This window comes from Cetorhinus maximus, chromosome 10, assembly GCF_964194155.1.
Source record: "Cetorhinus maximus chromosome 10, sCetMax3.hap1.1, whole genome shotgun sequence".
Classification (NCBI taxonomy): domain Eukaryota; kingdom Metazoa; phylum Chordata; class Chondrichthyes; order Lamniformes; family Cetorhinidae; genus Cetorhinus; species Cetorhinus maximus.
This window is the reverse complement of record NC_135888.1, coordinates 129439183-129502307: the sequence shown is the minus strand read 5'-3', so window position 1 is coordinate 129502307 and position 63125 is coordinate 129439183. Positions and strand designations below refer to the sequence as shown.

The following is a 63125-nucleotide window of genomic DNA, read 5'->3' as shown; positions in this document are numbered from 1 at the left end:
TTCAAAACACGAAAAGAAGGTTCACAACACCCCACTCACATTCAGAAAGTAAAGAGAGGGATAGAGAAAAGAAAGATTTACAGTACAGCGACCACAGAGAAAAATATTGTTTCACATGGATTCCAGAGTCCAGAATCAAAGTCCAATGAGGTAGTCCTTCACAAGTTAGTGAGTTAAAAACCGATGCTGGATAATTCACTTTTCCAGTGGTCTTGACTTCACACAATCAGATAGGCATGCAGAGATGAATCTGTCTTGTAGGTAATGGTACAGAATTTCAAGCAGAAACAGTGTAAGTGGGGGCCAGGTTTTCCACCTGGGCAGAACTCCTTGACTGTGAGGCTTCCAGTTAGATGATAAACAGCAGACTGAACTATGCAATTCAACCAGGCAATATTACTTGTTCCACAAGCCAGAGGCCCATGTCACATGACTCCCACCTTGCCACCATCTTTTGCAAAGATGTGTATCCATCGTCTGGATTCCAAAGACTGTTCAATTTCTCGGCCATTAGGAATTGAAAGGAAGGCTGCAGGGCCTTTGTCTTAGCAGGCAATCCATCTCCTTCTGACCAGTCTGGGTTATTAAATGCAGGTGGCCTTTGTATAGGTCTCTTTGAAAGTGGGCGTACAGTCCACAGGGGGTCATTAGTAACTCTTCAGGGATAATGAAGTGCGAGTTTTCCTGAAACTGCCAAGTAGCTTTTTTTGTTGAGGGGTCACAGACATATATAGGTTAAGTCATTTTAAAGGTCTTTGTTCAGTTTTAAAATTTTAGAAACAGCAATGAGCGTTTCTGTATATATTTTTATAAAACGATACAGTGTGAGGCCTTAGTCCCTCACAGTCCACACATTCTTGGAGAAAAAATATTGTATATTTTTTAATGTGGTCTTATGAAGGAAGAGTAGGAAGTAAAGAAGAGTGCGTTCATTCTTTCATTCACACTGGCGTGTCAGGCACACAGCTCACAGGGATAATGGCAGTTCCCTGCTGCATTTTCTTTTTTGAGGTTTAAATTTGGGTTACTGCATCAGCAAGAACATGGTTCTGTCCTGGGATATGGAATGATTGGGTGACCTGGGAAGATTCAAATCTGTCTTTATGGGAAATCTCGTTGGGGTCGGAATTCAGAATTTTCCTCTGTTGGGGATCAGGCATAAGCAAAGCCATTGCTTTCAGAACTTTGCCTGTCCAACTCCTGATTAAGTGCCCTCTAAAGGGTCTGGGGGTTTTACAGAGTGGTTAGCACACACTGAGTGAGTAATGGTCCAGCTGCTCGGGGCTATACACAGGGGAATGCCGGGTGTCTCGCTCTGAGTTCCAGGTCCTTTGATCACAGGGACGAGCAGCTCTGGTCCAGCTTAGCTCCTCCCTGTCCACCTTGATAACCCAGGGACTGTGTTAGGCTGATTGTCAGGAAATTGGGGTGTTTTAAAGAGTCTTTGGCCTCTTACGGGAATTCCGGTTCAGTGAGGGAGCTAGCACCACTGGGGTATTCCAGTTACTGTTGCTAGGTGCTATGGGTTGCCATGACAACAGGCGAGCAATCTGCCCCTGAACTTGGGCCAACCTAACTGGGTCCGGATGATAGGAAGACTGCCTTCAGACTCCATACTGGGTAGGGCTACAGTGTTGTAGTCTGGTGGGTTGTCATGGATCATTTTAAATGCAGTGGACAGCCCAGTCAGGTTACTCACAATTCTGCACTGATGTGGGTAGGTACAGGATCCAATCTGGATGTAATCTCTCTCCTGGTCAGTTGGGTAGTAGTCTCCATGTTTTTCATACGGACATACGAATTAGGAGCAGGAATAGGCCACTCAGCCCTTTGAAGAGAGTTCCAAGTATTCATAATCCCTCAGAGGAAAAAAATTCTCCTCATCTCTGTCCTAAATGGATGATCCCTTATATTTAAACAGTGGCCCCTAGTACTAGATTCTCCCACAAGAGGAAACATCCTCTCCACACCAACCCTATCAAGACCCCTCAGGATCTTATATGTTTCAATCAAGTGCCTCTTACTCCTAAACTCCAGCGGATACAAGCCTCACCTGCCCAACCTTTTCTCATAAGCCTAATCCAGGTATTAGTTTAGTAAACCTCTGAACTGCTTCCAACGCATTTATATCCTTCCTTAAATAAGGAGACCAATACTGTACACAATACTCCAAATGTGGTTTCACCAAGCCCCGTATAACTGAAGCATAACCTCCATATTTTTGTATTTAATTCCCCTCACAATAAACAAAACATTCTAATATCTTTCCTAATTACTTGCTGCACCTACATGCTGACCTTTTGTGATTCATGCACTGGGACACCCGGATATCTCTGCATCTCAGAGCTCTGCAATCTCTCACCATTTAAATAATATTTTTTATTTTTCCCACCAAAATGGACAATTTCGCATTCTCCCACATTTGCCAGGTCTTTGCCCACTCACTTAACCTATTGATATCCCTTTGTAGCCTCCTTGTGTCCTCTCCACATCTTATTATCTTACCTATATTTGTGTCATTGGCAAACTTAGAACCATACATTCTGCCCCTTCATTCAAGTCGTTTGTATAAATTGTAAAAAGTTGAGGCCCAGCACTGACCCCAGCCCTCATTTTCACCTTGCCAACCAGAAAAAGACCCATTTATGCTACCCTCTGTTTCCTGTTAGCTTGTCAAACTTCTATCCATGCCAATATTTTACCCCCTACATCATGAGCTTTTAAATTCTGCAATAACCTTTGATGTGGCACTTTATCAAATGCCTTCTGAAAATCTAATTACAGTACATCCACCGGTTTCCCTTTATCCACAGCACATGTTACTTCTACAAAGAACTCCAATAAATTGCTTAAACATGATTTCCCCTTCACAAACCATGTTGATGCTGCCTGATTACCCTGAATTTTTACAAGTGCTCTGCTTTAATGTCTTTAATGATAGCTTCTCACATTTTCCCTATGACAGATGTTAAGCTAACTGGCCTGTAGTTTCCTGCTTTCTGTCTCCCTTTTTGAATAAAGGAGTTATATTCACTATTTTCCAATCTAATGGAACCTTCCCTGAATCTCGGGAACTTTGGAAAATTGAAACCCACCATCAACTATCTCACTGGCCAATTCTTTTAAGACCCTAGGATGAAGTCCATCAGGACCCAGGGACTTGTCAGCCTGTAGCTCCAACAATTTTCTCAGTACCACTTCCCTGGTGATTGTAATTTTCCCTTCCATTTCCTGATTCGTAGCTATTTCTGGGACATTACTTGCATCCTCTATAGTGAGGACCGATGCAAAGCAGCAGTTTAATTCATCTGCCGTCTCCTTATTTTCCATTATTAATTTCCCAGACTCACTTTGTATAGGACCAATGCTCACTTGGTTAACTCTTTTCTTTCTGAAATACTTACTATCTGTCTTTATATTCTTAGCTAGCTTTCTCTGTACTGTGCAGGTAAAAATTGAAAAGCATAAAAGAGATGGCATCAAGGAGCCCTAGCAAAACTGGAGTCAATAGGAATCAGGAAAACTCTTCACTGGTTGGAGTCATGCCTAGCACAAAGGAAGATGGTTGTGGTTGTTAGTAGTCAGTCATCTCAGTTCCAGGACATTACTGCAGGAGTTCCTAGGGTAGTGTCCTCGGCCCAAACACCTTCATCTGCTTCATCAGCGACCTTCCTTCCACCATAAGGTCAGAAGTGGGGATGTTCACTAATGATTGCACAATGTTCAACACCATTCACGACCCATCAGATACTGAAGCAGTCCATGTCCAAATGCAGCAAGACCTGAACAACATCCAGGCTTGGACTGACAATTGGCAGGTAACATTCGTGCCACACAAGTGCCAGGCAATGACCATCTCCAATAAGAGAGAATCCAATCATCACTCCTTGATGGTCAATGGCATTACCATCACTGAATCCCCCACTATCAACATCCTGGAGTTACCATTGATCAGAAACTGAACTGGACTAGCCATATAAATACTGTGGCTACAAGAGCATGTCAAAGACAAGGAATCCTGCAATGAGTAACTCACCTCCTGACTCCCCAAAACCTGTTGACAAGGCACAAGTCAGGAGTGTGTTGGAATACTCACCATTTCACTGGATGAGTGCAGCTCCCACAACACTCAAGAAGCTTGACACCATCCAGGACAAAGCAGCCCGCTTGATTGGCACCACATCCACAAACGTTCACTCCCTCCACCACTGACACAGTAGCAGCACTGTGCACCATCTACAAGATGCACTGCAGGAATTCACCAAGGCTTCTTAGACAGCACCTTCCAAACCCACAACCACTGCCTTCTAGAAGAACAAGGGCTGCAGATAGATGAGAGCACCACCACCTGGAAGTTCCCCTCCAAGTCACTTACCATCCTGACTTGGAAATATATCGCCGTTCCTTCACTGTCGCTGGGTCAAAATCCTGGATCTCTCTTCCTAAAAGCACTGTGGGCGTACCTACACTACATGGACTGCAGTGGGTCAAGAAGGCAGCTCACCACCACCTTCTCAAGGACAACTACAGATGGGTAATAAATGCTGGCCCAGCTAGCGAAGCACACATTCCGTGAATGAATAAAAGAAGGATAAATCATGAAGTGGAGATCAATGGAAGTAAGAAGTTCCACCATTTTGCATTTGTGTAATGAGTGTTGACTTCAATACACTGAAGATGCAGGGAGGAGAGAGTGGGTTGAGCATGGTTTTGTGAAGCTTAGGAGGAAGAAGAAAGCTTTGACCATAGTAGTATGTGCAAGATAATGAAGACAAGCAGAAGTGAGAGACAGATTGCATCACAGATGACAAGCTTTTTATATTCAAACTGGCCAGGAGCATGTGAGCTGATACCAGAGGCCCCCTGTGGATTTTCAACTATGTTAGGCTTCACCCTCACTCTTTCAGGGCCAAGTTGGGAACATTCCTGGTCGCCACTTAAATTCGCCATAAAACTGCCGGCTAGACCAATCAATGGCTTCTAAGCCGGTGCCTTTGGTTTGGGAGTGGATTCTTTCCTAACTTGGCCTCTGTCCACTGGAACACTGCTGCCCTCAAGTGGAGGTGCAGCTCCAGTTACACTCCCTTGTGGCATTTCAACTGGGGGAGGCATCTCACTCCCTATCTGCTTGTTGGTATGAGAACTCCCTTTTACCCTATTTAAATTCGGAAAGAAGGTTTCTGCCAGCCATACTTTGGGCAATTCCTTAACCTTGGTCTTTCCTGGTTTAGTAACTTGTCTTCCTTCAGGTTCTTCGACTACATGGGGAATCCCCCTCACTATCCCTTTCCCTGCTCTGGGACTTCTCTGGTTCCTATTTAATTCTGGGATATTCTGTGAGTCTATTTTAAATTCTACTGGCCCTTCCTGAACCTCTTTTAACTTTACTGGCCTGGCTTTGACCATGTTACATTCAAGCAGCTCTCGATCAATGGCTATGGGTTCTATTTCACCCTTTTGGGCGTCTAAACATCCCCCAGCCTTCTTCACTCCTGCAGATTTCTGCTGGCTGATATAAGCCTTTTTGCTTTTGCTAGCTAACACTTTGCTGCCAGCCAGATCGTTTCTGAGAAGGATATCAGTTCCTGCTACTAGTAGTTCAGGGACAATTCCTACTGTAGCAGGGCCTGAAACAAGGTCACACTCTACATGGACCCTATGGAGGGGGCGTAAACACAGATCCTCCTCCCATTCCACTGATCAGGGCTTTGGCCTTCAGGGAGGACTGGGAGGGTAGGTTCAGGTTTATTGAAACAAATAAGATCCTGAGGGGATAAAAGCAAAAAACTGCGGATGCTGGAAATCCAAAACAAAAACAAAAATACCTGGAAAAACTCAGTAGATCTGACAGCATCTGCGGAAAGCATAACCTTTCGAGTCCCTGTGACTCTTCAACTGAACTAAGGAAAAATAGAAAAGAGGTGAAATATAAACTGGTTTAAGGGGTGGGGGGGACAGGTAGGGTTGGATAGAGGGCCAGTGATAGGTGGAGATAACCAAAAGATGTCATAGACAAAAGGACAAAGCGGTGTTGAAGGTAGTGATATTGTCTAAGGAATGTGATAATAGGTGACAAGGGTAGAAATATGGCTGTGAAAGCGAGTTTTAGTAAACACCTTGTCAAACACCAGGAGAGAAATGGAAAGCAATGAAGGTGAACAAGGCAAAATAGAGAGATGGAAATCCTGTCGGAGAGAAGAGCAATACTTCTTCAAGGTAGGCATTCCTTGAAGAGCAGTGGCAGTCAATTAAACACTAAGATAAAAGCAAAAAGCTGCGGATGCTGGAAATCCAAAACAAAAACAAAAATACCTGGAAGAATACCTCAAGTGAAGCAGCATTTCACTTGCACTTCCTTCAATTTAGTCTACTGCATTCACTGCTCCCAATGCGGTTTCCTCTACATTGGAGAGACCAAACGCAGACTGGGTGACCACTTTGCAGAACACCTTCGGTCTGTCCGCAAGCATGACCCAGACCTTCCTGTCGCTTGCCATTTCAACACTCCACCCTGCTCTCATGCCCACATGTCCGTCCTTGGCCTGCTGCATTGTTCCAGTGAAGCTCAACGCAAACTGGAGGAACAGCACCTCATCTTCCGACGAGGCACTTTACAGCCTTCCGGACTGAATATTGAGTTCAACAATTTTAGATCATGAACTCTCTCCTCCATCCCCACCCCCTTTCCGATCTCCCTTTTTTCCAATAATTTATATAGATTTTTCTTTTCCCACCTATTTCCATTATTTTTAAATGTATTTCCATCCATTGTTTTATCTCTACCTTTTAGCCTATTTTGATCCCTTCCCCCCACCCTGCCCCCACTAGGGCTATCTGCCACTTGCTTATCCTGCTTTCTACCCTTAATGTCGCCATTAGCACATCCTTTAGCTAACATCCCTTTGGCCTTTTGTTTATGACATCTTTGGCTATCTCTCCTTTGCGTCCACCTATCACAAGCCCTCTATCCAGCTCCACCTGTCCCACCCCCCTTAATCAGCTTACATTTCACCACATTTCTATTTCTCTTCAGTTCTGTTGAAGATTCATATGAACTTGAAACGTTAACTCTGTCTTCCTCTCCACAGATGCTGACAGATCTGCTGAGTTTTTCCAGGAATTTTCACTTTTGTTTGGCTTAACTGTTGCTGTGCTGCCGACCATTTCCAATTATCCCCTGCACCGTCCCCTTAGGGGTGAGGAAATGCAGTCATGTCTGCTTTGGTAGATGCTGCTGCCTTCTATTATGGGCTACTTTGTCCTGCAAGAGTGTGACATTGAGTGTGGTGCAATGGGTGATATGCCTGCCACAGTTGAATAGCTGGCAGTGTGGCTGACCGTGTTGATGCAGATATTTCCAGTTCTCATGGTACCAGCAGCTGATTGGAGAAGGGAACCAGGTATGCCTAGATCTGATTGGTTAAGGCGCACGCTAATCACAGTGATGGAGACGCCCATTCCTATTGTTGAGCATCGGTCAGGGGAGAAAGGGCCCGATGGAGAAGATTGGTGAATCGACCTGCCTATCAGAGGGTGGACCCCCGCGCGATGACGCATGACGCGCCCGCCAATCATCGGTGCCGTGAAGAAAGGCTCGGCTATTGATTGGTCAATCCAGCCGTCAGATAAGATAGGGGCGGGGGCTTTCCGCGGATATGAATGGCCCAACCGCCATTACGCGAAGGGCGGTGAGGCAGGCCCAGGCGCCGATTGGCGGAGGGCGGCGCCAGTCATAGCGAACGGCCAGAGCGAAGGGGCGGTCGCCTGGCGCAGGCCGCGGTGATTGGCGGGCCCGGCTGTCGTTCAGGGCGCTTGACATGGTGAAGGGGGCGGCACCGCAGCGTTCGGGGCGGTTGAGTCGCTCGGTCATGGTGGGGAAGGAGAAAGAATTGAAGATCCATTTCACCCCGGGGTCGGTCCGGCTGCTCGAGGTAAGTGGGAGGCCGGGTCTCCCACCGCCCCCAGGCCCTGAAGCCCCAGGCCGAGAAACACCAGAGCGGAGGGAGGGAGGCCGGGCGGCCGGTAGGCCCCCTAAGCCCAGAAGCAAACATTAAATCACCCTGACTGGGAGGAGGTGCAAGGCCCCACTCCAGAGACTTGAGCACAACATCTAGACTGATAGTTCAGTGCAGCACTGAGGGGCGGCCGCACTGCCGTTGGGGGCTGTCATTTGGTTCAGTTCTTAAACCGATGCCTCAGCTGCCCTCCTGGGCGGGTGTAAAATATCCCAGAACTGCCGCCTCAAAGAACAGCGAGGCAACGTCACTGAGACAGATTAAACTGGCCCTTTAACCAATTGCTGATTGTGGGAGCTTGCTGTGCGTAAACTAGCTGCCATGTTTCTTGCATTGCACCGGTGACTGCGCTTCAGTGGTTCTTGGTTGACCCGAAGTGTGTTGGAATGTCAAAACCAAAAACAAAAACAAAAACAAAAATAGCTGGAAAGACTCAGCAGGTCTGGCAGCATCTGCGGAGAGGAGCCCAGTTAACGTTTCGAGTCCGCGTGACTCTTCGACAGAACTGAGGAAAAATAGAAAAGGGGTGAAATATAAGCTGGTTTTAGAGGGGTGGAGGGGTGGGGGGGGGGGGTGGTGGGACAAGAAGAGCTGGATAGAGGGCCAGTGATAGGTGGAGATAGCCAAAATATGTCATGGACAAAAGGACAAAGAGGCGTTGAAGGTGGTGATATTATCTAAAGGGATGTGCTAATTAAGGGTAGAAAGCAGGACAAGCAAGGTACAGATAGCCCTAGTGGGGGTGGGGTGGGGGGAAGGGATCGAAATAGGCTAAAAGGTAGAGATAAAACAATGGATGGAAATACATTTAAAAATAATGGAAATAGGTGAGAAAAGAAAAATCTATATCAATTATTGGAACAAACAAAAAGGAGGGGGAAAATCAGAAAGGGAGTGGGGATGGAGGAGAGAGTTCATGATCTAAAATTGTTGAACTCAATATTCAGTCCGGAGGGCTGTAAAGTGCCTAGTCGGAAGATGAGGTGCTGTTCCTCCAGTTTGCGTTGAGCTTCACCGAAACAATGCAGCAAGCCAAGGACGGACATGTGGGCATGAGAGCAGGGTGGAGTGTTGAAATGGCAAGCGACAGGGAGGTCTGGGTAATGCTTGCGGACAGACCGAAGGTGTTCTGCAAAGTGGTCACCCAGTCTGCGTTTGGTCTCTCCAAAGTAGAGGAAACCGCATTAGGAGCAACGAATGCAGTAGACTAAGTTAAGGGAAGTGCAAGTGAAATGCTGCTCCACTTGAAAGGAGTGTTTGGGCCCTTGGACAGTGAGGAGAGGGGAAGTAAAGGGGCAGGTGTTGCATCTTCTGCGGTTGCATGGGAAAGTGCCGTGGGAGGGGGTTGAGGTGTAGGGGGTGATGGAGGAGTGGACCAGGGTGTCGCGGAGGGAACGATCCCTACGGAATGCCGCCAGGGGGGGTGAAGGGAAGATGTGTTTGGTGGTGGCATCATGCTGGAGTTGGAGGAAATGGCGGAGGATGGTCCTTTGAATGCGGAGGCTGGTGGGTTGATAAGTGAGGACAAGGGAGACCCTATCATGTTTCTGGGAGGGAGAAGAAGGTGTGAGGGCGGATGCGTGGGAGATGGGCCGGACACGGTTGAGGGCCCTGTCAACCACCGTGGGTGGAAAACCTCGGTTAAGGAAGGAGGAGGACATGTCAGAGGAACTGTTTTTGAAAGTGGCATCATCCTTAGGTCATGGAAGTTGCCTTATACATCGGTTCTTTCAGAATTCTGGAATATGAATGAGGGCTTAGACCCACTCCCTCATATTTGTCCATACCTGCCATATGTTTTCCAGCACTCTTTTTATTTTTTGCTGCCTTCATGGATGCTCCAATTACGCCACCCCTGCATTATGTATTTTTAGATGTAACCTGAGCAGCTTTTGCCTTTTAAGTTTGAGCCTCTGGTTCAGTAGTTTGTGATATGCCTGAACATGTTCGGGTAACATACCCTAAGAGGGCGTTGGTGACCGTGTGTTGGTCCATGGTTATGCTTGGCCATCTATTGCAGTGTTTGCTGTTGCCTTCTGCAGATTCTGGCTGACCAGGAGATTTTCCTGCCGTAGGCTCTTGGAAGGATTTGCAGTTTGACAATTAGTCTTTTTGGCCAGTGTACCTACATGAGTGTACCTTCCATGGCCATCAAGTCCTGGAGTGGCACTCAAACCTGGAGCTTCTGGCTCAGAGGCAGGGACATCGCACCCCAAGATCCCTTTTGAACATATCCAGTGGTAATTGATCAATTCCCTTAAAAGACCTGGAATCAAAACTCTGAAACTTCTGTTCTCTGTCGCACCAATCCTAGGCTCTTCAGGACAACTCAGATATCTTATAAGTGCCAGTTCCTCCCTCTCATGCTTGAATTCTTCCAGAACATAGAATTGACCAACCTGCATTTATCTACTGCATGTAACTATAGAAAAAAATGTCCCAAGGCATTTGGGGAGTGAAAGGTGGAGAGGATTAGGGAGGGTAATCCAGAACTTGAGGCCTAGGCAGCTGAAGGTACGGTCACCAGTGATGGAACAGTGAAAATTGGGGATGTGCCAGGAGGCAGAATTAGAGGAGCACCGAGACCTTGGAGAGTTCTCCATCTGAAGGAGATTACAAAGACGGGGAGGGGTGAGGCCACAGAGGGATTTTAACACAAGGGTGAGAATGTTATAATTGAGGTTTTGCCAACCTGGGAGCCAGTAGTGTAGAGCAGTGAGTATGGTCAGTGTTAAATGACTCAGTGTAAGTTAGGATATGGGCAGCAAAGATTAGAATGAAGTAGTCTAGTTGTACAATAGGTATAAAATTTAGCTTTGGTCAGGGTACAGGACACACGGGAGAGAATTGGCACCTGTTAGTGTCTCCTTCTGGACTTTCCTGGTACATAAGGGGCTGGTACACCCCCACCAATGGGGCATCCTCCCTGATGTCCTGGGGCAGTATTGATCTGTCGACCATCATCCGGTAATATGGTCCTTATCTTATTGCTGTTTGTGAGTGGTTTGCTGTGTGCAGATTGGCTGCTGGCTTTCTTACCTCAGACGTCAAACAATATTTAATTGGCTGTAAAGTGTTTAGGATGAGCTGAGCCTGCATGGAGGATATGATAGGTGGATTTAAATTCTATATAAAACTGAATCAGTTTTCTCCAGTAGTGTCTCAAGATGGTTCAAATTCAATCACTTGAAGAACACTGATTGTTAGTGTGTGCACAGTGAGCATGATAGTTCATTGTGCAGAGTATGTGCAGCTGTCTTCAGCAGTCAGTGTGACTGGGACAGAAAATGTGTTGATTCTTAACAGTTCTTAACAGTTCAGACAGGCTACAAGTCATGAACAGATAATTCACAGAATTTTAATGGCACAAAAGGAGGCCATTTGGCCCATCGTGTCTGCACCGGCTCTCCAAATAAGCATTTGAGCTAGTGCCATTGCCCTGCCTTTTCCCTGTACTCCTGCACTTTGTTTCTATTTAAATAATCATTTAATGCCCTCTTGAATTCCTCGATTGAACCTGCCTCCATCACACTCCCTGGCAGTGCATTCCATACCCGAACCACTTGTTGTGTGAAAAAGTTTTTTTCTCACGTCACGTTTGTTTCTTTTGAAAATCGCTTTCAATCTGTGCCCTCTCATTCTTCATCCTTTTATAAGCTGATAGCATTTCCCTATCGACTCTGTCCAGCCCCCTCATGATTTTGAGCATCTCTATCAAATCTCCTCTTAGCTGCCCTCTCTTCAAGGAGAACAGTCCCAACCTCTCCAATCTATCTTCGTAACTGAAGTTTCTCATCCTAGAACTGTAGAAAATACTATAGCTGAGGTCTAATGTGTGTCTTATATAAATTCAGCATAACCTCTTTGCTCTTGTGCTCCATGCCCCTATTAATAAAGCCCAAGATACTGTTATGCTACAGCGGATGGTAAATGCTGAGCTGCTCAAATCCCAGAGGAAAACCTGAAACAGCTGCCACAGCTATTTTGCAATTTGTATTTTTATTTTGTGATGTGTGCCTTGAATTCAGTAGTTATAAGTCCACCAAGGCATAGAGGTTTTTTACAAAAATAAATTAAACATTTATTAATAGTAGAAAAGATTTGAAGCACACGCATAGGTCTTCAAATTGCTACTATAATAACACCTAACTCCCCTAATTAATCTGACTCCCAGTTACACTTCCGTTAAGGCAACAGTAAATACAAATAAATTTCAACAGACCCAGGCAAAGCACACAATACCCTGGACAGTGATATCACACTGAGTTTTCTTAGCTTCGGTCCCTGCAGACAGCTTGAGGCATAGAGGCTGGAGGCTTTTCACACGTGTGTTAGATCTTAGAATGCCTTCCTCCTTACATAAGAAATAGAAACAGGAGTAAACCATTCGGCCCCTCAAGCCTGACTGGGTGACCACTTTGCGGAACACCTTCGGTCTGTCTGCAAGCATGACTCAGATCTTCCTGTCGCTTGCCATTTCAACACACCATCCTGCTCTCATGCCCACATATCTGTCCTTGGCCTGCTGCAATGTTCCAGTGAAGCTCAATGCAAACTGGAGGAACAGCACCTCATCTTCCGACTAGGCACTTTACAGCCTTCTGGATTTAACATTGAGTTCAACAACTTCAGACCATGAACTCTCTCCTCCATCCCCACCCACTTTTCACCTTTTTTTTTCAATATTAATTTTTTAAAATTATTTTTTCCCACTTATTTTTATTATTTAAATTCATTTTCATTTTTATTCATTGTTTTATCCCCACATTTTAGCCTATTTTCAATCTTTTTTCCTACTACTGTCCCCTCCCCCCCCACCCCTCCCCCACTAGGGCCATCTATCACTTGCTCAAGTTGTTCTTTCCAGCGTGCTTACCCCTGTCCGGCTATTATCCCACTCTGCTTTCTGCCCTTAATGTCACCATTAGCACCTCCTTTAGCCAGTACCACCACCCTCTGCCCCTTTGACCTTTTGTTTGACATCTTTGACAATATCCCCTTTGCCTCCACCTATCGCTGGCCTTCTATCCAGCTTCACCAGCTCCACCTCCCTTAAACAGTATAAATTTCACCACATTTTTACTTCTCTTAGCTCGGAAGAAGATTCATATGGACTTGAAACGTTAACTCTGTCTTTCTCTCCACAGATGCTGTCAGACCTGCTGAGTTTTTCCAGCATTTTTTGTTTTTTGTTTCAGATTTCCAGCATCTGCAGCATTTTGCCTTTATCAATCTAGTAAACCTCCTTTGAACCGCCTCCAACGCATTTACATCCTTCCTTAAATAAGGGGACCAAAACTGCACACAGTATTCGAGGTGTGGTCTCACCAATGCCCTGTATAACTGAAACATAACATCCTTATTTTTATGTTCAATCTCTCTCGTAATAAAGGATAGCATTCCATTAGCCTTCTTAATTACTTGCTGTACCTGCATACTAACTTTTTGTGACTCATGTACTAGAACACCTAGATCCCTCTGCACCTCAGAATTATGCAGCTGTTCTCCATTTAAGTAGTACTCTGCTTTTTTGTTCTTCCTGCCAAAGTGAACAATTTTCCCACATTAAACTCCATTTGCCAGATCTTTGCTCACTCACTCAACCAACTATATCCATCTGCAACCTCCCCATGTCCCATTCACAACATACTTTCCTACCCATCATTGTGACACCTGCAAATTTAGCTACCATGTCTTCACTTCCCTCATCTAAGTCATTGATGTAAATCGGAAAAAGTTGAGGCCCCAGTACAGACCCCTGTGGGATGCCACATCTTGCCAATCAGAAAAATACCTATTTATGCATACACTCTGCTTTCTGCTAGCCAGCCAATCTTCTATCCATGGTAATATGTTACCCCCTACACCAGGCACATTTATTTTCCATAATCTTTGATGTGGCACCTTATCAAATGCCTCCTGGAAATCCAAGTACAGTACGTCTACAGGCTCCCCTTTATCCATTGTGCATGTTACTCCTTCAAAGAACCGAAATAAATTGGTTAAACATAATTTTCCTTTCACAAAACCATGCTGACTCTTCCCAATTGCCTTGTGCTCTTCTAAGTGTCCAGCTATAACCTCCTTAATGATCGATTCCAATAACTGGTCTATAGTTTCCTGTTTTCTGTCTCCCTTCATTATAGAATAGAGGGGTTATATTTGCTACTTTCCAATCTGATGGAACCTTTCCAGAATCTAGTGAATTTTGAAAAATTAACACCACCTCATTGGCCACCTCTTTTAAGACCCTGGGATATAGTCCGTTGGGACCTGGAGACATGCCAGCCCGCAGCTCCATCAATTTGTTCAGTACCGTTTCCCTAGTGATTTCAATTTCACCAAGTTCCTTTCTCCTGTTAATCTGTTTTGCAGCTATTACTGGAGTGTTTTTTTGTATTCTCTATAGTGAACACAGAAGCAAAATATTTGTTAATTTCTTCTGCCATTTCCTTATTATCTACTATTACCTCCCCACTGTCACTCTCTAGAGGACCAACACTTGCTACTTTTTTCCTTTTTAAACACCTGTAGAAACTCTTGCTATCTTATGTATCTTACACATAACCTTATTACCTTTATACATGTTCCTCCTTTTTTAATGTAAATTCCATTGTTCCAATATGTCTTTGCAACTTTACTTTTCCCATAATATAAATCTTCCATAGTACTCATATTATCAGTAACCTTTGAGGAAAAATAAACACAATGTTTGGCTTAGCCTCTTATGGCTAGGTGTAACACCGTACCATCTCTTTGAAATTAAAACTATTCTGGTTTATCTAAAAATGCAAATGTTTCTCAAACCTCACATTCTAAAACTTCAGCTATGTTTACATATTTAGCATATCAAACCTAACTTCCCTTCCCTTGATAACTCAAAAGCTCTAGACTAGTTGTCTGCAATTCAATTAAATCCCCCACACGCACAACCTCACACAAAGAAACTAATCCAAACCCCACTATTAACTTACCTTTACAATAAATCGCAATAATATGAAAATTATTATATTTTCATGAGAATACTATATGCTTTATTAACTGCTCTCTCCACCTGTAATGCCACCTTCAATGATCTGTGCACATATACACCCATGCCTTTCTGCTCCCGCACCCCCTTCAAAATTTCACCCCTTATTTTATATTGTCTCTCCATGTCCTTCCTACCAAAATTCATCAACTCACACTTCTCCGCATTGAACTTCATCTGCCCAATCCACCAACTTGTCTATGTCCTTTTGAAGTTCTACATTGTCTTCCTCGCAGTTTACAACACTCCCAAACTTTATCATCCATAAACTTTGAAATTGTCACCTACACACCAAGATCTAGATCATTTATATATATCAGGAAAAGCAAAAGTCCTAGTACTGACCCCTGGGGAACTCCACTACAAACCTCCTTCCAGCCCAAAATATATCCATTGACCATTACTCTTTGCTTCCTATTTTGCAGCCAAATTTGCATCCACGTTGCCACTGTCCCTGTTAATCCATGAGCAATAACCTTTCTCAAGTTTGTTGTGTGGCACTGTGTCAAATGCCTTTTGAAAGGTCATGTACACCATATCAACAGCATTGCCCTCATTGACCTTTCCTGTTAACTCATCAAAAAAAAACTTCCAAGTTAGCTAAATACGATTTCGCCTTTAGAAATCCATGCTGGCTCTTCCTTATCAAACCATATTTTTCCATGTGACTACTAATTCTATCCCGAATAACTATTTCTAGAACCTTGCCCATCACTGAAGTTAAACTGACTGGTCTGTATTTGCTGGGCTTATCCTTACAACCTTTTTTGAACAAGGGTGTAATGTTTGCAATTCTCCAGTCCAGACATTAGTGAACCTTTTTCATTCAGGGAGCTCTGGATTTGTTTGCCCTACCTTTCCCTTTCGATGGAATATACCTTAGCTGTGCCTGAATCAATTCTTTTTTGAAGGCCGCCCTTTGTTCAGCTACAGTTTTTCCTGCCAATCTTTTGTTCCAGTCTGTCTGGCCCCATCGAAGTTGGCTCTCGTCCAGTTAATTATTCTTACTTTGGATTGCCCATCGTCCTTTTCTATCATCATCCGAAAATGTACAATACGATGTTGGAGAGGGGTGGTGGGTAGAGGTCTTAATCTAATTTGGGAATGGGAATCTGGAGTTAGAATAATCTGTTGTAATGCTTAAAGTAAGGAATTTTGAACAGCCGATAGCGACTAGAGAACGTGAACAAGAGTAGGCCATCTGCTCTCTTGAGCCTGCTCTGCCATTCAATGGCTGATCTTCTGTCTCAACTCCACTTTCCCCATATTGCTTGACTCCATTAAAGTCCAAACCTCTGTTGCTCTCAGGCTTGAATATGCTTGACAATTGAGCCCCCTAGGTAGAGCATTCCAAAGATTCACAACCCTCTTAGTGAAGAAATTTCTCCTCATCTCAGTCCTAAATGCGCAGCCCATTATCCTGAGACTGTGTTCCAGACTCTCCAGTCAGGGAAAACAGCCTCCCGGCATGTACTCTGCCAAACCCCCTCAGAATCTTATGTTTCAATGAGATCACCTCTCAAGTTTTCTAAACTCCAGAGAGTATTGGCTTATTCTGCTCAGGACAACACTCTCATCCTATGAATCAATCTAGTGAACCTTCATTGCACCCACTCTGTGGCAAGTAGACCCTTCCTTGGGTACGGAGACCAGAACTGTTCACAGTACTCCAGGTGTGATTGCACTGAGGTCCTGTACAATTGTAATAAGATTTTCTTATTCTTGTTCTTTAACCCCCTCGCAATAAAGACCAACGTGCCATTTGCCTTCCTACTTGCTTGCTGTACCTGCAAATTAACTCCTGTGTTTTGTGAACAAGGACAACCAAATCCCTCTATGGCAAAATCTAATGTTTCTCACCACCTTTTTAAAAAAGAGTTGTTTTTCTATTCTTCCATCCATTCAAAGTGAATAACCTCACTTCCCTGCGTTATCCTCCATCTGCCACCTTGCCCACTCACTTAACCTATTTATATCCCTTTCCCTTTGCAGACTGTTGTGTCCTCTTCACAGGTTCCTTTCTCACCTAGCTTTGTGTTGTCTGCAAATGTGAATACATTACACTCGGTCGCTTCAACTAAGCCATTGATATTGATTGTAAACAGCTGAGGCCCAAGCACTGATCCTTGTAGCACTCCAGTATCAACAGCCTACCCACCTAAAAAATAACCCATTTATTCCTAACCTCTGCTTTCTCTCTCCTTTAACTATCGTCAATCCATGCTAATATGTTATTATAATCCTTGAATCCTTGTGTTAACAGCTTTTCTTGGCACCCTATCGAGTGCCTTTTGAAGCCCAGCATATAAAAAAGACTTACATTTATTTAGTTCCTTTCATGACCACAGGGCATTCCAGAGCACTGGACAGCACTTTAGGCGTGTCGTCACTGTTTTAACATAGGAAATGCAGCAGTCAATTTGCATGCAGCAAGTTCCTATCAACAACAGTGTGGTAATGACTAAATTATCTGTTTTTGTGATGCTTATTGAAGGATTAATATTGGTCAGGACACTGGGAATAACTCCCCTATTCTACTTTGAGATAGTGCCACGAGAACATTTACGTTCACCTGAGAAGGCAGACTGGGACCTCCAGTTTAATATTGCATCTGAAAGATGGCACCTTGCAAAAGTGCAGTTCTCCATCAGCATTGCACTAGATTGTTAACCTAGATTTTTGTGCTCAAGTCTTTGTAGTGAAACTTGAACCGATAACTATATGATCCAGTCTTCTTCATATTGCTGTGTGTGGGAGATATCTGTGGTTAGATTCTTAGTTAATAAACTTTAAACTGAACATTGACTGTCAACTTCAATAAATGGGAGCTGTTTGCAATTTAGATGCAATTCACCAGACGATTTGTAGACTTAAATATCAAACAACCTTGGGGACCTTTTGTTAGATTATGAACTTCAACGCTTATACATTGTGCCTATTTTTCAAAAACCTGGACTCTAAGCACTATTTGCAAAGTGTGCATTTTAGAAATAAATTGTTAGAATGGGAATGATTCTTGTGTACTGTATGGCTTTTAGATTTTAGGTGATGAACTTTTTAGTCGATTCTATTTACTTGTAAAAGAGCCAGAGGTGACATGAGGAAAAAAGCCTTTAAGAGGCGAGTGGTTAGGATCTGGAATGCACTGCCCTAGGCAGATTCAATCGTGGCTTTCAAAACGGAATTGGATAACTATCAGAAGAGAGAAAACTTGCAGGGCTCTGGAGAAAAGGTGTGGGTGTGCTACTGACAGGGTAGCTTTGGACACAATGGCCAAATGGCCTCCTATGCTGTAACCATTCTATGATTCTGTAACACAGACTTGTCAAATGCAGTTCTAAACTTTTCCATAACACTCAGCAACTTCTAAAACTGTGGGGAACTGCTCCCTCTCCGCTGACGCAGGGTAACTCTTGGTAGGTAGGGTCCTCACAGACTTGTCAGTTCATCAACAGGAATCCTGTGTATTCTGGGCAATAACAACAGCTTGTATTTATATAAGTAAATGTAGTAGTGTATTAAAAATCGCAAGGTATTTACAGGAGCATTATCAAATTTTATTTGATAATGTGCCACATAAGCAGAAATAAGGACAAATGACCAATAGCTTGATCAATTGGAAGGTTGTATGGAGCATTTTGGAGGAGGGGGAGGTGTAGGGAGGGAATTCCAGAGCTTGGGGCCCTGGCAGCTGAAGACATGGCCACCAGTGTTGGAGTGAAGGAATTGGGGATGCGAAAGTGGCCAAATTTGAAAGTGTGTAGAGACCTCGATGGGTTGTAACAACATTAGCCACAGGGTCCAAATGTTCACAATCCTTATGTGTGACCTATAATATCGTAAAACTCTTGCTCCCGGTCTGTGCAGTTGACATCCTGTTGTCCTGTGCCAACGTTTTGTTGCCACAACAACATCCTCATTAAGTAAGGGACTTTCCTATGTATAATTTGTGATGCTTGTTTGTGTGTATGACGGTTCAGCTTCCTAAACTGTCAGCTTGCCACCACTAACTATTTTTGGTTGAATTTGCACAAAGGAAGGATTAATTTGTCCATTCTGCACCTCTGCCACTTGCTGCACCTGTCCCTTCCCTCGCACCCTGCCTGCTGCCACTCTCTGCATCTGTCCCCCTGCCTGCTGCCACTCTCTTCACCTGTCACTATCGTGTCTCTCGTACTATTCAAACCACCATCCCTTGCTCCTGGCAGCACTGTTGGGAAGGTGACTACTTTCTTGGGCAGCTCGAGAGCACGAGTATTACTCTCACAGATTGGTACTGGGTTTGGAAGGTGCTGCTGAAGGACCTCCGTGAGATGCATTAGATGGTGCACACCGCTGCCACTGTGCACCATTGGTGAAGGGTGTGAACATTTACGGTGGTAGATGGGGTGCTGAACAAACCGACTGCATTGTCCTAGATGGTGTTGGTGTTGTTGGAGCTGCACTTGTCCAGGCAAGTGGAGAGTATTCCATCACACTCCTGACTTGGAAATTCTAGAATGGGATATCCATGCAGTGTTTTGGAGCAGTTGTTGAGGATGGGTACAGAATAACAGTGCTTTCAGGAGAGATATATACTCTGATCTGTGTAAAGAAAGATCTTTTCTCTTGTGCCTTTCACAACTTCAGGATACCCCTACTGGGTCCCGTGGATGGAGGTGTTCAGGAGAAGGTGATGCTGCCAGTGAAAGAATGGTTAGGGATTGAGTGGTTGTTGCATCTTATTTTCCAGGTGGATGCTTGTGTGCCGGACAGACGTGTCCTGGTCACTGGGGCAACAGGACTGCTTGGCCGTGCTGTGTATAAGGAGTTTCTGGATAATGACTGGGATGCAGTGGGTTATGGTTACAAGAGAGCTCGACCCAAGTTCGAAAAAGTGAACCTGCTGGATCCAGGGGCGGTGCGGCAAATTATCCAGGATTTTAAGGTAGTGAACGCCTTCTGCCGAGAGTTTGTCTTCTTGTGAAATAGTTGTTACCTGACCCTCACTGCGGGGGGTGGTTACTGACCTTCACCGGGAGTGCACAGAGCCTTACTGGGGAGGTGGGGGGAGGGCAGACTCTTCTATTGAGGGATTTGCTGTTCGTAATGTCACAGAATTGTTACAGCACAGAAGGAGGCCATTTGGCCTGTCATGTTGGCACCGGCACTGCCGCCTTCTACCTGTAACCCTGCACATCCTTCCTTCCTTTTCAGATGACCATCTAATTCTGTTTGGAATGCTTCGATTGGATCTGCCTCCACCACACACTTGGGCACTGCATTCCAGATCTTAACTAGTCGATGCATGAAAATGTTTTCTTCATCACTTTTTTCTTCTTTTACCAACTCCTTTAAATCTGTGCCCTCTTGTTCTCGATCCTCTCATGAGTGAGAATAGTTTCTCCCTGTCCACTCTGTCCAGACCTCCCCCCCTTCCCTCATGATTTTCTAATAACTCTTATCAAATCTCCTCTCAGCCTCCTTTTCTCCAAGGAAAATGATCCTAACTTCTTTAGCCTGTCTTCATAACTGAAGTTCCTCATTCCTGGAACCATTGTTGTGAATCTGTTCTGAACTCTCTCCAATGCCTTCATTTTCTAAAGTGCAGCACCCAGAACTGGATGCAATACTCCAGTTGAGGCCAAATTAGTGTCTTATACAAGTTCAACATAACCTCCTTGTACTCAATGCTCCTGTTAACAAAGCCCAGGATACTGTATGCTTTATTAACTGTTCTCTCAACCTGTCCTGATTGAAACCTTTAAGATCCTGAGGGGCCTTGACAGGGTGGATATGGAGAGGATTCTTGTAAGAGAATCTAGAACTAGGGGCCACTGTTTAAAAATGAGTCGCCCATTTAATGCAGAGATGGAGATTTTTTTTTCTCTTGGAGGGTAGTGAGCCTTTGTAACGCACTCCCTCAAAAGGCAGTGGAAGCAGAGCCTTTAAATGTTTTTAAGGCAGAGGTAGATAGATTCTTGATAAACAAGGGGGTGAAAGGTACTCGGGGGCGGGAGGGTGGTGGGGGGAGGTGGTGGTGGGTAGGCAGGAGGTTACAATCAGATCAGCCACGATCTTATTGAATGGCAGAACAGGCTTGAGGGGCCAAGTGGCATACTCCTGCTCCTAATTTGTATGTTCATATGCCACCTTCAATGAATTATGCACATATACACCTCGGTCCCTCTGTTCCTGCACCCTCTATTTTATATTGCACCTCCATGTTCTTCCAACAAAATTATTCACTTCTTCATATCTCTCCACATTGAACTGCATCTACCTCCTGTCTGCCCATTCCTCCAACTTGTCTATGTCCTTTAGAAGTTCTACACTATTCTTCTCACAGTTCACAATGCTTCCAAGTTTCGTATCATTCGCCAACTTTAAAATTGTCCCCTGTACAGTATGATCTAGGTCATTATTATTTACCAGGAAAAGTCAGGGTCCCAACACTGACCTCTGGGAACTCCACTACAAACTTTCCTACAGCCCGAAAAGCATCCGTTAATCACCAGTCCATGTTTCCTGTCACTTGGCCAATTTCTTATCCATGTTGCTACTGCCTCTTTTGTTCCATGAGCTCTAACTTTGCTCACAAGACGGTTGTGCAGCATGGTATCAAATGTATTTTGGAAGTCCATGTAAACTACATCAACAGCATTGCCCTCATTAACCTTCTCTGTTACCTCTTCAAAAAAAAACTCCAGAAAGTTAGTTAAACAAGATTTTCTCTTAAATCCTGGCTTTCCTTAATTAATCCACATTTCTCCATGTGACCTTTAATTTTGTCCCAAATTATTGTTTCTAGAAGCTCCCCCACTATCAAAGTTAAACTGACTGGCCTTTAGTTGCTACCCTTTTTAAACAAAGGTGTAACATTTGCAGCTCTCCAGCCCTCTGGAACCACCCCTGACTCTAAGGAAGACTGAAAAATTATGGCCAGTGCTTCTGCAATTCCAATCTCCCTTCCCTCACTTCCCTCCATATCCTTGGATGCATCTCATCTGGCCTTGATGCTTTTTGCACTTTTAGCTACATACAGTCTATCTAGCACCATCTCCTTTTAAATTTTAAACCCTTCTAGTGTCTGAACTATCTCCTCTTTCACCATGGTCTGGGTAGCATCATCATCTTTGGTAAAGGCAGATGCAAATATTTATTTAATACCCCAGATATGCCCTCTGTATCTATGCATAAATCCACTTTTTGGTCTCTAGTTGGCCCTACTCCTCTTATCTATGCGATAGGAGACGTTGAGATTCTCTTGAATATTGGCTGCCAGTCTCTTTTCATACTCACTCTTTGCTTCTTTTATTTGCTTTTTACTCCCCTCTGAACTTTCTATATTCAGCCTGATTGCCAATTGTAGTTTCTACCTGTTACCTGTCATAAGCACACTTTTTCTCCTTCATCTTAATTTCTATTTTTTTTGTCATCCAGGGAGCTCTGGATTTGTTTGCCCTACCTTTCCCTTTTGAGGGAATATGCCTTGACTGTGCCTGAACTATCCCTTCTTTGTAGGTAGCCCATTGATCAGGTAGCATTTTTCCTGCCAACCTTTGATTCCAATTTATTCGGCCCAGACCTGTTCTTACCCTACTGAAATTGGCTTTACCCCAATTCATTATTTGTACTCTGGATTGTTCCTTGTCCTTTTCCATAGCCAACTTAACCTTATGGTACAATGATCACTGTCCACTAAATGTTCTTCTACTGACACTTGATCCACTTGGCCCACCTCATTCCCAAGAACCAGGTCTAGCAATGCCTCCTTCCTCATTGGACCGAAAACAATGTCCTGTGCAAAATTTTCCTGAACCCATACTAGGAACTCTTGCCCTTCTCCATCCTTTACACCGCCACTATCCCAGTCTATATTCAGATAATTCATGTCTCCCTTTATAAGTACGTTATAATTTTTGCACCTGCACCTCTGCAATTTCCTTACAAGTTTGTCCCTCTACATCCTTCCCACTGGTTGGTGGCCTGTAAATTACGCTGAGCAATGTACTCGCACCCTTTTTGTTCCTTAGTTCGAGCCAAAGAAATTCTGCCCTTGACCCCTCTGGGACATCCTCCAGCACTGCAGTGCTTTCCTTAATCAAGACCTTCACCACCACCCCCCACTTTCTTTCTTTCCTATCTTTCCTGAACACTTTGTATGCAGGAATATTTAACACCCAGTCCTGCCCTTTTTTAAGCCACAGCATCATATTTCCACATGATGATCCAATCTTTTTTACCACGTTCCGTGCATGTCAGTTAATCTCTGGTTTCTTACACATGAAGAGTAACCACATGTATGAGTCAAAAGTTGTGCTGACTATTTGATTATGAGGGCATCACAGGCAAGGCCTATGCTGTCTTTACACAATATTCAAAAACGTGCTCTTTCCAGCAGGGCCATTGGCGGTTGATTAGTGAGTGATAGGGATCAAGACTGGTTTTGTCACAGAATTGTGGAGGAATCAAGCTGCATGAAATAATAGAAAGAATTTGTGTTTATGCCAAACCTTTCATGATTTTGGGACATCCCAAATCGCTTCATAGCCAATTAAGTACTTTTGTAGTGCAGTTGCACCCAGAATTCCACAAACAGCAACGAAAGAATGACCAGATCATTTGTTTTAATAATGTTGTCTGATTAATTAAATATTGACCTGGACACTTTAGAGAACTCCTCTGCTGTTCTTTGCATGGTGCCATGGGATTTTTTACATCCACCTGAGGGGACAGTCAGGGCCTCTGTTTAATATCTCAACTGAAAGACAGCAATTCCGAGAATGGAGCTTTCCTTCAGTCCTATACTTTGTCTGGCTGTCTGGATTTTGTATTCAAGTCAAATGGTGTTCTGATTGAGAGACAAGGGAGAGTGCTTTCCACTGAATTGTATGGCTGACGCCTAATTACCTAGAAATTAAACCGTGTAAAGAAGCCAAATAACCCAACCAGTGTTATTCTCTTCCTTGAAGCAGCATCCTAATTGCATATGATTCCCATATCTCCACATCCCTTTATTCCTCATATCAGCATTAAGAATATATTGAAGAATATTGTCTCTGCTTCAATTATTAACTCCAGTAGCACAATTTACAATCCTTGGTGTATAATTGGTTTCTCTGCTCTGTCCTAGATCTCTTCTAAATCCATTATTTGTGTTATGAAACATGGATAGTTGTATTTGTATGTCTTAACCCACAAATAAAAAAATTAATTACTGAAACTTAAAAGCTACAGCTTATCCCTAACAATAAACCTGGGTCTAGTTTTTTTTTGAGTTTTTCTCTGGGAGAATGTTGCCTGCAAGTCTGTGGGTTTGTTTGCATTTTAATCAGGTTTTAAGTGGTTTGGGGAAGTTAAAACAAAGTAGGGAACACTGTGCTGTTGCTGAGCAACAGGGGGGCCCACAGAGATAGAAACAGAAAAGCAGTTTGAGTTCAGTTGGTAGGACCATTCCACAGAAACTGCCAGCGCAGGTGGGAAGGGAGAAGGTCTCAAAAGAGAAGCAGAGTCCCAAAACCAGGGAGTGGGGACAGGAAAAGGTCCCAAGACATCCAGCTAAGTCAAGGAACAGGGAGGGGCAGGAAATCTGGAACAAATAATGTTCATTGAAGTTTAAGTAAGCAGCAGAGGAAAAGATTCTGAATTAAAGGGAGAAAGCTGTGGGGAGCAGAATCAAGGCACAGTGGGCTTGCGAGAATCCAGAAGATCTGAGGAGATAGCCAAAGGTTGGTGACTCCTTACTACGGCCTGTGAAGCAGTGGTGTTCTGTTGGCAGCGCTGAGTATCTGAGGGAGCGTGGAAGGCGAAGCTTAAATGAACATGGCAATCCAGGGGAGAGGAACATCAGAAGGAGACCAAAACCCTGGAGGTGGATCCTTGTTGAAGACAGCTGAGAGTGTGTTTGGGAGAAGATTCCAAAGTGAGTTCTTCGAATGTTGAAATTGGAAACCCTTGGGAGAAAGACGGAGTGCAGTGAGATGGGTTGGCTCGCAGTGTGACAAGCGTCTGGGGATGGAGCTGATGAGAGAGACATAGCATTTGCTTTGGGGTGGCATCTGTCATTTGGTGTGTCTGACCACAGGTCACCTATTGGTTTGCATGGACTATATTCTTACTGTGAACGTTGGAGTATAAGAGAGATTTTGTAACGAATCTGTATAATATCTGTAAAGGTATAGTTGGGGATGAAGGAGTATTGTAATTTAGTTAATCTTTTCATGTTTAATAAATGTTTTTTTCTTTTGTTAAAAATTCATCAGACCCCTGTGACTCTTCAGTAGCTGCCCTCAATGTTTCCAAACAAAAGATAAAAGTTAGGATCTATCAAGCCAAGTTTTGCCCTGGGATCTGACTTGTCCAATGGTACCATCAGCTGGGATCATAACATTTGAGATCTCATTTTAGACACTCAAACACTGGAAACAGTCATTTTCTAAATTTGCTTCATGCCTACCTCTATTAACTTTAAATATTTCCCCCTATCTACCGTGTAATTTCCTCTGTTCTAACAAAATGGGGACCTTCCTTCCATCACAAGGACAGAAGTGGGGATGTTCGCTGATGATGGCACAAAGTTCAACACCATTTGTAACTCTTCAGATACTGAAGGAGTCCATGTCCAAATGCAGCAAGACCTAGACAATATTCAGGCTTGGGCTGACAAGTGGTAAGTAACATTTGTGCCACACAAGTGTTGGGCAATGACCATCTCCAACAAGGGAGAATCTCACCATCGCTCCTTGACATTCAATGGCATTACCATCGCTGAATCCCCCACTATCAACATCCTTGGGGCTACCATTGACCAGAAGCTGGACTGGACTAACCATATAAATACTGTGGCTACAAGAGCAGTTCTGAGGCTAGGAATCCTTTGGTGAGTAACTCACCTCCTGACTACCCAAAGCCTGTCCACTATCTACAAGGCACAAGTCAGGAGTATGATGGAATATTCTCTACTTGCCTGGATGAGTGCAACTCCAAAAACACTCAAGAAGCGTGACACCATCTGGAATTTCACCTCCAAGCCACTCACCATCCTGACTTGGAAATACATCGCAGTTCCTTCACTTTCGCTGGATCAAAATCCTGGAACTCTCTCCCTAACACCACTGTGGGTGTTCCTACACCACATGGACTGCAGCGGTTCAAGAAGACAGCTCACCACCACCTTCTCAAGGGCAATTAGGGATGGGCAATAAATGCTGGCCTAGCCAGTGATGCCCACATTTCATGAATGAATAAAAAAAAAATGGCCTGACTTTTCCACTCTTCATCCTAATATTACTGCCCCACCCTAATTGGACCACGTCTTGAGTATTGTATTCAGTTCTGGGCACTAGATATTAAAGAATATGGGGGAAAAGATGAGTATATGTCATTAGGTCACAGATCAGATGTGATCTCATTGAATAGTGCGGAACAGGCTCAAGGGGCGAAGTGGCCTCCTCCTGTTCCTATGTTTCTAATAACTTGCAGGCATTCTTGCTTTACGCCAGACTTTTAGTACTTATAACTGCAGGTCTGTTGTGCTTTGTCATGGCAAGTTGTACAATTCGTTGTCACATACCCATGAGAGTATTGGATAGCAGCCATTTATTTACAGTGATCTAATCAAACACAGTTTGCATTTCCTAGTACTCCAGGATTTATGATTTTATTATCCATATGTCTACTCTGTTTATAGTGTTTGAATTTATAGGTTATGATTGTATGCAGCTTGATCATGAGCTTACAGTTGAGACTACTCATAGGATATAAATCACTGACCTATGGTTCTTCATGTAATATTTGGGACAGTGCAGAGGGAGTTTTACTCTTATATATAACCTATGCTGCACTTGCCCTGGGAGTGTTTTGGACAGTGTAGAGGGAGCTTAACTTTATATATAACCTGTGCTAGATCTGTCCAGGGAGTGTTGGATGGGAACAGTGTAGAGGGAGCTTTACTATGTATCCAACCCCATGCTGTACCTGCCCGGGGAGTGTTTGATGGGTCAGTTAGAGGAAGCTTTACTCTGAATCTAAGCTGTGCTGTAGCTGCTGAGGGAATATTTGCTGACACTATTTGTAGTGATAAAGTGCTTAATTTTCTCCCAGCACAATATAACAGGAAACGACTTGAAGGAAGAAGACAGGTTGTGTGTCCATTAGCTTTATGCACTCTCTGTTGACAGATATTGCAGATTTTTGATTTATTCTCTTCCTTGGATTGAAAAATAATTTGTCGTCTTCCTTGATAAAGGACATGTGATTTGGGTCAAGCCTGTTTCATCCATTACCCATTCTGTCATGGGTTCCCCACTCCCTGTCTCAAACTGCTGATTTCCTACTTCAGTAAACAGAGTTGCTTTCCCTGCTGGTCCTGAAGAGTAAAATCAAGCTGTGCTGTTAAAATCTGTAGGAATACCTTCACAAGTGATGTTGGAAATAGGCTGAAAACTGACTGCGAGTCTTGTGTTAATCCCATTACAGCCACATGCTGTTATACACTGTGCTGCGGAGCGGAGACCTGATGTTGCGGAGTGTCAGCCCGAATATACCAGGCAGTTGAATGTAAGCAGCTCAGGATGCATAGCCAAGGAGTCAGGTATTAAAACTCTTTGTGGGCTTGAATGCATAAAAATTAATCCTTAGTGGTTCTTACCTGAAGGAATGTCTGCAGGACAGCTGTCCGACTTGTTTGAATCCTCAGCCAGGTTTTTAAATTAGTTCTTGAAGTGTGGATGTCACTGGCAAGACCAACATTTACTACTCATCTCTAATTACCCTGAGAAGGTGGTGCTTAGCTGCCTTCTTGAACCACTGCTAGCACGTTTGATACTAACTGTCTTGCTGGGCCACTTCAGAGGGCGGTTATAGGTCAACCACTTTGGTATGGGACTGGGTTCACGTATATGCCCCAACCGGGTAAGAACGGCAGGTTTCCTTCCCTGATCGGCTAATCCGCTAGATTTTTATGACAGTCTGACAGCCTCATGGTCACTTATGTTGAAGCCGTCTTTTTATTCCAGATTTTTTAACTTGAACTCCACGCTCTGAAATTGCTGTGAATGGATTTGAACTTGCAATCTCTGCCACCCTTACCCAGATTGATTGAGATCTCAGTTGTATTAGAGATAGAAAGGTTCTTGATTGGTAAGGGGATCAAAGGTTATGGGGAGAAGGCGAGAGAATGGGGTTGAGAAACTTATCAGCCGTGATTGAATGGCGGAGCAGACTCGATGGGCTGAATGGCCTAATTTCTGCTCCTATGTCTTATGGTCTTATGGTATCAGCACCTTCTCAGGGCAACTAAGGATGGGCCATAGTGTCTGCCATCCCAGCAACATGCGCACCCAGAGAACAAATAATCAAAAACAAAAGACATGGGATGGTGCTGGGTGCTGGGAAAGGTGTTCCCCAGCAAGAATTTGTGCCTTCAGGAGAGGCATGGAAGAGAAAATGGGAGGAATATTGTCTCCCACAACGAAACAATAAAATGTTGCTAAGTAAAATGAGTGTAATTTGACCAGTTTGAAACTGCTTGTAATTTTTTTTTAAAAAAAAAACTATTGTCTCCATTCTTTACAGCTGAAATTGGAGCCTTCCTGATCTACGTGAGCACAAATTACATCTTCGATGGATCGCATCCTCCTTATCGAGAAAATGACACTCCGAACCCCCTCAACCTGTATGGGAAAACCAAGCTAGAAGGGGAGAGGGTAGTTTTGCAAAATCATCCGGGTGAGGCAGGAATCCAATTCCCACTTTCAGTGTTTGTGGTTGTCTCTAGGATCCTGAGATCAGGGATAACTGGGATATAGCAGTGATACAACAGGGAAGAATGTTATTAATAGCTTTCCCTGCTCCTGTTGTTTAAGACCAATAAGTCTGTTCTATTTCAATAACGTGTATTCCAGTGACTGACTTACCAGCAGGCCCCTCAGTCCTGTCTCTCTCCAGAAATGCATTGAATTGTCTCTTGAACCCAATTATACCGCCTGTCCCGAAAGCATTTCCAGAGTACCCCCATCCTCTTCTCCAGTGCAGAGGCCAAACCTGGACGTGGCCATTTCTGAAACATGCCCCTTCCTCGCACTGTGCTTCTGAAGCTATAATCTGCATAGTCACTTTAATGGTCCATTTCTTCTGTGCCGCTTCTCCACCAGCCTTCAAAAAACCTAATGTTATCCAGTGCTTCGAGGCTCTAAGTCCTGTCTCGCGCACACATTCATGTTCTGAACGCCCAAAGGCCTTTGTGAAGTCCCGCTGGCTCCCGGTCCCTCAGTGCATCAACTTGGTTTTCACCTTTGATTTGCCGCAAGGATCAGTGCTGGGGGCTTGGCTATTTACAATCGATATTACTGACTTTGACGAAGAGACTGAGTTTGCTAAGTTTTTATTTTTTTTTAATCTAAGTTTGCTGACAATACAAAGCTAGATTGGAATGTAAGCTGTGAGGAGGACACAGGCTGCAAAAAGACAGGTTACGTGAGTGAGCATCAGGGCTCAGATGGAGCATAAATGGGAAAGTGTGAGGTTATCCATATTCCGCTTTTATGTTCTTATTACCAATATTTTTAAAAGGCATGAAACTTGTGAACGTTGATGCTCAGAGAGACTTGCCTGTACTCGTACAAAGGACACAAAGTTAGCATGCATGTACAGTTAGCAATTAGGAAAGCAAAGGGCATGTTGGCCTATATTGCAGGAAGGTTGGAGTATAAGAATAAGGAAGTCTTGTACAATTGAACAAGGCTTTGGTGAGACCACACCTAGAATACTATGTGCAATTTTGGCCTGCATATTTAACAAAGGACATACTTGCATTGGAGGTAGTACAGTAAATGTTCACTAGGTTGGTTCCTGGGATGAGAGCTTTGTCCTATGTTAAGAGGCTGAGTAAATTGGACCTATACATTCTCTGGTGTTTAGAAGAATGTAAAGGAGTTCAGAGAGGAGATGTAATTGAAACAGACAAGATTCTGAAGGGGATTGACAAGGTAGACGCTGAGAAGGGTGTTTTCCCCTGGCTGGGAATCTAGAAGTTGTGGACGCAGTCTCAGGATAAGGGGTTGATCAATTAGGACTGAGATGAGGAAATGCTTGTTAACTCAGGGTTGTGAATCTGTGGAATTCCTCACTCTAGAACGTTGTCGATGCCTCATCGTTAAATATATTTAAGGCTGAGCTAGATGGATTTTGATCTGCGGAATTGAGGGATATTGTGAGCGGTGAATTTGAGGCAGGAGATCAGCCATCATTATATTGAATAGCAGAGCATGCTCAAGACGCCATATTGTCATCTTCTGCTCCTGTTTCTTAGGTCCTTATGATTTTCTCCAAGTTCCTTCATGTTGCATAGGAACAGGAGGAGCCATTCAGTCCCTCAAGCCTATTTTACCTACCCTTACCAAGCCTATTTTACAAGTGGTTGTACTGTATCTTGAATCTGCTGTGCTTCTCCAGCTGTACATCCCAGGTTGCCATCCCATGTCCTCTGCTCGGAATACTTATTCTCATCACCCCTACTCCTTCACTGTTCACCATTGAGGTTGGTCCTTCAGTCATTGCACCCTTTCCCCTTGCAATTTCCACATCTACTTTCAAAAACCACCTATTTTTCTTTCACAGATTTCCCATTTGCTTAGTCTCCATTCCCATTGGAGAATACTCTGAGAAGCATGTGCGGAACATTGAGAGCATGGGACCATTTGAATGGCTCTTTCAAGCACAGAAGCAAAGAGTTGATTGACCCCTTTCTGTGATGTAAAATACTGTGATAAATGCAAGTTGATGTAGCTATAAATTATTCCACATCTATGTTGCCCTTTGTTGTACTTCATTACTTTGAATCCCCTCTTCTTAGTTGTTAACTCTCAGTGAAGTGTGGTAGGTATTCACTTGTCAATCTCCATTTAGTGTAGGGAAGTGTTCACTGTCTGTCTCTGAACAATGCAGGGGAGACTTCACTGTGTACAGTGGAGGGGAGTGTTCACTACCTGTATAGTGTAGAAGAGTGTTCACTCTTGGGGTGTTCCCTGGCTGTGTCCAGGTTATGGGGGAGCATTCTCTTTTTTTTTCTGTACAGTGTGGGGTAGTGGTGGGGAGGCATTCCTTTCTTCTGCACAGTCAGGTGTGGGAAGGGCATTCTCTTTGTCTGGTGCGAGCAATCTTTTTGCTTGTACAGTGCGGAGTGTTGGGGCATACTGGTATTCGCACTGTAGAGTGTGGGGAGGCATTCACTGTATTTGCTCTTTGGATTTCAGGTGCGGCGGTGCTCCGTGTTCCGCTCCTTTATGGCAAGGTTGAGAAGCTGGAGGAAAGTTCAGCCACTGCGCTATTTGGAAAAGTGCAGTGCCACAGCGTAGTGGCCTACATAGACCACTGGCAGCAACAATTTCCCACACACGTCAATGATGTAGCCAGAGTGTGCAGGCAGCTATCAGAGCGCAGAATACAGGTACGCATAGTGGACGCAGTCCATTGGCAGCAGTAACCTACACCTCAAACTTGACAAACCCTTTTAATTTTGTGTTATTATCCAGCAGTGTGGCTTTTCTCATTCCTCGCAAGAAATGCTCACCTCTGTAATGCACAGGGTGACCAACCATCTTGGGTTTTCTGGGACCGCCCGTAATTTGGCCTTCTGTCCCACGTCATCTCTTCCCGGGATGCATGTTGTCCTGGAATTCATCTGTCGCTCCATTCTTTGTGTTACGCATGTGTCAGCCCTAGAAGTGCCATGGCTTGTGCTCAGGGCTTACCAGTGCTTGTCGGAAGGAATGTTCTACTGAGCTTGCAATGAGTTGCGCTGCCATGGTGGTAGTACCTGCTCTCAAGCTTCTCTATTCCCTGAGAGTTGGTCACCCTGGCATGCAGCTCCTCCAACACTTTATTTTTCTTAATGGTTGCCCTGTGTGAATTGATGTAAGACCATATAATTCTCAGTTATTGGCCCTTTAATATGTGCACTCCCTCAAACATTGTTCCTTTACTGTTGCTGGGTCAAAATCCTGGAACTCCCTCCTGAACAGCACTGGGTGAACCTACACCACATGGACTGCAATGGTTTAAGAAGATGGTTCACAACTCCACCTCAAGGGCAACATGGGCAATATAAATGCTGGCCTAGCCAGCGATGCCCACATCTCGTTAAAAGAATACAAAAAAAAACCCTGTTTCTGTTCCTCTTTTTTTTCTCTTTTTTCTTCTTCCCCACCCACTCCTTTTTAAAAATTTATTCATAGATTGAAAGTGTGCGTGACAAGGCCAGCACTTATTGCCCACCTTAAATTGTCCCCGCAAAGGTAGTGGTAAGCTGCCTTGTTAACTTCAGAGTGTCTTGCTAGAGCAGTTGGGACTCTACCACATTGCTCAGGATCTGGAGTCACATATAGGCTTGGCTGGGTAAGGACAGTAGATTTCCTTTCTCAAAGGATGGTCTTTTACAGCAATCCAGTAGTTTGATACAAGCTTTTTTTATTCCAGATTTAATTGAGTTTAAATTCACCATCTGCTGTGGTGGGATTTGAACTCATGTCTCTAAATCATTAGTCGAGTCTTCTCGATTACTAGTCCAGTAATGTAACCACTGTGACTTTACACCCACTCATTCTCACTCACGTGCTCTTTTCCCCGCCACCAGAGAGGTTGGCTCACTTCTGAGGTGAGTGTGTTCTGAGTTCTTGAACAGTTCCAGCATTAACGTAGTTTGATAGAAAATTGACCTTGTTGCTGAATTATTAACTTCCATCAAGCAGTTCTAGATGGTTTGATTTAAGTGCTTTTAATCGTTCTTCTCCTTTTAGAATTTTTTGCTGTTATTTGCCTCTTAACAGGACCCGTCAATCAACGGAGTTTTCCACTGGTCTGGGAATGAACGAATGACCAAATACGAGATGGCTTGCATAATGTCAGACATCTTCAACTTGCCAAGCAACCATCTGCGGCCAGTAAGTACCAGTGATTACTGCTTGAAGCTTTATCCTTCGGTGGTAATCTCGCTATGGAGCTCGATGCTTTAAACCCATGTGCTGCTGCAGTCTGTGTACTGAAATGCAACTCGATTGGTTTAGTGCCTGGTCACCCAGTGTGGTTCTGCTCCTTGCTGGTGAGGATTAGTTCCAGGTCTGACCACCCGCCCCCAAACCCCTCCCTTTTTTCTTCTCTTTAACCCCCAACTGCCCCACCCCAACCCCCAGCAAGATCTCAGCTCAGTTTGCTGAGCACAGCTGAAATGACAACAGTGAAGCCTTGAATGATCTGTGTCCCTCTGTGACAGGGAGGGGGAGACACCAGGCAGTGATTGCTGTTGGAAAGTGTGATTCTGTGGATATCGAGGTGTTTCAAACAGGCCAAGCTATTATTTTTCTCTGATTTTTTTTTTCTTAAAAATTGAAAATACCGCATGATAGATTATCTGTCCTTTCCTCTTTATGGGTGCTGCCTGACGACCTGTGTGTTTCCAGCAGTTTATCTGTCTATTAAAATCCTGGAGCTCTGTGTGAACAGACATCATAGGAAAGACATGGCTGGCTCATCAGTAACTGTAATGAAGATTCGACCATTGTCCATATGGAGTCTCTGAGTGCCAATGTTAGCGGAGGGTGTCTAGAATTGATGAAAAATGAGCCCCTGTATTTCTGGCAGGAGTGAGGTCCAGACACTTTCATCCATTACAGATGACATCCAGAGAGAAGGCCCATACTGCCGCTTGGGGCTCTGCTTATTTGTATTGAATCAAAGTAGTATTTTGAACGCCAGATAGTTTAAAATTGGGTGTGTTGGTGTGATGATGACATAACTGGAATAGTGATCCAGTGCATGTAAGGTCAATTCCCACCTTTCTATAAGGCATTCCATCATGGTCGTTGGGTCAAAGCCCCTAACTAACAGCAGATTTTAGCAGCAGTTGCTGCCATCATCGCACAGGCATTTGGAAGGGGTCAAACAGAGGTTTGAATTGGGCTGGAACTGGCAGATTGCTCACCTTGATTCCACTTTTATGTGATGGTGGATTTTTAAAAATCTGATTATTTTTAAAAAAAAACCTTCTCACAGTACCAGTTCAAGAAAGCGGTTTGTCATCACCTTCTCTAGGGACGGGGAATAAATGGCGTCCTTGCCAGCAATGCCCCCAACCTGCGAATTAATTTAAAAATAACAAGTGACCATGAAGCTATCAGATTGTCGCAAACCTCAGTTGGTCCAGTAACGTCCTTTTAATGAAGAAACTTTGCTATCCTTACAAACCTATTGAGCAGCGCAGGTAAGATGGTGCATTTTGGTAGGAAGGATAAGGGGGAGGGTGGTCACATACTGCTTGGAATATGAGAGTCTTTATGGGGTGGAGGACCAGAGAGATGTAAGGATACAGATATACAAATCACTAAATGTTGAATGCGGGTTAATTTTTTTTAAAAGGCAAGCCAAGAATTGAGATGATATACTTATTAGGGAAACCTGAACAGGCTCTTCAAAAAAGCAAAGGCTAAGGGATAACAAGAAAAAGGTCTTTAAGGTTATGAAAGGGTCTGACATGTTTTGACATAGACAAGATATTTCTAATTGAAAGCAAGACCCAAATTAGGGGTCATAACATAGTCACTAATAAATTCAGGAGATACCTCTTTACACGGAGAGTGGTTAGAATGTAGAACTCATTGCCACAAGGAGGGATTGAGGTGACTTCCTTGCTGCATTTAAGGGGAAGCTAGCTAAGTTCATGAAGGAGAATGAAATAGGAGATGCTGAGAAGATTAGATGAAGAGCAATGGTAGGAAACTCTTGTGGAGCATAAACACCAGCATGGACAACAAAAACAAAAATAGCTGGAAAAGCTCAGCAGGTCTGACAGCATCTGCGGAGAGGAACACAGTTAATGTTTCGAGTCCGTATGACTTCATTAGAACATGCATGGACAAGTTGGGCTGAATGTCCTGTTTTTGTGCTGTACTCTGACTTCACTGCGGCACCCTTGTGCTGCTCCCACAGGTTAGCTTAAAGTAGTTTTTTGGATTTACCTTTGCCATGCCAATTACTATCTTGTGCACTCCATAGGTCTCCTCACGGGAACTTTCTCTGCAGTTCGATGTACCTGTTTCTCTAATCACTTCCCCGTTTCTCCAACACCAGCCATCAGACTCATGCCGTCGTTCCTCCGTACTTTTTAACACCAGGCATTAAACCTGTGGTTCTTCCTGAACTGCCTCTAGTGCTCAATGTCTTCCTTATGGCATAGTGACTTGGACTGGACACTGTTTGAGACTGGTCAGACCATGCCCAGTAAGTGCGGTCAAGTCAGACAGATTTTGCCCAGAAGGAGCAACTTGAGCTAGATCAGACTACCCCTAACCCGAAAGCAACCCTCAACTGCTGCCATGGTTCCTACAATAAAACAGAGTCGACGTTTATTTTTTAAAGTATTCTATTGTATAGTACTTTGGGGCATCCTGTGGTCATGGGGGTGGTCTATAAATGCAAGTTTTTTTTAAATTTGCAACTGGATAGTACGCTGGGTGACTAGGATTACATTAGAGTTAGGTGGTAGATCATGTTCCGTCTTCAAAGCTAATAATAGTTTCTCCTGATGGCTGTAAGTTAATACTGTACAGCAAGGATTCTCAACCCTTTTGCTTCGGAGGCCCCCCCACCCCCCACTGTATTCTAAAAGTTCCATGGACCCCTGTAACTAAACAAGTTTTTTTTCTCTCTCTGTGTGGAAACACTCTCTCAGCACTGCTTCTACCAGCCATGGTGCTATCTGAGTACTACAGAAAATCATTGGCCACCCAGCCCATCAATCTCCCTCTTTTTCTCTCCACATGAGCCCCATTCATCTGACCATTTTTATTTCGCCCTCTTCCCATCTTCCCCCTCCCCACCCCCCGCCTCTCTTCCTCTTTCCCCCCCAACCTCGGCTCTCTGCTTGGTCCTGGTTCTCTGCATTTTTGTCAGTGAAAGAGCCTCCTCCTTGTCCCCTCCTTCGCCAACATTCTTGTACCTAATAAACACACATCTGCAATGAAAATTGGGGGGTGAACAAAACCTTTTCTGAGGCTTGTCTGACGTTTTTCCTCCCAAATTTCTCAGAGTGGAGTCAGGATTGCTTTATTGCTGCTGACTCCAGGACAATCTGGAAGGTTGGTATCCTAGCTGGAGGCCAACCACTGGGTGTGCATAATCAGGCCTGCCAGTGATGTCCTCCTTGGTAAAGCAAGACTGATAACACACAAGCAATGGGTTTGCAGGTGAAGAATATATTAACCATACTACAGTGTGACTCAACACTTTGAAAACAGTAAGCGAGACAATTGGAGGAAGGGGGAATTAGACAGTGTAGAATATTGAAATGAGTTTGCAGACTGTTTCAGTTTTGCTGGCAGTGGGTCCCAATGTTGACACATTGTGCTTTTTGCCCTCTGCAAAGACCGTGACGCACTGACCCCAGCAGCCCCTTTCCTCATGCAGCTGTTGCCTTTTATTTTGCCGCCTCTTTTGATTGATGGTCCCGATCACATGGATAGCAAAAGGCAAAAGAATTAAAATCTGAAATTGAAACAGAGGAGGTATGCACGCGGAGCTGCTGCTGGCTGACTTCAGTGGCTGCGGGATACTTGGAACTGAATGGGTAATGGTGGCTGCTGGCGATGTGTGACAGAGTGAGGACTCAGGAGCAAGGGGTGAACCAACAGCCTGAGGGAGGATGAAACGACATCCTATGCAGCCTGACGTTTAGGCAAATGTTGGGAGTGGGGGTGAAACAAGATATTCAGTGGGACCTGCAAGTAAACGGGGGATGGAGAGCTCAGGTCAGGACATCTATGCTAAGCCAGCAATGACTGTTGCCTCTCCCTTCTTGATGCGCGAGGTCCTGGACTCATTGGCAGTTGCTGCTGTCATCACAGATGTTTGGAAGGGGTCAAACAGAGGCTTGAATTGGGCTGAAACTGGCAGGTTGCTCAACTCGATCCCACTTTTATACAGCGGTGAATTTTAAAAATTTGATTTTTAATAAAATCTCATTATTTATAACGGACCTTTTGCATCTTCAGAGGAGTATAAAGCAAACTTTGGCATTGAGCCATGTAAGAGGATATTACAGCCTTACGGCAGATCGCCAAAAGCTTGACCAAAGAGATAAGACAATCCTTAAAACCTAAGGAACGAGAAGCGGAGATGTTTAGGAAGGGAATTCCAAAGTTTAGGACCTTAGTAGCTGAAGGCAGCCATCAATGGTGGAGCAGTTAAAATTGGAGTTGCTCATGAGACCAGAAATAGATGAGCAAAACTATCTTGGAGGATTGTCAGGCTGGAGGAGGTTAGAGATGGGGAGGAGCGGGACATGAAAGGAATTAAAAATAAGCGTGAAAATTTTAAAATCAAGGCATTGCTTAACCACGAGTCGGTGTAGACCGGTGAACAGAGGGATGATGGACAAACGAGATTTAATTTAAACTAGGACATGAGCAGCAGAGGTTACAAAGTGAAGATTGTAGGAGGCCAGTCGGGAGTGTGTTACATTAGTCCAGTTCAGAGATAACAAAGGTATGAATGAGCTGAGGCGGGGCAGAGTAGGTGATGTTATGGAGGTGAAAATAGGCAGTCTTGATGATGTGGCTATGAGATCAGAAGCTCAACTTGGAGTCAAGTATGCCACTGAGGTTGCATGAATAGTCTGGTTCACCCTCAGGCAGTTGCCAGGACGAGGGATGGGGTTTTTAATGGGACGGAAGACAATGGCTTTGATCTTCCCAATATTTATTTAATTGGAGGAAATTTTCAAGGACTTCTTGAAACATTTTAGGGGTTTTGTGGATCCCTTGTTGAGAACCCCTGGCATATTACACAATTGGAGTAATGAACGCCTTACAATTTCATTCTAAGGAAAGGAGGAGATATAATTTTTTTTTTTCAAATTACAGTATCTATCTCTGCCCCTTAGCTGATATTCATTTCATTCTATAGAGATTCCAGTCACACGACAGGCTACACATCTGGACAACTCCACAACTGCGCAGTGTTGGTGCTCTGAAGACCTGTTTTTCACCACTGTCTGAGTTTGTTTGCTGATAAAAGTGACATGTTGAAGTTTTTCGTCTTGCACTCAGGGACACTTGCAAGAATATCAATATAAGGGGAAAAGGACAATTTATACTGTATGTGAGGAGAGTGCTGATTGATTGACAAGTGGATTCTGGTAGAAGCGTTGCTATGGAGTGTGCACCAATGATGGTTGACTGTTACCTGCCAAGCATTGTTTGAAATTTAAACTAGGCAGCTTGACCCTGATTGGTCAAGGCATTGCCCTGAGGAATGAGTCAGCGAATGGCTGTCATTTATTTTGTTTAGCTGAAACGAGTGCAATGTGTATGCATGTTCTTCCTGTCTGCAAAGCACAGGGCCCTGTGTATTAATATATGTAGCTTCCAGTACACACAAATGCACCACACTGCGAGCCCAACTGACTCTCTTAAATTGGTTGTCAGTGTAATTCTTAGCACATTGGACAACATTTGCTAAATAACCTTCAATCATGGAATCACATCTAATGTTGGACGCTTATGAGTTTTGCAAGCATGGGCTGGTTGGATTCAGCCTGTACCTTGCCTGTTGCGAACAGTGCTGGGACGTGCTGTTTGATACGATCCGCCAGTCTTTGGGACATACAGGCTGCATATCCACCATTACACTGGCACTGAAATTCATATACCATTCATATACCATAAGTCGTTTTCCCTTTATATTGGTGTTCTTGCGAGTGTCCTGATGATTGCAAGACGAACTGCTTCAGCGTGTCTCTTTTTTTCAGCGATACTCAAGTTCTGTCCTACCAAACAGCTAACTGTCTGAGTTATTGAACTGGAGCCTGGGTCGCAGACATTGTGGGGCATCAGGGTTCCAGGGTATAGTCACACCTCCTTAGGTTAAGTAGAGCTTTAGAGTTGGTCAGTGGGCAGGAAAAAGGGTGTGATTGCAAGTCAGGCAGGTATGGAGATCCAAGATGTGGTGATGGAAGAGCCTCGGCCCTTGTCTTTAACCAACAGGTATGAGGTACTTGTTATCTGTGTGGATGAGAGCAAGGATTGCGGGGTGGATGGACAAGGTGGCCATAGAACCATGGTACAGGAGGCTATTCAAGTGGGGGGAGTGAAAAGGAATGTGGTAGTGATAGGAGACAGTTTAGTTAGTGGGATAGATACTGTTCTGTGCAACCGTGACCAGGAGTTCCGAAGGTTGTATTGTCTGCTTGGTGCCAGGGCTAAGGATGTCTCTTTGTGGCTGGAAGTGAACTTGGAGTGGGAGAGGGGAGGGGATCCAGTTGTCATGGTCCATAGAACCATAGAAAAGTTACAGCACAGAAGGAGGCCATTCAGCCCATCTTGTCCATGCCAGCCCGAGGACACCCAGGTGCCCTTTCTAATCCCACCTTCCTGCACCCGACCCATAGCCCTGCAGCTTACAGCACTTAAGGTGCAGATCCCTTTTTAAGAGTTTAGAGTTTCTGCCTCTACCACCAACTTGGGCAGCGAATTCCAGACACCCACTACCCCTGCGTAAAAACGTTCTTCCTCGTGTCCCCCCTACACCTTCTGCCACTTATCTTGAATCTATGTCCCCTGGTTCTAGAATTCTCCAAGGGAAACAATTTTATCCTGTCCACTCTATCTATTCCCCTCATAATTTTAAACACCTCAATCAAGTCACCTCTCAGCCTTCTTTGTCCTAAGGAAAATAACCCCAACCTATCCAATCTCTTCTCATAGCTACTCTTTTCTAACCCTGGCAACATTCTTGTAAACCTCCTCTGCACTCTGTCCAGAGCTATTACGTCCTTCCTGTAATGTGGCGGCCAGAACTGCACACACCACTCCAGTTGTGGTCTCACCAGTGTTTTATACAATTCCAACATTATATCCTTACTTTTATATTCTATACCTCTGCCAATGAAGGAGAGCATTCCATATGCCTTCTTTACAACCTTGTCTACTTGAACTGCTGCCTTCATGGACCTGTGTACTTGTACGCCAAGATCTCTCACTTCATCTACCCCATTTATTTTGTAATCCCTGTAACTGTTTGACCTCCCTAAATGTATGACCTCACACTTCTCTATGTTAAAATCCATCTGCCACTTTACTGCCCACTCCACCAACCCATTTATATCATTTTGGAGATTATGGCTATCCTCTACACCATCCACTACTCGGCCAATCTTTGTGTCATCTGCAAATTTCCCAATCATGCCCCCCACATTCACGTCCAAATCGTTAATATATAGCACAAACAGCAAGGGTCCCAACACTGAGACCTTGTCAAATGCCTTGCTAAAATTCATGTACGCAACATCCACTGCACTACCTTCATCAACCCTTCTTGTCACTTCCACAAAGAATTCAATCAAATTTGTGAAGCAAGACCTTCCTTTAACAAATCCATGCTGACCATCCCTGACTAGTCCATGCCTTTCCACATGACAGTTAATCCTATCTCTCACGATTGATTCTACTAATTTGCTCACCACCGATGTAAGACTAATTGGCCTATAATTGTTTGGCATTTCCTTTGATCTCTTTTTAAACAATGGAACAACTTTTGCATTTCTCCAGTCCTCTGGTACCTCCCCTGTATCTAATGAAGATTGGAAAATCATCCTCAGAGCATCTGCTATCTCCTCCCTGACTTCCTTCAGCAGCCTTGGAAACAATCCGTCTGGCCCTGGTGACTTATTAACTTTCAAGGATTTCAACCCTTCAAGTACTTCCTCTCTCTTTATGACTATCCCGTCCAATATCTCGCAGTGTTCCTCCTGGACTACTACATCTACTTCCTCCCTTTACTTTGTAAATACGGAGACAAAATATTCATTCAAAACCCTTCCCACAGCCTCTGCATCTGCACACAAGTTTCCATCTTCATCTCTGATAGGTTCCACTTTTTCCTTAACTAACCTTTTAGCATTAACGTATTGGTAAAACATCTTTGGGTTATCTTTAACTTGCTAATCTTTTTTCATGCCCTCTCTTTGAATTTGTTATTTCCTTTTTTACTTCGTCCCTGCACTTCCTATATTCGCCTAGGCTGACTGCAGTGCTTTGTTCTTTGTGACTATCATACACTTTCTTTTTCTGTTTGATCTTCCCCTGTATTCCTCTAGACAAGCAGGGAGGTCTAGATTTGGCAGTACCACTCTTATTTTTGTAGGGGACATGTCCACTTTGTACAATTAGGATCTCGCTTTTTAGTGCTTCCCACTGGTTTTCCACTGTTTTATCTTCAAGCAATGCTGTCCAGTTCACCTCAGCCAAGTCCCTTCTCATTTCTACAAAATTTGCCTTTCGCCAGTTCAAAACTTTTACTCCTGCCTTATCTCTGTCCTTTTCCATGGTAATGCTAAATCTGACTGAATTATGATTACTGTCCCCGATATGGTCGCCAACTGTCACTTCACCCACTTGCCCTTCTTCGTTCCCCAAGACTAGGTCTAGAATTGCATCTCCTCTCGTTGCGTTTGTCACTAATTGGTTGAAAAAATTTTCCTGGACACACTGCATGAATTTTTCTCCCTCAGTGCCCCTTATATTGTTTGAATCCCAGTTGATATTAGGATAGTTGAAGTCTCCTACTATTATTGCCCTCTTGTTCTTACAAGCAGAAATTTGCTGACATATTTGTTCTTCTATCTCCCTTTCACTATTTGGGGGTCCGTTTCTTCGTGTCTCCAAGCAGCCCAAAGGCCACTAAACCCTAAGATAAAAGCAAAAAACTGCGGATGCTGGAAATCCAAAACAAAAACAAAAATACCTGGAAAAACTCAGCAGGTCTGGTAGCATCTGCGGAGAGGAACACAGTTAATGTTTCGAGTCCGAATGACCCTTCAACAGAACTAAGTAAAAATAGAAGAGAGGTGAAATATAAGCTGGTTTAAGAGGGGGTGGGACAAGTAGAGCTGGATAGAGGGCCAGTGATAGGTGGAGATAACCAAAAGATGTCACAGACAAAAGGACGAAGGTGTTGAAGGTGGTGATATTATCTGAGGAATGTGCTAATTAAGGGTAGAAAGCAGGACAAGCAAGGTACAGATAGCCCTAGTGGGGGTGGGGTGGGGTGAAGGAATCAAAAAAGGCTAAAAGGTAGAGATAAAACAATGGATGGAAATACATTTAAAATAATGGAAATAGGTGGGAAAAGAAAAATCTATATAAATTATTGGGGAAAAAAGGGGGATCGGAAAGGGGGTGGGGATGGAGGAGAGAGTTCATGATCTAAAGTTGTTGAACTCAATATTCAGTCCGGAAGGCTGTAAAGTGCCTAGTCGGAAGATGAGGTGGTGTTCCTCCAGTTTGCATTGAACTTCACTGGAACAATGCAGCAGGCCAAGGACAGACATGTGGGCATGAGAACAGGGTGGAGTGTTGAAATGGCAAGTGACAGGGAGGTCTGGGTAATGCTTGCGGACAGACCGAAGGTGTTCTGCAAAGCGGTCACCCAATCTGCGTTTGGTCTCTCCAATATAGAGGAAACCGCATTAGGAGCAACAAATGCAATAGACTAAATTGAGGGAAGTGCAAGTGAAATGCTGCTTCACTTGAAAGGAGTGTTTGGGCCCTTGAACGGTGAGGAGAGGGGAAGTAAAGGGGCATCATTGCTGTGTACTGGAGGATTATTGTTGAATATGAATTGTGACATTATCTGTTCAGATTGTAACTTCCCAGCATTGGTTAGCCTGCTGCAGGTCCAGTCAAGACCAAACCAGACTCTGATGAAACAAGTTGGCGTCAGATTATTTTTGCCCACCTCTCTGTTCTCCCAACTGCTTGCCCTCCTCTAATGAATTTTGGCCATAAACAGAGTGGCGCAAGTGATAGTCAACGCCAGTTTTTTTTTTAGTTTTAAAAATGCTTAGAAATCAAACATTGGAACTTCACTGAGCTAAATGTAAATACAGAAGTTACCAATTCCACTTCCCCATCTCTAGTGTTGGTGGACATAAAATGAAATCGAACTGCGGAGTGAAAATATCCCCCCCACCCACTGCTAAGACTTTCCCGTCTGTTCTGTCTCCAGCCTCCTCCAATGTCATTGTTTTGGAGCAAATACAAGTGATGTCACCAGTCTTCCAATCCCCACAGATTTGTGTGTTGTTAATTACTGCATTTTTCACATTGCTAGACAGGTGAAGTCTGCAGGATGTTGACTGCCTGGGAATGAACTTGTGATCTCTATAGCTTTAATCAACAACTGGCCTTAGTGCAGCCTTTATAAAGTACTGATGTTCACAGATTGATTCTCCTGTTATAGGGCACATGGCACTTGCCTGTTGTTGGGTTAAACTTGAGCAGCCATCATTACCCACTGTTAGGAGTGTGTTGTTAAATGTTGCACATCTGGTTCTGAGCCTGTCAACAGGAAGTACTGCTAACCTGAACATAACTAAGAGATGAAAGCAAAATATTGCGGATGCTGGAAATCTGAAACAAAAATAGCTGGAAAAACTCAGCAGGTCTGACAGCATCTGTGGAGAGGAAGGCAGAGTTAACGTTTTGAATCCATATTCAAAACGTTATTTCTTCATCAGAGATGCATGGTTATTCTTTAAAACTCTGGGAATCACCATGTTGTAAATTCTGTTCCTTTTAAACAGGAAAAACTGGTTAGCCACTCACCCTCCATAACCTTCCTCCTTGATCAAGTGCTGATCGCCCTCCCTAATGTCTTCTCTGGCTTGCTGTCAGTTTTTGTTTGATCCATGCTCCTCTGAGGCACTTGAGACATTTTACTAGGTTCAAGGTGCTCTACAAATGCAAGTTATTGTTGTGGAGATACTTTGTGCAGTGTTTTTTAGTGGAATGGTCACTCCTCACACTCTGCTCCCCCCAGGTCACGGCTTGTCCTCCTCTCGGTGCTCTTCGACCCCGGGACGTCCACCTTGATTGCTCGCGTCTGGAGAGGATGGGGATTGGACAGCGGACTTCGTTCCGAGAAGGAATGCAACGTTGTCTTTGGCCTTATCTCCTGGACAAGCAGTGGCGACAAACTGTGTTTCACTGAGACTGTGATGGGGTGAAAGAGGTCAGTGTGCGGGAGGGACAGCAGCAAAAAGTAAAATTTGATGGAAAAGCACAAGTGTCAAGAGTTTCAGACAACCCTCTCCTCTGCCCCCAGAGAGTATCTTTTGAGAGATTATATCTGTCTAGCCTCTCCTGCTGTTGCTCAACCTTGCACATCACTGGTTTACTTAGTCCACGTGTCTGTCTGTGGGTAAACTTTACAAAAATATATGTACAATTAAACAGTTTTCTTTCTGCTTTGCTTTGTAATTTTGTTCGTATGTGCATGGGAGGTTGTTCTTGCTTTTAACTTGTTTGGACACGCTCCAGCTGGTGGGAGAACAAGACTACTAAATATTTTGTTCAGCATGATAAAAAGATGCGTTGGAATTTTCCAGTGCTTTCCACACCCTCCCAACCCACATTTAATACTGTGCAACCAGTGACTGAAAAAGTGGTTTCAGCAGAGGTTGCCTCAGTTTTCTGTAGAGTGAAAGACTGGTGGAAGTTGACCCGTTGCTATCTCTCTCTCTCCAGTGCATGAGCCATGCAGCAACTCTTCCACTCACTGGCTCTTCTTTGCAACAGATTCAAATTGTCAAAATGCAGAAGGAAACAGTGATAGCCTGTTTACCCTCTGTCTCTTGACATTGTACAGCTCCCTCAACACTGCCCGCCTACCAGAATCTTACCTCTTTGAGTGTCAGCAGGCTGCTCAGCTGAGGAAGGGCTTCATAGCTGAACCCAATCCTGTAATCGCCTATGCATCTGCATCAGGAGTTATTGGATAGCAAGCATGGACAGGAACCTTCCCTGATTTCAAACCCCCTCACATAATCAAGATGCAGTGAAGCCAATTTTGACTCCCATCCTGATGCCACCCAATAGGTAAGCTAGCCTTGTGGTTCTAGTACTGAATGAACCCCACCAGGTCAAGTTGAGAAACTAATTTCATTAAACCTGGTGATTCGATGGCTGGCACTAGGTGAAGTGAGCATGAAGCTGTCGGATGTAATTTAAAAACCCAACTAGTTCACTAACAACCTTCAGGGAAGGGAACTGCCATCCTCAGCCGGTCAGGCCTATATGTGACTCCATCCCCATATTGTGCTATGCCTGCAGGGCATTGAAGGATCAAAAAAATCAGTGTTATTTGGTGGGTTTTTGAAACCAAAGTTTGTTTTAAAGTCTTTGGTGAACAGAGATGACTTCAAGTTTCTAATATGAATTGGAAAATTGATTCATTAGGTTTTCAGTATTCCAACCATTTGTACGTGTTTTGAAACAAATTCAAAGTTACTGGATTGTATCTTAAAACTAGAATCGCTGGTGAGGAAACAGTTTTGAAAGTTTTGGATGTAATTTTAATTCAAGGTAGAATGCATTTGTTTGTTTTCCATTTGTGAACCAAGTTTTCAGCAGGTAAGACTTCAGATCTTTGCAGACTTCCCAATTGGTCAATAATTGCAAACATCAGAAGCTCCAATAATGCATCCTGATTTCTAATCTCTGTTTTGTGACTTTCAGTGCACCATTTTCATTGAAGTCAGCCCTATCTTGCTTCCTAGACAGTTGTTCTGTTTAGACTTCATCTCCCCTGAATATAAAGGTTCCACTTGGCAGATCATGTGAGACTTGTCACCGTCTATAAGTTCGAGATGGTCCCCGATTTTGGTATTAGATATTAATAGAAAGCAATAGAAAGAGAGACTACAATCTCAGACCAAGAATGTGTAGAAACTGACCAGGAATGAGTTCAGCATTGAGCACAAATGAACTGATGAATTGGCCAATTTCACTTCAGACCTGTCCATTTTTGGAAAGTCAGCTGTCATGCTGACTTTTTCCTCTCCCCCCCCACTGAAGTGGTGTGGTCTCTCATAAGCTCCTGCCACTCCCCTCTCACCACTTCATCAATTGCTTAGGAGTCAAAGAGCTGGCAGGTAATCTGCTAATGAAACCAGTTTGGCTCCAAATACTAATCTTGCTCAGATCTGTAGCGAATGGAAAACATATGAAGATGCAGCGCGAGACATTCACCTGAGAGTGGGTAGGTTTAAAGGGCGCTTTGCCTGTATCTAACCTGTGCTGTACCTGGGAGTGTTTGGGGCATTGTAACTGAGTCAAAACAAATTAAATTTGGAGTATTGTAGAGGGAGTTTTATTGTATCTAAGCCATTGATTGTAAATCAAAAGCACTCCATGCCAATTAATGTGGCTGATTTGTGAATGTCAGGTTATCTCTGAATGTCTGGTTGGAAGCTGCCTGCCTCACCAAGCCAAACATGTCTACATTGCCAGCTTCCTGTCTTTTCTTTTGTTTCCTCATTTTCTAAGGATACTTTGATTTCTTCTGTAATTTTTACTGAAAGAGTTTGTGCTGCCCTTTTGAGAATCATTATGATATGGGATTGTTGTCACACATGCACATACCTGAGGCACTGTATAAATGATTATCACCTGCCTGTGTCTGAGTGGAGTTGAACAAAGGGATGTAAATTTGACTAAAACGTCTCTTTTTTTTGGTGTCTGTGTGTTAACTGTTGTCCACAGATGTACAATAAAGATGTGAAGGATGTAGTTCCCAGCCCTCAATCCTTTAAAGATGGGCTTAGAGCTCTGATTGCTTAGAATTCCTAGTTCTAAGCTTCTCTTTTGGGCTGTTTGAATTCCTGGCCTACCCTGCCTTCATGCCCTGAGGTGTTAACTCGTAGTGCAAATCAGTCCTGCAAGCTCAGTCACATCTTTCCTTGCCTGTGTTAGCAAGCTACTTAACTACTGAAGCATCACATCTCACTTGACCAAAGTCCTCCCACTCATGTGCACATTCATGCACCGTAGAAAAGGCTGGATGGAGCCAGAATCTTGTGGCACATACATCATTCCTCAGTGAGAAAACTGCCATCCATGGAGCAGCAATTATGTGTAGCAGACTGAGTGTAGCAGAGAACAGTTTGATATGACTCAGCTCTATTACACGTATCTCTAACTTTTAACAGTGAAAATGTTGTGAGTTTGTGCAAATTGTGAAACTGCTCAAACATTCCCAGTAGCTACAATCAATGTACACTTGTGAAAACTGGAGTCTCTCTCTCTCTCTCTCTCTCTCTTTGTATCTGCAAACTGCACTTGTGAACAAATAACTGCAACCTCGTTAATGTGCAAGTCAAAGGAATAATGCTTTTCACATTCCGTCCTGTAGAGAATTTAATAATAAAAATTATACAAAACAGTTTGTTTCTTTCAAAGTGTACAATGTGCAACATTTTGTTAAGAGCCACCTAATTTATTTTAACAAATATGCCACCAGCTACTGGGGAAGATATAAGTAAAGATGTCTTGCTGCAATTGTATAGAGCCTCAGTGAGACTACAGCTGGAGTATTGTGTACAGTTTTGGTCTCCTTATTTAAGGAAGGTTATACTTGCCATTGAGGGAGAGCAATGAAGGTTCAACAGACTAATCCCTGGGACGGCAAGATTGTCGCATGAGGAGAGATTGAGGAAACTGAGCCTGTATTCTCTAGAATTTTGAAGAATGAGAGTTGATCTTATTGAAACTTACAAAATTCTTACAGGACGTGACAGGGCAGATGTAGATAGGGTGTTTCCCCTGGTTGGTGAGTCTAGAATAGAGGACATAATCTCAGAATAAGGCGTAGGCCATTCAAGACTGAGGTGAGGGTGAATTTCTTCACCAAGGGTGGTGAAACTTTGGAATTCTCTACCCCAGAGGGCTTTGGAAGCTCAATCACATTATGCTCAAGACAGAAATTGTTAGATTTATGGAAACTAATGACATCAAGGGATATGGAGATAGCACAGAAAAGTGGCATTGAGATGGATGATCAGCCACAATCTAATTGAATGGCAGAGCAGGCTCGACAGGCTGAATGGTCTCCTCCTGTTCATATGTTCCAACAGAGAAGTTAGATGCAAAAACTGTAGAGTATGGGGAACTTCAATTTATCCTAATATAGACTGGGATAGTTTTAGTTTCTGGAGTGTGTTCAGGAGAGTTTTCTTGACCATTGTTTCAAGCCCAGCGAGAGAGGAGGAATTGATTGATCTGGCTCTGAGGAATAAGGTGGGTCAAGTGGATAAAGTCAGTTGGAGAACTTTTAGAGAACAATGATCATAGAAAGCTTAAACCTTATGATACTATAGAAATAGGCAAAGAGTAATCAAGAGTAAAAATACCAGATTGAAAAAAGGCCAATTTCAGTGGGGTGAGACCCGACCTGTTCTGGGTAAATTGGAATTCGAGATTGACAGGCAAACTAACGGAACAATGGGCTACTTTTAAAGAAGACAAGGTTCGGGTGCGTTCCCACAAAGGAGAAAAAGTTTATGTAAGCAAAGCAAGAGTTCTGTGGAAGATGAAGCAGAATAGGGGGTGTATGACAGATAGGCTAATAATACAAGTGAGAACCAGGCTGAACATAGTTCAGAGGGGAAGTGATAAAGGAAGTGAGAGATTGAGTAGAGTGTGACAGCTAGCATAAAAAGAGAATTCAAAATTCTTCTACAGGTAAATAAATGGTAAAAGGGTAGTAAGAGGAGGAATGGGCCAATTAGGATCTTAAAAGGAACAATGCAAGACAGCAGAGGGCATGGTTGAGGTGCTAAATGAGTACTTTACATCTGTCTTCACCACGATGATGCTGCCAAATTTATAGTGAAAGGTGAGGTAGTTGGATGGGCTAAATGTTTATAGATGAGGTATTAGAAAATCTGGCCATACTTAAAAGTTGGTAAGTCACCAGGACTGGAGGGGATGGATCTGAGGATGGTGAGGGAACTAAGGGTGGAAATTGAGGGTATTGGGCATAATCTTCCAGTCCTCTTTAGGTGCAGTGATAGTGACAGAAGTCTAGAGTATTGCAAATGTTATAGCCTTGTTCACAAAAGGGTAAAAGGATAAACCCAGCAACTACAGGTCGGTTTAACCTCTGTCATCAGAAAGCTTTTAGAGGCTATAATCTGGGATTTAATTAATCCACATTTATCCAAGTAAATGTTAAGGAAAGCCAACATGGACTTGTTAAAGGCAAATCATGTTTAACTAACTTAATTGAATTTTTTGCCAATGTAACAGATGGTTGATGAGGGTAATGTGATTGATGGTTGGTGTAACTCTTTCGAGTTATCAACAGTCACAGATTGTAACTCTTTCGAGTACATTCACAGTTCTTGGTTTCCGGGAGTGGGACATGAACCCACAACCCTCTGATTCAAAGGCGAGGGTGCTATGAACTGAGCCACAGCTGACACGGACTTCCAAAAGGGATTTGATAAAATGCCCCATAATTGGCTTGTTGAATCCCATGGAATAAAAAGGAAAGTGGTAACGTAGATACGAAGTTGGCTGAGTGACAGGAAGCAAGGATCAGTAAGTGTCACGTGAGGAGAGAGGCGACTATGCTGGGGTGAGACGGAGACCAAGTAAGTACCAAATTAGGTTTGTGTGGTAAGTTCTGGTAAGTCTTTTTCAGGTTTTAACTATGGATTAATAATCAAGATCTGACATAAAGTGGGTCAGCTTGTTAAACAGAGAACTGCCTGGAGTGGCAATTATCTGTCAATCACCTGAAAGCAATTGGTTCAAGTGGTGTTAATTACTGTAGCAGGAAGCTAAACTAGCTAGTGACTCATCAGAGGGTCTATAAAAAAGACAGGCTTTTCAAACTGCATGATCATTAAGGGGCACGCAAGGAGACAGGAGACTACGCCATGATGAGATGGAGACTGAGTGAGTGACACATTAGGTTCATGTGGTAATTTGGTGCGTGGAGGAAAGTGGTGTGGTATACATAGGAATTATTCTAAGTTAATTAAGTGAGTAATTAAATTAACTAAATAACATAACACCTGTCCTGCCATTGTTACTTATGTTGCAATTGTGGAAAGTGGGAGCTTTTGGACACCTAGGTGATCCATGATGAACACATCTGCAGAAAGTGTAAGCAGCTAGAGGAATTCTGGATCAGGATTATTGATCTGGAAGCTGAACTGCAGACACTGCGCAACATAAGGGAGGGGGATAAATACCTGGACACTTTGTTCCAGAAGAGGATCACGCCTGTTAGAATCAGGTCATCTGTTTTGGTCAGCAGTGAGGGACATGGGGATGTGACCGTGTGTGGTAATTAGACCTAGCAGACAGTAGCAGAGGAGCTTCAGTCTTTGCAATTATCAAACAGGTTTGAGGTGCTCACAATCTGTGTGGACCAAAAACAAGGTCTGCAAAGCGGATTAGCAGCCTTGTCATGGCATCATGGCACAGGAAGCCATTCAAGTGCGGGAGCAAACAGGAATGTAGTGGTAGTAGAGGACAGTATAGTGAGGGGGATTGACACTGTTCTCTGCAACAATGAGCGTTAGTCCGGAAGGCTGTGTTGCCTGCTCAGTGCCAGGGTACAGGACGTTTGCTAAGGGCTGAAGAGGAACTTGCAGTGGGTGGGGGAGGATGCAGTCATGATGTTCCATGTAGGTACCAATGACATAGGCAGGACAAGGAAAGAGGTTCTGCATAGTCAGTATGAGAAGCTAGGTACAAAATTAAGCAGCGGAACTTCAAAGGTAATAATCTCTGGATTATTACCTGAGCCACGTGCAAATTGGCATAGGACAAATAAGATTAGAGAGATGGATGCATGGTTTAAAGATTGGTGTGGGAAAAGTGGGTTTGATTATGGAGACGTGGCAGCAGGATGTCAAAGATTGGGTCCTGAATATTGAAGGGTATATGACATTCAAGAAGAATAAGAAGCTAGGTAAAAGTGGAGGGGTAGCACTGTTGATCAAGGATGGCATTGGTGCAATCGTTAGAGATGATCTTGGTTCAGCAGATCAGAATGTAGAATCGGTTTTGGTGGTGATGAGGAATAGTAGGGGAAAGAAGTCACAAGTGGGAGTGGTCTACTGGTCCCCTAAACAGTAGCCACAGTGTCGGATAAAGTATTCAAGAGAAAATATTGGGTGCTTGTGATAAAGGGATGGTAATAATCATGAGTGACTTTTATATACGTATAAACTGGAAAAATCAGATTGGATGCAGTAGCCTGGATGGGGAGTTTTACTTTCGAGAAAGTTTATTTTAGAGCAGCACATTCTGGAACCAATCAGAGAGCATATTACATTAGACTTGGTATCCTGTAATGTGACAGGATTAATTAATGACCTCCAGTGTAAAGACACCCCTAGGTAGCAGCGACCACAATATGATTGAATTTTACATCCAGTTTGAAAGGGAGAGAAGTGGGTCTAAAACTAGTATCTTAAATAAGAACAACTATGTGGGCATAAAAGCTGAGCTAGCTGAAGTGAACTGGGGTACTAGGCTAGGGGATAGATCAATAGAGAAGCAGTGGCAGACATTTAAGGGGGTATTTCAGAGTATTCAGATGATTGGTTAGAATATAAAGAATGACAGAGAATTACTAAAAGGTTAATCAGGAGAAAGAAATTAGAGTAAGAGAGGAAGCTAGCTAGAAATGTAAAAACGGATAGCAAGAGTTTCTACAGGTATTTATAAAGGCAGAGTAAGTAAAGTGAGTGTTGGTCCTCTAGAGAGTGAAAGTGGGGAGTTAACAGTAGATAATAAGGAAATGACGGATGAAATGAACAAATATTTTGCTTCAGTCTTCACAATAGAGGATACAAAAAACATTCCAGTAATAGGTGTAAATCAGGAGGTGGAAGGGAGAGGGAAACTTGGTGAAATTACAATCACAAGGCAAGCAGTACTGAGCAAACTGATGGAGCTGCAGGCTGACAAGTCTCTGGGTCCTGATGACCTTCGTCCTAGGGCCTTAAAAGAGGTGGCTAATGAGGTAGTGCTTGCATTGGTGTTAATTTTCCAAAATTTACTAGATTCTGGAAAGGTTCCATCAGACTGGAAATTAGCAAATATAACCCCTCTATTCAAGATGGGAGGCAGGCAGAAAACAGGAAACTATAGACCAGTTAGCTTGATGTCTGTCGTGGGGAAGGTGTTAGAATCGATCATTAAGGAGGATATAGCTGGGCACTTAGAGAAACTCGAGGTAATCAGGACGAGTCAGCACGGTTTTGTGAAAAGGGAACCATGTTTAACCAATTTATTGGAGTTCTTTGAAGGAGTAACATGTGCTGTGGATAAAGGAGAGTCTGTAGACATGGTGTATCTGGATTTCCAGAAAGCATTTGATAAGGTGCCACACCAAAGGTTATTGCAGAAAATAAAAGCTCATGGTGTAGGGGGTAACATATTAGCCTGGATAGAGGATTGGCTGCCTGACAGAAAACAGAGTATGCATAAATGGGTCTTTTTCTGGGTGAGCGGGACTTGGTGTGTTTTAGAACAGGGGCAGCAAAGTTTTGGATGAGCTTAATTTTACTGAGGCGGAAGGTGGGACCCTGGCCAGGAGAACATTGGAACAGTCGAGTCTGGAGGTAACAAAGCATGGCTGAGTTTCAGCAGCAGAGCCAATGAGCCCTGATGGAGTTTATAATTGTAAAGATAGATCGACACCAGCGGCAATTTACCACATGGACTGTGGTGGTTTAAGACGGCAGCTCACCATCACCCCCTTGAGGGTAATTGGGGATGGGCGATACATGCTGGCCCAGCCAGCGAAGCCCACGTCCCAAGAATGAATTAAAAAAAACTTACATTCTCAATAAATCTACGAATAGGACATTCACTTACTTCAAAATGAGGAAATTTGCTTTGAGCTTATCATTGTATGAAAATGAATTTCAATCGATTTTTCACAGAATGGTTACAATGCAGCATAAGGACGTTTGGCCCCTCCTCTCTTCACTGGCTCTCCGAATGAGCAATGCACCAAATGCCATTCTCCCACCTCCTCCCTGTAACCTTGCACATTCTTCCTATTCAGATAGTAATCCAGTTCTCTCTTGAATGCCTTGATTGAACCTGCCTCCATCACACTGTCAGGCAGCGCATTCCAGATCTTAACCATTCGGGGCTTGAAGAAGTTTCTCCACGTATTTCCATTGCTCCGTTTACCAATTACCTTAAATCTGTGCTCTCTTTTTCTCAACCCTTCCACAAGTGGGAACAGTTTCTCCCTAACTACTCTGTCCAACTGCTCATGATTTTTGAAGACCTCTATCAAATCTCCTCTCAACCTTCTCTTCTAGTCCCAACTTCTACAATCTATCTACTTAACCGTAGTTCCTCATCCCTGTTCCAATCTTATTGCTCTGAGATTGTGATCAAAGTAAGTTTGTTTATTGACTAATTCCCACAGCAAAAAAAAACAAATTTAACCTGAGCTGCTTTTCATGTAGTTGCAGAAGTAGATGTTCTGAGCCAGGGTCTCTGAACCTGGTCTCTGCTCCTGGGGCTGAGTGTGAATAAAATCACGCAAGATTCCTGCTCCTGCTCCTACTCCCTGTCTTGTGAAGTGTTATGGGCATCAGATGAGCACAGAATTGCCCTGAAGTGTGATGCCCCCTCCATGGTTGAATATCTCACTAACATACTGTGCAGTCTCACCCATGAACAACAGACACTGAGCGCATACCAAGGAGCCATTGGAATCAATGGAACCTGAGTCCCGGTGAGAGGCTTCAGTGGTTTTGATACGGTAAACGAGAAACTCCTTCCACTGGCAGGAGGGTCAGGAACCAGAGGAATCAGATTTAAGATTGTTGGTATGAGAAGCAGAGAGGAGATAATCATTCACTGCATAAAAATATTCTTATGATCTGGAATGTGCTGCCTGAAAGAATGGTAGAAACAGACTCAGTAATAACTTTCAAAAGGAAATTGGATAAATAATTGAAAAGTATGGGGAAAGAGTATGGGGTGTAGGACCAATAGCTCGTTTGAAGAGCTGGCCCAGACACGATGGGCCGAATGGCTTCCTGCTGTGTTGTGTGATTCTAACTCTCTTCTCTTAGCAAACTATGTCTTCTTACAAAAGCTTCCAACCGGATACATGGAGTCACATGACCTCCTGACCCTGAGTGAAGAAAGGAAGAGATGTTACAGAGCTTCATGATTATGTTCTAGCCCCAACCATCTTCAAGCTGTTTCATCAGTGACCTTCCCTCCAGCATTAGGTCAGAAGTGGGGATGTTCGCTGATGATTGCACTGTGTTCAGCAGCATTCACAGCTCCTCAGATGGTGAAGCAGTCCATGTCCACATGCATCAAGAGTTCCACAACATTCAAACAAGTAACATTCGTGCTACACAAGTGTCATGTAATGGCCATCTCCAACGAGGGAAATTCTAACTAAACGGCATTACCATCGCTTAATTTCCCACCATCAACATGCTGGGAGTTACCATTGATTTGAAACTGGACTGGACTAGCTATATAAATACTGTGGCTACAAAAGCAGTTCAGAGGCGAGGAAATTAACTCACCTCCTGGCTCCCCAAAGCCTGTCCACCATCTACAAGGCACAAGTCAGGAGTGTGATGGAATACTTTCCGCTTGCCTGGATGAGTGCAGCTCCAACAACACCCAAGAAGCTTAACACCAGGACAAAGCTGCCCGCTTGACTGGCACCACATCCACCACTTTAAACATTCACTTCCCCCCACCACCGACGCACAGTAGCAGCAGTGTGTACCATCTACAAAGTGCACTGCAGCAACTCACCAAGGCCCCTTGAACAGCACCTTCTAAACCCATGACCTCTACCACGTGGAAAAACAAGGGCAGCAGACAGAGGGGAAAACCACCCAGGTCCCCTCCAAGTCACTCACCATTCTGACTTGGAAATATATCGCCGTTCCTTCACTGTTGGTGGATCAAAATCCTTGAACTCCCTCCCTAACAGCACTGTGGGTGTACCTTACACCACATGGACTGCAGCGGTTCAAGAAGGCAGCTCACCACCACCTTCTCAAGGGCAATTAGGGATGAACAGTAAGTGCTGACCTTGCCAGCAATGTTCATATTGCATGAATTAATTAAAAAAAAATCTCTTTCCCATCTCCTTTCCATTTTGTCTGCGGCCTCACACTGGGAGTACCAGTTTCCCGCTGTCAGTAACTAGCTTCTGGAAAGGTGAGGCCGGACAGTGAGTGCCAGCAGGTGATTTAGGCTGCGGAGAGTCATCCCATCTAGGCTTAATTATCTTTGCCGGCTGATGAGGCTGCAACACTTTTGATAATATTTAACAGAAGACACTTCCACATGGTGAAAACTTACTCTTGTACTTGCGATATCCAGAGTAAACTGCAAAGGGAATGGAAAAAAGCACCAGGAGACAGAAAATCCTGAAGACAGCGATCAGTCCTACTCCAGAATGCATGGCTGTAAAATAAATAACATAGAAAACAGGGTCAGGAAAGATTGAATCGCGCCTTCTCCACATTGACGATATTGGAAACTTTCTTTACAAATCACTTGTGATTAATGTTTGGTGTTATCTCTCTTCCCATGACCATGTGTTCCAGTCTGGTTTGGTGACAGCACTCACACCTTTCAATTTAAAGTTTGTGGGGGCAAGACTTGATCACAAAACCTAGGGCAGCACTGAGGGAGTGCTTGACTGTCAGAGGGTCAGCGCTGAGGGAGTGCTGCACTGTCAGAGGGTCAGCACTGAGGGAGTGCTGGACTGTCAGAGGGTCAGTACTGAGGGAGTGCTGGACTGTCAGAGGGTCAGTACTGAGGGAGTGCTGGACTGTCAGAGGGTCAGCACTGAGGGAGTGCTGCACTGTCAGAGGGTCAGCGCTGAGGGAGCGCTGCACTGTCAGAGGGTTAGTACTGAGGGAGTGCTGCGCTGTTGGAGGGTCAGTACTGAGGGAGTGCTGCACTGTCAGAGGGTCAGTACTGAGGGAGTGCTGCGCTGTCAGAGGGTCAGTACTGAGGGAGTGCTGCGCTGTCAGAGGGTCAGTACTGAGGGAGTGCTGCACTGTCAGAGGGTCAGTTCTGAGGGAGTGCTGCACTGTCAGAGAGTCAGTACTGAGAAAGTGCTGCACTGTCAGAGGAGCAGTACTGAGGGAATGCTGTACCATCAGAGAGGCAGTACTGAGGAAGCGCTGTACTATCAGAAGATCAGTACTGAAGGAGTGCTGCACTGTTGGAGGGGCAGTACTGAAGGGAGTTATAACACTGTCAGAGGGGCAATACTGAGGAAGTTTGGCAGGGATTCCATCTGCTCCAGAGGCCTTTTCTATTTCAGCTCCAGTTCGGGAAAGTGCCAAGACTGAGCCAGACGGGGTATTGAGGAATGAAGTTGAGGACATTGAAGTTGCAGATAGAGTCTTGGTTGAGAAGTTCTTCTGGACAGTGCTGAAAAAGACAATGCCTGCCTTTGGTGTCTGCAAATTGTTGGATCTCCCATGCTCTTTCTACCCACCATTTGTTTTTTATGTCATGGGTTTTTTAATGATTGCTGCCTTCAGCCACCTGAACGGCTGAAATGAGTGAAACTTTGGCCAGAATCTTCGGCTCGGCGAACAGGCCCCACCCCGCTCGCTGACGTGTAAAATGATGCACGGTGACATCGGGCGTGCGTCCCAATGTCACCGCACGTCATTCCGGTTTTCAGTTCGGTAGGCGCGCATCTGTGTTGGCTGCGCGCCTGCCGAACTGTCAAAGGCCTATTAAGGCCATTTAAAAACTAATTAAACCACTTTAACTCAGCTGCCCATCCAACCTTAAGGTTGACGAGGGGGCAGGCGAAGAGCCCAGGCGGCCTTCGCATTTTTCATGAAACCTCATCCACAGGTGGGATGAGGTTTCATGAATGATTTATAAGTGAAATAAAGATTTTCATTAAAAATGATAGACATGTCCCAGCTCATGTGACACTTTCACATGAGAGGGTACATCCTAAATTTTTTTTCTTAATTAAAATTTTTGAAACTCAAACTGATCTCCCTGAGGCAGCTCTGTGCCTCGGAGATTTCTGCGCTGTTTTGCCTTAATTGGCCTGCCCACATTAAATGGCGGCACGCAGCCGATCGAGGGCGGCGATCAGCTGTTCACCCGCCTGCTCCCACCCAACCCCCCTGAAGGGGATAAAATTCTCCCCACTGTGTTATTTCGGGGTAAGTGGGTGAGAGTAAATAACCTTTATTTTTAAACTCACAACAATCCTGCTGCTGGAAATTGGGACATTCACTCTGAGGGTAAGAAAACCCACACCACTTACATACAAGCATACTGATCTTGGGCAGTAACAGGGAACATATACATTTTACCCATGACAGAATTAGGGGCTGCAATCTGGGATATTAATCCATTGCAAATGAGCTAAAATCTAACAAAAAAAAATTGGAAGTGGAATCTAAATCTAATCATCTCCATTGACATTCAATAGCATTTCCATCTCTGAATCCCCCACTATCAACATCTTGGGGATTACCATTGACCAGAAACTGAACCAGACCAACCATAGAAATACTGTGGTTACAAGAGCAGGTCATAGGTTGGAAATTCTGCAGAGAGTAACTCACCTCCTGACTCCCCAAAGCCTGTCCACCATCTACAGGACACAAGTCAGGATTGTGATGGAATACTCTCCACTTGCCTAGGTGAGTGCAGCTCCAACAACACTCAAGAAGCTCGACACCATCCAGGACAAAGCAACCCGCTTGTGATTGGTACCCCATCCACCACCTTCAACATTCACTTCCTCCACCACCACCGACGCACAGTAGCAGCAGTGTGTACCATCTGCAAGATGCACTGTAGCAACTCACCAAGCCTCCTTCAACAGCACCTTCCAAACCTGTGACCTCAATCACCTAGAAGGACAAGGGCAGCAGATGCATGGGAACCCCACCACCTCCAAGATCCCCTCCAAGCCACTCACCATCCTGACTTGGAAATATATCGCCGTTCCTTCACTGTCGCTGGGACAAAATCCTGGAACTCACTTAATGACAGCACTAACACCTACAGCACATGGGCTGCAGCGGTTCAAAAAGGCGGCTCACAACCACCTACTCAAGGGCAATTAGGGATGGGCAATAAATGCTGGCCCAGCCAGCGATGCCCGCATCCCGTAAATGAATAAACAAAATAGCCAAAATTGTTGAACAAAGTAAAAGGCATTACAGCAGTAAGCTTTACTGACAATTCTAACAATAGAAAGTTTGATAGCTGCTTTCAATGTGAAAGCATTTACACAAGAGTAGCACTCAACTTGGCCAAAATTAGCATCCTTAAACATAGAATAGCTAAAAGCCATAGCTAGGCAGGTAGAACTGAATATACATAATAAAGCATGGAAGCCCAAGGCACACAAAATGCTGTCCAAGCAACTTAGCCTCACCTCAGAATCGGAACAGGTAGAAGATATAGAGCTTGAGATAGATTAGGTTACCTTAGCTAAAATTGACCAAGAAGAGCAGCGACTAGAGTTAGAATTTCAGGCAAGAGAGAGAGAGAGAGAGAGAAAGAAAATGAGGAAGAGAGCTTTCCAGCTAGAAAAGCTTGAGAGAGAGAGAGAATTACAAGCACAAAGCTAGGGAACAAAGACAGATTGAGGTAGCTGGGGAGAACCTGAATTTATCTAGTCGTAATTTAAATACCCTTAGCCCAGAGACAGGCTTCGATTTCCTGAAGTACCCCCAATTCGTCCCCAAATTTGAAGAGGAGGATGAGGAAATTTTGTGCACAATCTTTGAGAAACCGGCAGCTCAGTTACAATGACCAGCAGAGTTTTGGACACTCCCGGCACAAGGTCAGCAAGTAGGAAATGCCCATGCGGTTTATTCCAGGCTTCCTCTGCTGAGAGCTTGTCTGCCATTCTCAGTGCCTATGAACTCACACCGGAGACATACGGCCAACAATTCCGGAACTCCCATCAAAAAACCCACCCAGGGCTGGTATTCGGGGGGAACTAAACAGCCAATCCTTGACCAGCGGGTGCGAGCCCTAAAAACTGCCCACACCGACGAAGGGTTAAGAGAAATAGTACTGTTAGAAGAGTTCAAAAACTGTCTCCCATACAGCCTTAAAACTGACCGAGCGGAACAAAAGGTTTCAAAAGTCAGAGACGTGGGCTGATGACAGCAAATTAACCCATAAACCTTTAAACCAAAACAAATTTGGATCTAGTAACTCCTATCAGCGAGGGAGAGATGAGAAAGAGGCAGATGGAACAGAGATAGACTCAAGAGGAAAGGAGGGTGGAGAAGACAGGGCAGATCAAACCCCAACTTTAAGGGCTGGTAAGACAGAATACCTGCCAAGACTTCTTGAACCAATGGGACAATTAGTTATTTTGTATCACAAGCTCCAAGAAGAATAATAACCATTTTCTGAGATATGGGGTATTTTCGAACACTGCTTGTAGCAAAGGTCACTGAGATGGCCAACTGAAAGCAGGACAAACACCACAGTGCTAATAAAAGGGCTCAACTAGCACAGGTTTAAAAGTTCCCTTAATAAAAACTCACCTGCAGTGTAAGTGCTCACCGGTGTGGGTGGGGTTGTTCTGAGCTTACCCATACACGGACTGGACCTATTGTTGGGGAATGACTGGGTGGGGGTACCGGGTTCTGTACCCAGAGGGACAAAAACAGTTCCCGGAGACTGGGGAGATGAAAGGGAGCCAGAAAATTCTGCTCAGCTGCAGAGAACTGGAGGAAGTCCCTAAACTCCTGCAGTGGGTGTTAGAACCAGTAAAGATTGGGGAAATCGAAGGGAAGCCAGGGGACTTTCCAGAGGCCAGGAGAAGATCTCCCTGCACAAAAAGGGTCAGGATGGAACCTGTAGAAGCTAAAGAGGCCAAAACCAGGCCTGTAAAGTTTAAAGAGGCCAAGGCAAGGCCTGTAGAATTTAAAAAGAGTGAAGGGGCTGAACCAGAGGTCTGGCTTCTTTCAGGATTTAAATAGGGATAGAGAATGTTCCCAAATCAGCAGACAGACAATGAGGGAGAGACGCCTCACCCAGCTGAAGTGCCACAGGACAGTGTGGCAGGCACATTGGGACAAACTTATCCCCAAAGTAACAGGGAAAGGGAAGTCAATGCACCCTAAGAGAAGCTGCACCTTTGAAAGCCACAAGGAAAGTACAAGTGCAGCGAATGCAGAATAGTTCATCAATCCATCACAGGACCAGGTTCAAAACCTAAACCCAGCAGTTTAACTCCTAGGCCCCCTGAGGACAAGGTGCAGGGGGAGAATCCAGCCACCTCACAGGGGTTTAGAAACAATATATCACAGACCATTAACCTGGAAATAAAAATCATCAGTGAACCTGAACCTAAGTGGATCAGGCGCATGCTTTGTGGGAGCAGCCATGAAAGGATTAAGAGCCCCACAGGCAACACAACAAAACAATCAGAGCAATTTACATACTACAAGCTTTGGAACAGAACCCAGACTTGTTTAATTCGACTCCTCCCCGGAGATCAGTGAGGAGTTTGAACTTTCCTCTGACGCTAAATGCATTGAGAATCTTATACCCGTTGATGTTAAAGTTCCCAAAATCTTGCATACGAATATTAATGAATATTCACAAGATAACATGTAACTGGGGATTTTAAGAAAGAGAGGATACAACAGACAGAGACACTGTGTCAGTCTCTGGTTCCTGTGTGAATGTCCAGATATGTGTTAAGAGTGACTGTGTATGTATTCTTTTCCTTTGCTTCGCAGAGAAGCCATGTAAAAGATGTCATTAAAATTCCATTTTTTTTTTTGTGTGGCAGCTGCTTGTCACGCCCCAGTATATGATGAACCTCCAGTCAGTACTTCATATTTTAAAACGGAACATAAAAGGCTGCAAAGGATCACCTGACTTATTTTATGGATTGAAACCACTCCCCTCTCTCTCAAGAGGGAACAAAAGGAACACTCCAGACTGATGTCCTCTCCGGAAATGAATCCAAAAGGGTATTATCAAATTAAATGGATCATTCAAACACAAAGACACCGACTGTCCCAAGCTCTCAATGTGTTAAACCCACGGTCCTTTCTTTGGAATAAGGACATGGAAGTCACATGATGATGAAGCCATTTGATTGTCTTCTTTAAAATCAGCACAAAGCTGTACGTAGACAGAGTTTCATCGAAAGCCATTGAACTAGCTGCTAGTCATCCAAGCGGGCAAGGTAATAAACAGCAATACCTTGAAAGTGGGTGACCCTAAAAGAGAGAAGGACTTCCCCAACCTGTTCCACCTTCAAGTTCATCTGAGAACCAACCTCCTGAAAATTTGACTACAAGAAACCTCAGAGCTTACTGAGAATCCTTCACTTTACCAGACCTTCACTTCAACTTTAAAGCATCAGCGTCATCTACGAAATTTACAGGCCTGCTACGAAAGAGACTGAGATAATTATAAACTGTAATGGTATATTACCTTCGTCTGTAACTAATCTTTGTGTATGTGAAAGTGTGTGTGAGACAAATGATTGAAATGTTGCATAATTTTCAGGGTAAGTGGGCGAGAATAAATAACCTTTATTTTTAACCTCACAAAAAAGCTTGCTGCTGGATTTATTTATTTGGGACACTCATTGTGATGGAAAGAAAACCCATACCACTTACGTACAAACATATCAATCACAGACAGTAGAAGGGAATACATGCATTCTGTCGCAACACAGTGAAGATTAGGGTCAAAATAAGGTTGTGTCATTGCACCAACCCTCTTCTCCATTTTTCTCACTGCAATACAGCACTTCACCCCCAGCAAATTTCCAGATGGGAAACTGTTTAACCTATGGTGCCTTCAATCCAAAACCAAAACCACTCCAACCTCAGTCATTGAGCATCAGTTTGAAGGTGACACGTGTGTGTGCACCCGCTCAGAAACTGAGCTCCCGCTCATTGTTGGCTCCTTCTCGAAGCATATGACAAAATGGGCCTTTCACTGAACACCAGGAAAACAAAGGTCCTCTTCCAACCAGCTCCCACAGGACAAGTGTTCCTCTTCCTTCGATTAAGACCAATGATGAGATGCTGGAAATTGTGGAGCGTTTTCCATATCTTGAGAAACTCCTCTTGACAAAGGCAGACACAGATGACAAAATGCATCACCACCTCCAGCGCGCCAGTTCAGGTTTTGGTGGATTGAGGAAAAGAATATTTGAGGACCAGAATCTCAAACCTGAGACCAAGGTTATGTTTTACTGGGCGGCAGTGACCCCTGTGCCCCTGTATACTTTAGAGACTTGGACAACCTACAGCAGGCACCTCAAAGCCCTGGAGAAGCACCACCAGCGGTGCCTTCACAGGATCCTCCAAATCCGATGGCAAGAAAGGTGGTCCAACTCTCCCAAGCACCCTCTCCCAAGCCAACCCGCCCAGCATCAAGGCGCTAATCACTCAAACCCAACCCAGGTGGGCGGGCCATGTCATACATGTACTTGACATTGCTCTACTCTGAGCTTAATTGTGGCAGGAGATTCCCAAGAGGACAGCAGGAATGCTTTAGGATTGACCTCAAAGCATCCCTGAAGAGGTCAAACATCTCCGCCGACTAATGGGAGTCCCTGGCTTGTGAGCGACCAAAATGGAGAAGGTTTATTTGGGAAAGCCCCGAACACATTGAGAGACATCATCGGGAAACGTGCAAAAGTGAAATTGAAGCGTCAGAGAGAGTGCGCCAACATTCAAACAACCCATCTACCCGACCCTTCAAATCACTAGCCGTGCGTGTGGCAGAGTCTTATCGGCCAACTTGAACCAGAGTCGAAGCAAATCATCCTCGATCCCGAGGGACTGCCTCAGAAGACGATTGAGGTAGCGCTGCATTGTTGGAGGGACAGTACTGAGGGAGCACTGCACTATCGGAGGGGCAATACTTCAGGAATGTGGCTATGGCAGAGGGTGAATACTGAGGGAGTGCTGCATTGTCAAAGGGGCAGTACTGAGAGAGTGCTGCACTGAAGTCCTACCTCTCTCTGGACCATGACCCCACCACAGAACATCAAGCCATTGTTTCCAGGACTGTCACTGACCTCATCTCCTCTGGAGATCGTCCTCCCACAGCTTCCAACTTGATAGTCGCCCAACCTTGGACGGCCCGCTTCTACCTCCTACCCAAAATTCACAAACAGAACTGTCCTGGCAGACCAATCGTGTCAGCCTGTTCCTGCCCCACGGAACTCATTTCTCGTTATCTTGA

The 63125-nt window shown here is 44.1% G+C and overlaps 1 protein-coding gene across 1 annotated transcript; it reads left to right on the top strand.

The window, feature by feature from the left end:
* Nucleotides 1-7811: 7811 nt before the first annotated feature.
* mat2b (methionine adenosyltransferase 2 non-catalytic beta subunit methionine) lies at nt 7812-47295 on the top strand. Its single transcript, XM_078551126.1, has 7 exons — nt 7812-7931; nt 19778-19972; nt 27505-27619; nt 28603-28755; nt 31281-31474; nt 32853-32966; nt 43894-47295. Exons 1-7 carry the CDS (start codon nt 7818-7820, stop codon nt 44062-44064), a joined length of 1056 nt encoding a protein of 351 aa, XP_078407252.1. The 5' UTR covers nt 7812-7817; the 3' UTR covers nt 44065-47295.
* Nucleotides 47296-63125: the final 15830 nt, after the last annotated feature.

What these genes read in the sequence shown, in the direction of transcription:
- mat2b (XM_078551126.1), top strand. Translation starts at nt 7,818, where the DNA reads ATGGTGAAGGGGGCGGCACCGCAGCGTTCGGGGCGGTTGAGTCGCTCG. An exon ending in GGTCGGTCCGGCTGCTCGAG is followed by an intron (nt 7,932 to 19,777) that starts GTAAGTGGGAGG and finishes CTTATTTTCCAG; the next exon opens with GTGGATGCTTGTGTGCCGGA. An exon ending in AAATTATCCAGGATTTTAAG is followed by an intron (nt 19,973 to 27,504) that starts GTAGTGAACGCC and finishes ATCCCATTACAG; the next exon opens with CCACATGCTGTTATACACTG.